Source organism: Leptodactylus fuscus, chromosome 10 (assembly GCF_031893055.1).
Source record: "Leptodactylus fuscus isolate aLepFus1 chromosome 10, aLepFus1.hap2, whole genome shotgun sequence".
Lineage (NCBI taxonomy): Eukaryota > Metazoa > Chordata > Amphibia > Anura > Leptodactylidae > Leptodactylus > Leptodactylus fuscus.
The window spans coordinates 72,414,587-72,486,675 of record NC_134274.1 but is presented as its reverse complement, the minus strand read 5'-3'; the positions used below and the strand labels follow the sequence as shown (position 1 = coordinate 72,486,675).

At 42.2% G+C, this 72,089-nt stretch overlaps 1 pseudogene; it reads left to right on the top strand.

The window, feature by feature from the left end:
* The first annotated feature begins 53,150 nt into the window (after positions 1-53,150).
* LOC142183173 (uncharacterized) lies at positions 53,151-54,166 on the top strand (annotated as a pseudogene).
* The last annotated feature ends 17,923 nt before the right edge of the window (positions 54,167-72,089 follow it).

Here is a 72,089-nt window from a genome sequence, read left to right as displayed (position 1 = left end):
TTCTGCAGACAAAATGGACATCCGACATCAGAAGATGAATGAAGCAAACAGGTATGTATCGTCGCCATTCTCTAGATCATCCGGTTCTAATAAGTTTTTCAAATTATTTACAGCACAGTCTGGCAATAGTCAACTACAAGCAAGACGTTGAGGACATCGCACGATTCCTCTACTATATGAATCCACACTGCGTATCCTTGGACTTTGTGAAGGACATTGATAAGGCAACCACATTCTTTGTGAAGCTGCAGGAACTCCAACTAGTGAACCAGATGACATTCAACTACTTAAAACATCTGAAGAGGTATATATAGGTATGTATATATATATATATATATATATATATATATATATATATATATATATATATATGTTATACCTATATACAATTTTTTGGGACACCCTGTACAATATATATATATATATATATTTTTTTTTTTTTTTTTTTTTTTTTGCTCCCCAGGGTTTTCAGATGGCCATCCCTAACCATTGTGTTATATCTATTTTAGGTTCCGGACATTGACGTCAGAAGCAGCACAATGTCTGAAGATTTTGGATATGGCCAAGCTATCCTTTTTGACTTCAATCACAGCAGTCCGATCTGGGAGTACAGACAAGGAACACCAGCTTAATGTCCTCTACTACCTGGAGTCCATTGTAGTACTGAGGCATGGACAACGACCAGGAGTAATAAAGAATATGGGGGCATTCACACTACGTATACTGAAGCTTATTCTGAACATAAAACACGTTCAGAATAAGCGGCGTATAAAGCAGCTCCATTCATTTCTATGGGAGCCGGCATACGAGTGCTCCCCACAGAAATGAATGGGCTGCTTCTTTCACTATGAGCAGTCCCATTGAAGTGAATGGGAAGTGCTGGAGTGTACGGCTCGGCATGAGCAGAGCTAGCCGTATACGCGGGCACTTCCCATTCACTTCAACGGGACTGCTCATAGTGAAAGAAGCAGCCCATTCATTTCTATGGGGAGCGCTCGTATGTCGGCTCCCATAGAAATGAATGGAGCTGCTTTATACGCCGCTTATTCTGAACGTGATTTACGTTCAGAATAAGCTGCCGTATACGTAGTGTGAATGCCCCCTATGACTGTAAGCAACCACCTCCTCTGTCTTATCTTTTTTCTTAAATGACACTTGTCACTCAAATTTTCTCATCTGTCTTGACTCGCAGATTGCAGAATGGACCCAGAGGATGCATCACAAATACATGAAGCAAGACCTGGTGGTGATCGGGGTCAAGTCACATAAGACTGCAGCACAACAAATGGCCACCTTTGTGCTGACTCCAACTGAAGAAGAGGTAAGATTTCTCAAAGTCTCCTTACCTGATAGAGTCGGACTGTAGGTTTTTTTTGTTTTTTAGTCTTATGTTTGCATTTATTTTTGCTTTTACAGAGGTTCAATGTGTACTACCAGCATGTGCGACCCAGGCTGACCACAACAAATGCGCCGGATGAAACATTCTTCATATCCACGTCAGGACAGGCCATCTACAATGTATCCAATGATATTTGGCGTTACCATAATAAGTAAGAATTGCAAAAATCAAACATATTTCTGACAGTCTATCTGCAGGGCTACATGTTTGATTACCTACACTCGTTCCTACATTTAACCTGCCCAATGTCACCAGCCAGATGATTAGAAAGGTGTTTGAATCCTGGACCGTCTCGAAATGTACGGACACAGAAAAAGATCTGTTTGCCAGTTATTTAACAAATTCTAATTTGACAGCAGAAGAAAAACCCTCACCGACATATGCCATGGCTACAAGCTGGTCATGCAGGCATGGGAGGACAGCAGTGAGGACTCAGAAGCCAGCACCTCAAGGTACTTAACTATAAAACAGAAATAAAACCTGCTGTGTAATAAACATGGCAAACACTAATGGTTTGTTTTCTAAAAGAGGAGGCCAGGCGGCTGACAGAAGAAAGTGATGACGATCTGGAGAGTGAGGAGGAAGCAGAGTGAAGAACCTTGCACTTCAGGGTTAGTATACCTTTAATTCAATACTATCATACCAAGCTAATGGGTGTACTCATCATCAGCTGTTTTTTATTTATTTCAGGGCACTTCCACCTTGCATTCGAACACGGATTATGACGAGAGCCCAATTGCAGAAAAGGAGCTCATCCAGGTAACTATACAACACATTTCTGTACAATAAAGGGGTCAATATCTCCATCAATAGCATAGGGTATATCTTGCAGATCAGTGGTGGTTTGTGCGCTCAGACCTCCGCTGATCGGGAGAATAGAAGACTGTGTTCTCCAAGTATGAATGTAGCAGTGGTTGGACAGCTCGTACACCACTCGGTTTACATTAATGGGACTGAAAGTGCGCACTTGGCTGCCTCCAGCAATCCCTTTGTAATGACTGCACTACTGCTCCATTCATGGATGAAGAACAAAGTCCTCTGTTCTCCAAATCAGTCGGGGTCTCAGCGGTCAGACCCCCACTGATCTGCACGTTATCGCCTATCCTATTCGTGGGAAAAACCCTTTAAGTTTTTGAAAATCACATCTTCCTGTTTTAACATCCGTATTTATTTTTCTTTAAAGCACAATCACCCTCAGCTGAAGATGAGCCCCATAGTCAAACTTAGGCGCCTCAACATTTGAAGAACTAGGCTCAGCTTCAGTTTTCTGGTTTTAGTTATGTTGTGTGTTTTTTTTCTTCTGTTTTGCAGGACAATGTTAGTGATTAATAAAGTGATGTTTTTAGTTTTCCTAGGGGTAATGGTAAAGCATAGGCCTGACAGCGATGATTAAACAAACCTGTACATTGTAGTTAGCTCCAAAAGGAGGGGGCCATTACAAAAAACACACAAGAATATTAACCGGAAGAAAGGGCAGAGGAACATCGTACTGATGAGGAAACTGAGGAGGAATCAACTGTAGAGATGCCCAAGATGGAAAAGTACAAGGATCATAGAGGCTGCTTGCTAAATACTCTGGGAGGTTGGACAATATTGTTCCAAAAACCGAAATATTTAAGCAGGCGAGTCACCGCTTTGCAACATTTTGGAGTGATAAGTGGAGATGGAGCCAATACGAATTAAGAGTTAAAGATGCCGCTGGCCTTAGTATGCCAAAGTAGCAAATTTGCACACAGGGTTATGCCATCTACCCCACAGAGTTTTAAGATTAGAAAACGTGGGCATGAAGTGGATCCTGATGCCCGCACGTCTACATGCTTAGAAGCTACAATAAGCCAATATGAAAAAATAAGTGAAAAAGATTGTGTAGACTGACCATGAAATATTTTGTAAGGTATATGGTAATATAGTTTTACTGCCCCCCCCCCCCCGACCTGCCACATGTCGCTGTTTTTAGTTTCTACAGAAACATAGTCAGTTTTATGGTTTCAGTTATGTTGTGTGGTTTCTCTTCTTCTGTTTTGCAGGACAATGTTAGTGATTAATAAAGTAATGTGTTTTTAGTTTTCGTAGGGGTAATGTTAAAGCGTAGGCCTGGCAGCGATGATTAAAAAACTTGTACATTGTAGCTAGCTCCAAAAGGAGGGGGCCATTACAAAAAACACACCAGAATATGAGCTGTTACTTTTAAGGCCAGTGCTTTAGCTTTAACCCTACTTTGCAAAGTGTAGATGTTAAGACTTTCGGGCAGGGTCCTCTTCACTAATTGTATCAAAATACTCATCTCGCCTGTAAGTTACTGTACTTGTACGGCACAACCTGGCAATAGTCAACTACAAGCAAGAGGTTGAGGACATCGCACGATTCCTCTGCTATATGAATCCACACTGCGTATCCTTGGACTTTGTGAAGGACATTGAGAAAGCAACCACATTCTTTGTGAAGCTGCAGGAACTCCAACTAGCGAACCAGATGACATTCAATTATTTAAATCGCCTGAAGAGGTTTATATGCTTTAACCTACGAGGAACCAATTTGGCCTTTGATGACCCAGAGACTAACAGAACGTGCAAAATCTTCAAAGGGGTGACAAAGGACATCCAGACCATGCTGTCCAAAGGTATATCAAAGGAAGTGGTCAGCAACAGGTGGGTTAAGAACTTATATGAATTGTATATATTTTGCAATGATTAATATTTTTTGCTCCCCAGGGTTTTCAGATGGCCATCCCTAACCATTGTGTTTTATCTATCTTAGGTTCCTGACATTGTGCTGCTGTCTTTCTTGAAGTTGTCAATGTCAGAAGATTTTGGATGTGGCCAAGCCATCCTCTTTGACTTCATCACAGCAATCCGATCTGGGAGCACAGACAAGGAACACCAGCTTAACGTCCTCTACTACCTGGAGTCCATTGTAGTATTTAGGCATGGACAACGACCAGGAGTAATAAAGAATATGAGTGTAAGCAACCACCTCCTCTGCCTAGTGATCGGGGTCAAGTCACACAAGACCACAGCACAACAAGTGGCCACCTTTGTGCTGACTCCAACTGAAGAAGAGGTAAGATTTCTCCGTCTCCTTACCTGATAGAGTCGGACTGTAAGGTTTTTGTTTTTAGTTTTTTTTAGTCTTATGTTTGCATTTATTTTTGCTTTTACAGAGGTTCAATGTGTACTACCAGCATGTGCGACCCAGGCTTACCACAACAAACGCGCCGGATGAAACATTCTTCGTATCCACCTCAGGACAGGCCATCTACAATGTATCCAATGATACATGACGATCTGGGGAGTGAAGAACCTTGTACTTCAGAGTTATCGAGGGAACTATAGAACGCATTTCTGTGCAATAAAGGGGCCCTGTCACCACCTCTTATCACAAAATGAATGTTCCCCAGGTTATTTTTAGGTATTCCTACCTCATTGCCATGCATATTTTCCTCAAACTTTGACCTTTTTCTACAAACTGTAAACTTATCCCCTATCCATAGCATAGGGAATATCTTGCAGATCAGTGGTGGTCTGTGCGTTCAGACCACCCCGCTGATCGGGAGAATGGAAGACTTTGTTCTCAAGTTTGAATGGACTAGTGTTTGTACAATTCACTCCATTCACGTTAATGGGACTGAAAGTGCGCACTTGACTGCCTCCAGCAATCCCTTTGTAATGACTGCACTACTTCTCCATTTATGGATGAAGAACAAAGTCCTCCGTTCTCCCAATCAGCGGGGTCTCAGCGGTCAGACCCCCACTGATCTGTATGTTATCGCCTATCCTATTCGTGGGAAAGCCCCTTTTAAGATTTTGAAAATCCTATCTTTCTGTTTTAACATCTGAATTTATTTTTCTTTACAGCACAATCTCCCTCAGCTGAAGATGAGCCCCATAGTCAAACTTAGGCGCCTCAACATTTGAAGAACAAGGCTCAGCTTCAGTTTTATGTTATTGATTAATAAAGTAATGTGTTTTTGGTTTTCATAGGGGCAATGTTGAAGCATAGGCCTAACAGCGATGATCAAAAAACTTGTACATTGTAGCTAGCTCCAAAAGGAGTGGGCCATTACAAAACACACAAGAAAATGAGCTGTTGCTTTTAAGGCCAGTGCTTTAGCTTTAACCCTACTTTGCACAGTTTTAACGAGGGTCGGTGATATACTTATATGCTAATAACTTAGTAAAGAAATGACATAGCATTCACTGTCAGTGACTACAATAAGACTGAGGGCCCAGTCATATGCTCACAACGTATAGAAGCCATGAGATGGCTTTCACTGTCAGTGACATCCCTGGGAGAAGTGAGGGACCGGTCATAACCTAGTAAGCAAATGACATAACTTTCACTGTCAGCGACTCCAATAAGACTGAGGGCCAGGTCATGTGATCATAAAGTATAGAGCAAATGAAATGGCTCCAGTCAGTCTAAAGATAAGAAAACATCTACTGGGAATCGGGTCTAACCCGCCTATCGGCTGAGGCCTTGTCCTCGTTGGAAGCTCTTATTACCGTTGAGGAAGTTGCACAGGCTCTTAAGTCTATGCAGCCTAGTAAAGCCCCTGGCCCCGATGGCCTTCCCGCCTCTTACTATAAAAAGTTTGCATCCCTGACGCGTGCCATTAACTCCGTTTCCGAGGGTTCCCCCCTCCCCCATGACATGACCAGAGCCCACATTGCTGTTATACATAAAGAGGGTAAGGACCCCTCGTTATGTTCTAGTTACAGACCTATCTCTCATCTCAATGTTGATCTGAAGATATTCTCCAAAGTCCTGGCCACCCGTTTGGCTCCCCTTCTTCTTGACCTGGTGGACTCTGATCAGGTTGGCTTTATCCCTTCACGAGAGGCTAGAGATAATACCGTGAATGTCATTAATGCTGTTCATTTTGCTCACTCTCGTGACCTCCCGCTCTGCCTTCTCTCCACGGATGCGGAGAAGGCATTCGACCGGGTAGGTTGGCCTTTTCTCTTCGAGGTCCTGGCCCACATTGGTCTTGGCCCAGTTATGCGGTGGTGGATCTCCTCCTTGTACTCCAGCCCCTCTGCGTCCACCAGGGTCAATGGGATTCTGTCCTCCCCTTTTCCGATAACTAATGGCACGCGGCAGGGTTGTCCCCTTTCTCCCCTAATTTTTGTTCTCACCTTGGAACCCCTCCTTAGGAAACTTAGGGCCAACACTGCCTTGCTGGGTCTCGAGATGGGGGGTAGGCACCTTAAGATAGCGGCTTACGTGGACCTTTTGTTTTTTCTGCGTGACCCGACTACCTCTCTCCCCGCCCTGATGTCAGAGCTAGACAAGTTTCATCACCTTACCAACGTTAAAATTAATTACCAGAAATCGTAGGCGCTCGACGTCTCCCTGCCACCGGGGCTTGGGTCCTCCCTCGCTCTTGCCTTTCCCTTTAGGTGGTCCCGATCAGCTATTAAATATCTGGGGGTTTGGATCCCGGGTGACCTTGACGACCTCTTCACCATCAATTACCAGCCTCTGCTCAGGACCGTTCGCCTAGATTTGAAAAAGTGATCTAGGGGTACCTACACCTGGTTCGGCCGTTGTGAGAATCTACAAAATGAATGTGATGCCTAGATTCCTCTACCTACTGCAAACCCTGCCGATCCGTATTCCTCCTAGTTTTTTCCGGTTGCTCTATTCTGACCTTGTCCGCTTTGTTTGGCAGGGTAAGTGCGCCAGGCTGGCGCGTTCTGCCTTGACTCTCCCGAAACAGTGGGGTGGCTTGGGTCTTCCCGATCTTCACCGCTATTATGAGGCTGCCCTTCTGCAACGGGTAATAGATTGGTGCCGCCACTCCCCCTTCAAACAGTGGGTCTCCCTGGAGGGCTCCTTTTTGAGTCTTCCGCTCCACCTGCTCCCCTGGTTGGATTCGGTTACCCCCTCCCTTCTTAACTCCCATCCCACGATTGGGCCTACCCTTAAGGTGTGCAGGTCCCTCCTTCGGAAGAACTGCCTCTCCCCTTCTCCGTCCCCTCTCTTTCCCATCCTAGGTAATCCGGCTTTTCCGGCTGGGCTCTCTAGGGGCCTGTTCCGTGCTTGGCTAGATGTGGGTTTACAGAGGGTCCTCCACTTCCGCTCCGGCGGCTCGTGGTGCTCTCTTGGGGACTTGCAGCTAGACATGGACCTTCCTCCTCTTGGTCCCTGGAGAGGGTTACAGCTTTCCCACTTCCTTTCCTCCTTCCTTGACCCAAGTGATTTTGACAGGCCCCTTACGAGCTTTGAGAAGGCCTGTGCTGGCTCTGGCCTCCTGCGTCACTCCTTATCAGAGTTTTACACGGCGTTGGTTTCCCCTTCTCCGGACCACAGACCCTCCTTTTTATCCAGATTGGAGGCTGATCTCAATCTATCCTTCTCGGATGCGGACTGCTCCAGGATCTTGGAACTTGCCCATAAAAGCTCTGTCGCCTGTAAGTTCCAGGAGGCGGGTTATAAGATCCTAACTAGATTGTACCATGTCCCTTCTCTCTTGCACAAGTTCTTTCCTTCGGCCTCCCCTCTCTGCTGGCGCTGTGGTTCGGAGGAGGGGACCCTCCTACATGTGTTCTGGTCATGTTCGGCTCTGAGGGAATTTTGGGATGGAGTCCACCGTTTGACGTCCCAAATCTTTCAAACTACTCTTCCTAATACACCAGCTTGTTTTCTGCTTCACCTTTCTGGTATCCCCCGCCGGGCCTATCGTAAATCCGCAATTCGACACATGATTAACGCCTGTATCCCGGCTATGTGGAAGTTCCCCAACCCTCCGTCTCTTCGCCATTGGCTCCGCAAGGTGGAGGACATCCAATCCATGGAGGACCTTACGGCGTCTCTTCGTGACACCCACGAGGCTTTCTTGAGGGCCTGGACCCCCTGAATTCTTTTTCAGGGGTCCCAGTCATAGAGGGATATCATGGGATAAGCTGGGGTTCTGGCTAGTGGTTGGGGTCTGGGGCGCCCCTCCTGCTTTTCTTTTTCCTCCCATCTTCCCGCTTGTCTCTTCTCACTTCCCCCCTTCTTTCTTTTTCCTACTTTCCCTCCTTTTTGTCCCCTCTTGATCCTCCCTCTACTCCCCTTTTTCCCCTGACTCTCTTTGGTGGTGACGACACCTCTCACGGGTTGTTTGTTGTAGAGAGGTCTTGCCACCTTGTACTGTATCTGGTTTTGCTATTCGTATGCTTATTGTTCTGAATTGTTTTTCCCTTCTGTTTATTTGTGTGTTTATAAATAAAGAATTTATAAAAAAAAAAAAAAAAAAGAAAACATCTGCTGACCCTCTTACATTTGCATAGATAAAATGACTGCAGTGTGTTCGTTCTTGGAGTGGATTTCTGTCATGCAACCTGTCAGTGCAGATACATGTGTTGGCACTGGAAGGAAAAAAGCCTAAATATTTTTGGTGAGACCTCTGCGGCTACCATGGGACCAAAAGCTTGGTACAGCAAGGAGCCCTGTTTCTGAATGACAAATTTCAGTTGACAGGTCCCTCACTAATAGGAAGTCATCGGCTCTTGTGCCATAGGTATATCATAGGGAAGGAATTTACTCCTTAGGCACCCACCAGCTATGTTTTTAGATTAAGTAAGTAACACAGATCATACCTTGAATGATGGTCCGGTCAAATGCAATCACGTACTGAGCAAACGACATGGCCCTCATTGCTAGTGCTTTTCCTTGGAGTGAGGAGTCCAATAAGACTGGGGGCCCAGTCATATGCTCACAACGTATAGAGGCAATGAGATGGCTTTCACTGTTAGTGACATCCCTGGGATGTTGTTCCTCTACATAAGTTGACAATTCCCCACTACTGGGGACATGTCTGAAATGAGCTACAAGAAAAAGAAACAATTTACATTAAAATAGTCGGCAAACATACATTTTTCACAGTGCGTAGGCAAAAGAATGCAGTGCTGTAAAATGCTCATATATTGATCGTTAAAAATACATATGAACTTACCAGCGGCATCTTTCACTCTTTGCTCATATTGCGTCCGCCTCCACTTGTCGAAGCAAAATTTTGCAAAGCGGTGGCTCGCCTTCTGACATATATCGATTGTTGGAACATTATTGTGCAACCTCACAGGATATAGATAAAGCAGCTTCTCATAAGCTTTGTGTGTTCCCAACTTGGGCATCCCTTCAGTTGATTCCTCCTCTGATGGTTCAGCCGTTTCCTCCTCCGTTTCCTCAACAGTCCAATGTTCCTCTACCCTTTCTTCTGAGAGTTTTCTCTTTCTGCCCTCTTTTTATCTGTGAAGTTAAAAAGACAGGCAATTTACTATAAACTTGCAACGGTGGTATCTCCTTGTGGACTATCAGAATGGAATGACTATTATACATTTTAGTACATCATTACGCAAATCTCATGCTATGAAAAATTTTATGATTTGAAAATGTGGGCATGAAGTGGATCCTGATGCCAGCACTTTTCCATGCTACAGGAACAGCAAGGAGCCTGTGGCCCCCGGCCCGGGTCCTGTGTCCCCCGCACTCCCCTAGCATCCTGGGAGGTCCTGCAGATATTCCGGACCCTTCGGCGGCTCAGGAACAGCCAGGAGCCTGTAGCCTCAAGCCGGGCCTCATGTCCCCTGCACTCCTCTAGTGCTCTGGGAGTTCCTGCGGATGTTTCGGGCCCTTCGGCGGCTCGAGCTGCCAGGAGCCTGTGGCCCCCGACTGGGGAGCCGCCAGCGGGGTTCCCAGGACGAGCTGGAGTTCCAGGACATGGGGCCTGGCTTGGGGCCACAGGCTCTTGGCGGCTCCTGAGCCGCTGAAGGGCCTGCAATGTCTGCGGAACCTCTCAGGGTGCCAGGGGAGTGCGGGGATAAAATAACATTATTGGGCCAATCAATCACAGGATTATGCATCCTCAGCCAGGGAAGCCCCAAAACAATACTGGCAGGCAAATTAGGCAAAACAAACAATTCAATCTTTTCTTTATGATCAGGCTTTAAACATAAATCAAAATCGGCAACAGAATGGGTAATGGCATTAAGACTCAATGGAGAATTGTCAATTGCAGATACTGGGATAGGGAGAGACAACTCTTTTAACTCCAAAGAGTTGTCTTGCGCAAAGTTAGCGTCAATAAGGTTCAGAGCCGAACCACAATCAATAAGGACATTAATCTCCTCCCTGATACTGCACAATGAAGATTTTCCATTAAACAGAACTCCGGACAAGTTTATAAATGCCAATCTAACCAGACTAGATACAGAAATACCATCGGGAGAGGAAGATTTTCTTTTTTTTTTTAACATCCCCACCAGGTCTGCCTTTAGGACGTTTCCCACAATGTTCAATGAAGTGGCCCAGATCCCCACAATAGAAACACCGACCAGTCTGACGGCGCCATTCTTGCTCCCCTCTGCAATTGACCATACCACCCAGCTGCATGGGCTCTTCACAAAATTCAGCAGGACGAGAAGGTTCAGCCGCTCTGAAGCGCCAGTCAGTATCCTCAGTCTGCCTGAGACGCCTATCAGCCCTTATTGCTGACAGCATGGCGTCCTCAAGAGATTTAGGCTTGGGGAAAGCGACCATAAGATCCTTAATCTTATCATTCAACCCAGTTAGGGTAAAAACTTTCTGTGCTGACGAATTCCAAGTGTTATCTGCTGACCACCTATGGAACTCCGAACAATAGGTCTCAGCGTCCATCTTTCCTTGACGCAAGGACCACAGCATAGATTCAGCAGTAGACTCCCGATCAGGGTCCTCATATAAAAGACCAAGAGCCCTGAAAAATTCCTCCACGGACTGTAGGCAAGAAGCGGAGAATGGCAAAGAAAATGCCCAAATCAGTGGAGGACCCCTAAGCAGAGACATGATAATGCCAACCTGTTGTGATGCATCACCAGAGGACTGAGGCCTGAAATACAATTTACATGCATGCTCAAAACGAAAAAAATCCTGCCGGTTCCCAATAAAAGGTTTCGGAAGGCCCACCTTAGGGTCCGTTGTCCGTGGAACGACTACAGGTATGGCTTCCATACGGTTGTCCATTTCTCTGCATCTGTGTCACCAGATCTTCCAGGGATGCCATGATACAGATGGGTATTTTTTGGGCCGGTTTTACTGTCATGTTCGTGTCTATGTCTAAACCCAAAAACCGGACTGCAGACTGCACCGCTAAGGGAACAGGGGAGGGAAACTTTCCCTGACGCTACGGCGGCTAGCTAGGTCCTGCCTGCGGGTGGTGGTCAGCTGTTCCCAAGCTAGCCTTGGCCCCGACAACTCCTGGCTCTCTAACACGAAAGACTAACCGACAGATAGGGCAAGAGCTACAGAGACTGGGGATACTAAGGTGGTCACCCCTACCGAAACCAAGGAGCAGCTGCAGACAAAACAGGATGGGAAGTGCTGGACAACAGACACAGAGCACAACACAATACGCAACAAGAGAATGAGGAGAGGGACAGTGAGATGAGGAAAGGGTTAACTGGGACTGGGACAAAACAAACTGGAACCCAAACTTCCTCACAAACACCAAGACAGTGACAGGCAATCAGAACTGTAGGACAGGGCAGAGTGGAAGTGTGGAGGGACAAACCAGACTCACACACAAAGCAACATTCACACCACTTCCTAGCCAGCTGAAGTTCCAAAAACACTCCATCTCCCTGAGCCACAAATTCTATGTAGGATACAATAAAAACCGGCAACTAGTGAAGCCAGCCCTCCTCCTAATAAAGGCCCCAGAATCGTCCCATAGGATAATGACAAGGACCAACAACAGGTTCGCTCCAGAGAACCTCAAGCAGACTCTGAAGGCCGATACCAAATGCACAAACAGAATGGACCAATGGCAAGGAAACGCACCCGAAGACCACAGAACCCCAGATCAAATCCCCACCAGAAAAATACGCAATTTTACTACCAGAATTCAGGTCGTGACAGGCACAGAGTGAGGAACAACGATAGGCAGCAGGACAGCTTAAGAGGTGCCGAAACACTGCAGCAGGCAAACCATCGATGGCAGCAGTTTTCTGAATATAGGCGGATCATCGACACCAACAACACGCAGAAGAAGTCGTGGGCAGAGACACACACACAAACGACATACAGAACACATGAAAGCAAAACTGGGCAATTCTTATAGGGTAAACAAAACGAAAATTGTGGCAAAAATAATTGATAAAGATAAAACTCACCTTTTAATTAAAAAACCTCAATCTAAATCTGAATGTGTGTAAATCGTTAAAAGCTTAAAAGTGTCATCTCACATACACTACTACTTTCCATAATAAAATTTTTCAAGAAAGCTTGTATCGTGAGGACACTGACAATACTTAGACAATAACACACTGAGCGTGACTCCAATAAGCTTATCACTATCACATCACTCAGTATGACTTATCGTGCCATGTTTAGCAACTGTCCTTAACAAGTGATAGTTTCTATGGTGGCTATTCCCCCGGGATATTGCTAGCAGGATATCCACCTCTAAACAAGCCCAATAATGAGTTTATGTCTTGAATGGATTAACATATACACACCACTCAAGGTTAATAGGGGATCAGTCAGTCAGACCAGAGACACAACCTGTCATGTTAATGATCTGACAATCAGATAAGGGTGGCAGTGAGCACAACAGTAGGATGCATCTACACACTTATCAGTAAGCAAATACTCCTGATTACATGTGCCCTGCATTGCCTGATAGCATTGTGTTGCCTGGAATGAACTCTCATTGCCCTGCTGAGCGGCTCCAAAAGGTCCGAGCACGCTCAGTAGGGGGAAAATGGGACTTAGCCTCTGAGCGGCTCCGAAAAGTCTGAGCATGCTCAGTAGGGGAGAAACTGGACTTAGACTCCAGTCGCCTCACTGCATGAGGCCGAGGGAGACTCGAATTGACCCACAGGTGGCGCTGTGTGCCGGGACAGAAACTTGCAAAACCCGATCCTAACAAGCGGTTGAGAAAACAGTATTACCGTGTCATTCACTGGAATTCTTAGGGATATTAATTGACTCTGAAAGGATGGAGTTCAGGTTTCCAGTTGAGAAAATTAATAAAATGAAGTTGTTGATAGTTCAGATGTTGGCTAGATCTAAAGTTACATTGAAAGAATTACAGTCGTTGTTAGGATTATTAAACTTCGCAGGAAGGGTCATCCCTAAGGGTGGGGTATTCTCAAAACGTTTATATTTCGCCACAAGGGGTCTGTCATCTCCACACTCCCATATAAGATTAACCCGTTGCTTGAAAGAGGATTTGGGGATGTGGTTAGAATTTTTAGGTAAATTTAACGGTGCAAGTTGTTAGTGATAATGCATTGTGTCTATTCACAGATGCGGCAAGTGGCAACGGGTATGGGGCTTATTGGAAGGGACGGTGGTCAGCTGAGCAATGGCCTGATGCATGGGTTAAGGCAGGGATGACTCGGAACATAGTGTTACTTGAATTATTTCCAGTGGTTGTAGCTATTGTTATCTGGGGAAGTTATTTCCAGAACAGGAGAATTTTATTAAGCTCGGATAACAAAGGAGCGGTTGTTGCAGTTAACACTTTAGCTCCTAAATCGGATCCGGTGGTTAATTTGCTAAGGCACTTAGTGTTATACTGCTTACGATTGAACGCACAATATATTCCGGGTAAGAGCAATATCTTAGCTGACACTCTCTCTCTCGTTTGCAGCTGGGGAGATTTTTCATTTTGGCTCCAGAGGCAGAGAGAGTAGGTATTCCCTGTCCAAACCATTTATGGGACGTCATTCGGGATTAGTCACCAGTAGCCTGAAGGCTTCAGTCGCGGACAGAAAGTGGGCCAGTTACTCAGCAGCGTGGCGTGAGTGGGGATTATTTTGTGATTCTATTCAAGTAGATAAATTATCATCTAAAGTTGGGATTGCTCTTTTATTTATATGTGATTTGATACAAAAAGGATTGTCATATTCATCTATAAGTAAGATGATTTCTGGGATGTCTTTTGTTTTTAAATTATCGAGTCAGCAGGCGTTTGCATCATCGCTTTTACTGAACCAGGTATTAAAGGGTTATCGCAGGGGAACCGTGCAGCAGGTAAGAAGAATGCCTAATTCAATTGAATTGCTAATAAAATTGTGGTCAACACTTGAGTTCATTTGTTTGAATAGTTTTGAGTTCTGTTTATTTAGAACATCCTTTGTACTAGCTTTCTTTGCAGCACTTAGAGCGAGTGAGCTGGTGGCAGATAATAAACTCGGCCAATCACCATTGCTGATTTCAGATATTCAATTAGTAGGTGATAGCCTGCTGATCAAGGTAAGGAGATCTAAAGCAGGGGCTGCTGGTTGCATTTGTATGCAATAGATGGTCAATGCATTTGTCCTGTTGCAAATGTGAAGGCCTGGATGAGCATCAGGTCAGATGTTTCTGGTCCTTTTCTGTTGCATGCAAATTTGCGGCCATTGACAAAGTATCAGTTTAATGCTATTTTGAGGAAGTGTTTGATTCAGTTGAAGTTGCAAGACTGCAAGATTCTTTCCGGATCGGCGCCGCCACTGAGGCAGCGAGATTAGGATTGGATGATTCGATTATTAAAAGAATTGGAAGATGGGAATCAAAACTTTTTCAGTTATATATTAGACCAGAGTTGTTATGTGTTTAATGAGTATTTTATTTAATTTTAGGCTCTCCTGTAGTGCTATGGATATTTGGCCACTCCTTCATATTTTGGGCCCAAAAGAGAGCTGAAAGGCGAGTGTACGGTGAAAATATGTCATTTGATAATAAAGCGATCAATGTTTTCTGGGCTGGTGTGTGGGGAATGCAATGGAAATATGTAGTTGAAGAAATTAAAAAATTAGAATATAAATGGCCGGCACCAGATTTCCTGATAATACATTGGGAGGCAATGACATAGGCAGGATTACAACTACTGATCTAATCTTTGAGATGAAGAGGGACTTGTCATTAATAAAGTGTTTGTTCCCTGAAGCCAATTTAATTGTTTCAGAGATTGTGCCAAGGCTTTTGTGGGCACCTAAGAGTAACTAATTTGTGAATAAAATCAGAAAAAGAGTGAACAGAGCTATGGAGAAATTCTTGCCCTGCTTAGGTGGATTGTCATATAGGCACAGTGACTTGGAGGGTTTGTGCCCGGGCTCTGCAGGGCTGACAATGTACACATCTCTGATGTCGGCCTGGATATATTTAATGTTGGACTACAGAATGGGATTGAATTAGGCCTGAGGTGCTTTTGGGGGGTCTTGTCTGCTTCTCAGCCAAGGCTTGTGGGGTTTTAGTCTCCAGCTATTGCTGGGAGAACTGCAGTTTAATAAAGTTTGAATATATTGTATTTGCTTTGTTTATATGGTTTAATATTTATTGATTGATTTATTAATGATATTTATTATTTATTGAGGTTAATTCATTGGTTTATCATTATTAAAGTTATAATATAAGGTTACCCATAATAAAGCATTGCGGCCAATACTTCCACAAGAAACTGGTGTCATTGTCTATTTCTAGTATTAATTTAGTTATACGGCTATTGTTTCAATTTGTTGGGTCTTGTGCCACCATGGAATAAGGACTCTGGCTTAGATATAGAAGTATTACTCAACAACTTATGGTTTACAGGTCTTTTAGAGCAGTTGGGCATGTTCAGAAAGTACACAGTGGAAAGAGATAGATGACCTGCTTACCCGTATCTCTTTGCTGGAACGACTCCACAAACGGTCGCTGTTGATTTCTCATCTTGCAGAACTGTCTCTCTTACGTAGCAAATTACTAGACATTTTGAACTGTAAGGCAGCCAAACAGTACTTGCATTTTCGGAAATTATTGTACGCCCACGGTGATAAGGGGGGTAAGCTAATGTCAGGACTTGTCTGAAAGGAGAGGGAGAAATCCTTTATTTCCCATGTTTATGACTCCAAAGGTGTCCGCTGTGTCTACTGATGCTATAGCCTGGGAATTTGTGTCTTATTACCGGAATCTTTACAATTTGCCCTCAGACCCTGACTCTGCACCCGTTAGGAAAGAGTCCATTATAGAATTTCTTGAGCAGCTTTCCCTTCCCTGTCTTGCTCAGGAAGATGCGCAATCCCTCTTAAACCCGATTTCTTTGACAGAAGTGGAAAAAACGTTACGTAGTATTCCTACTGGGAAGAGCCCCGACGGTCTCCCGCTTCATTATTATAAAAAATTCACAAAAATCTTGCTCCCACAATTATCTCTTCTTTGTAACGCTTTGATGAAAGGTGACCCTCTCCCCACACAATCCTTGGAGGAACATATTGCGCTTATCCCCAAGGAGGGAAATGACCGCGCTCAATGTAATAATTATCGCCCTATTTCGCTTCTTAACCTAGACATCAAAATATGGGCTAAGATAATGGCTAGGCGTCTACAACCCTTAGTTCCCACGTTGGTGCATGAGGAGCAGTCTGGCTTCGTACTCGGTAGGGAAGGAAAACATAACACCGCAAAATTACTTCCTTTGATCCACCTTGCTCACAAACGTAAAATACCATTGGTCTTTCTTGGTGTAGACGCCGAGAAGGCCTTTTCTTTTTTTTCTTTTTTTAAATGTAGATTGTGAGCCCCACGTAGAGCTCACAATGTACATTTTTCCCTATCAGTATGTCTTTTTTTGGAATATGGGATGGAAATCCATGCAAACACGGGGAGAACATACAAACTCCTTGCAGATGGTTTTTTGCCCATGGCGGGATTTGAACACCAGGACTCCAGCGCTGCAAGGCTGCAGTGCTAACCACTGAGCCACCGTGTGGCCCCCTGCTGAGAAGGTCTTTGATAGGGTACAATGGGACTTCATGACCGAAGCACTGCGCAGGTTTGGTGTTCCAGATCAATTTATTCAGGCGATCTTTTCCTTATATACTTGCCCCACTGCCAAACTGAAACTAAATGGTGTCTTGTCTGACAGTTTTCAGATTTCTAACGGTACTAGACAGGGATGCCCCTTGTCCCCTACTTTATTTGTGTTAGTGATCGAATCCCTGTTACAAGCTGTTCGCCAGGACCCCACGGTGCAGGGTGTGAGGGTAAACGACCTACTGATTCAGGCTACTGCCTACGCTGACGATGTGCTCTTTATTGTGTCCAATACTGTGGCTGGTTTGCCTGCATTGATGCGTTTATTGTTGCCCTATGGTGTCCTGTCCGGATACAAAGTTAATCTTTCAAAGTTACATAACTCTCTCCCAAGCCTCAGTCTCCAAATTACGAGCTGCCACCCCGTTTGCCTGGTCATCGAAACCGTTGAAATATTTGGGGATCTACCTGACTAAAGATCTAGCCTCGCTGTATGCTGCTAATTTTCCCCCACTATTAGAGTAGCTGAAACACTTACTGACCTCCTATGACATGACAATCTCCCGCTGTCTTGGTTTGGCAGAAAGAATCTCTTGAAAACATACATTATGCCTAAGATCATATACTGTATGACTATGTTACCGATTGCTCTGCCGCCTGTTTTCTTCACTACTGTCCGACGCATGTTCACGAAATTTGTGTGGAGGAACAAGACCCCCCGGATCTCGTGGCAACAACTAACGAAACGGAAGGTACATGGAGGGATTGGTCTTCCTGATATGTTGCAATACCATTCTGCTATACGCCTGACTTGGTGGTCTGAACTATCCTTTCCTCTGTTCTCTCGGATTCCTGCTGCCTTGCTTCAAGAGAGTATAGACGTGCCCCTCCAGGCGGTGCTCTGGTTCCCACATCTGTTCCGCCCATACATCTCAGCCAATTCTGCACTGATACCTACACTGTCTGGTGTTCGCCCGGACTTACCTGGGGAACTGATCCCGAAGCCCTCTCCGGTGATGCCGCTGTTTCTTGTTCCGTATTTGTATGGCTGGTCCTCCGGGGCTTACTCCGACTTGTGGAATAGCTTTGGTGACTCCACCCTCGCTGACATCACAACTACAGATGGCTTCCTTCCCATAGAGGACATTTGCACTACCTTCCGAATTGACCCCACCAACATAAACAGCATTTGAAAGCGACCTTTCATAAACTACGAACATTATTTTCCCCTAGGCTGTGCCTTAGTGAATTTGAAAAATTACTGTTGTCTAAGACGATGATGCTCCGAAAGATCTCCCACTGCCTCCGTCATTTCATTGACCCGCATGTGCCTCTCAAGCCAAAATTCCTGACTGACTGGGAAGCCGAACTTCTGATCTCCCTTACTGAGGAACAAGTCGACCTGGTCTTATCTCAATCACATGGCTTCTCCCCGTGTATACGACTTCAAGAGAACCACTACAAGTTGCTCACACGCTGGTACAGGACCCCGGACTGGTTGTTTCGGAAAAAACTGCACTCCTCTGATCGCTGTTGGAGGTGCCACTCAGACGTAGGTACACCCCTCCATATCTGGTGGACTTGCCCTCTTATCCAAGACTTTTGGCGTGGAGTACAAGATTTGATACGGAAAGTCTCTGTCCCATATTTTGACCTTACTCCAGAAATAGTGATCTTCTCCCTGCCCTCTGACAACTACTCCCCGAAGAAAGACAGACTGGTCACACACCTTTTGTCTGCTGCAAAGTCACTTGTCCCCCTTCATTGGATGAACACGTCTGTTCCCTCCATCTCGTAGTTGGTTGACAAGGTTAACCAAATTTCTCACTTCGAGGAACTAATGAACTGGTCTTCCCGCTCTCATGACCGATATGTCAAGGTCTGGACCCCCTGGCTAATTCTGAGACATTAATGTGTCTGCAGCTCGGTGCCTCTGCCTGCCCCTCCCTCCCTTTTTTCCCTCCCCCCCTTTATCTGTTATTTGTTCTGTGTTTCTCTGGATTTCTCTTTTAACTCTCTTTTCCCTACTGCTTGCCTTTCTTTTTTCCTCCTGCCTGCACTTTGCTCTCCCCCCCCCCCCTACTCTCTGCCCTCTTTTTAAGTTTAACTGTGACGACTGAGCTTTAACACTTTTTGACGGTATACGGCACTGGCTATTTTGGGATTTTCCTATCTCCATTGTGTTTCGACCTGTATTCGCTGGCTCTCTACGGATTCCTGGACCTAAGCATGTTATGTTCTAGTTGTTTTCTTGAGACATGTACTAGCATACCTCACATCTCTTATTGTTCTTGTTCTGTAACGACGTTGCTTTTATTATTTTTAATGTTCTTGTAAAAATTTCTTGAAAAACCAAATAAAACTTTTGAATTAAAAAAAGAAAGTACACAGTGGAGGTAACATCACTTTGTATTGTCAACCAATAGTATTTTTGGTGTTGCCTTAGTTTCAGGTCCCGGGGTCTAGCAGAGACCCTACACCCACCCATTCGTAGTCCTGTGTAGTAGAGTCTACTGAGGCCTGGTCGTTAAACTAACATGTCAAGACCATGCACCACTGCCTCTACAATTTTACTTCTCAATACTTAAAATTTTATTTAATGCTTTTAGTCGATAAACGTTAAGCGCCATGAGGCCGAAAGAGACCTAGGAATTAATCGGTTCCCCACAACTGTGTTAGGTAGTTTTAGGCCTCTGGCCACAAGGGTGAAGTAATTGTGTTTTGTTTGCCTTTAGCTGGTTGCATTTTTATCACATTTTATGTTGTATGTAGCGTTTATTCAAAGATTTGGTATTTATTGTGTGCTAGCCAAAAATACAATAAGTGACTAAAAAGGTAAAGAAAAAAAATCTTAGATTTTTCACAATGAAAAGTGCCCTTCTAACTCATTTGGTACCACTTTAAGAGTATTCTGTACGCAGGAAAGTGATACTGTCATTGAAGCCTACTATCTATGATAAAATTGAAGGGAAATTGTTATGCGCGCTTATGTATGCTGCGTGAGGGCCCAGTTGGAAAAATGTTTCACAAGACTTTTGTTTTTAAAGCCGTACTAATTCAGTACAGGACATTGGGCAAGCCTTTCTGGTAGATGGCTATTGGCTGGCCAGCAGGCCCCCTACTCTTGGTTTTGAAGTCCAAAGTTGTACCATTGGCATACATTTCTAGACTGACTCTGCTGGATTGAGTCAACCTGACTTTTCCAGCGTTTCCTTTACAGTGGAAGGGTTAAACTAATGACAGAATTCTGATATTAGTTACACATGTAGACATAACTTGGTTGGAGATGATGATATAGATTGTCTGCTTTTGTATAAAAACACATTAAAGATTAGAATGGATAGTGTTTGAGATATGATTGTATTTGATTTTACCAGAGATGATAGAGATCAAACACAGCCCTCCAGCAATTATTATTTATATAGCGCCATTAATTCCATGGTGCTGTACATTATCATATTAATTCCATGGTGCTTTACATTTGGGGCTTACATACAATACACAGAATATACAGGTAGATATAATACTAACAGTGACCGACTGGCACAGTGGGGTAGAGGGCCCTGCCCGCGAGGGCTTACAATCTATGAGGAAAGAGGGATAGAGACAGAAGGAGAGGGGGAGACTGTTCAGATGCTGGTGTGGTGACAGTAGTGTTATTGGGGGTTATTCTGTATTTTTCTTTTTGTCTTTTACATTTAAGGTTTTTTGCTGTTTAATCATCTTGAACATGTGGATGGAAAGATATATTGGTGCTATAGGATTGCTCTTCTTTCACAATGGATGGATCTTGCATTTTTTAGCAATATATACTGGACTCATCTTTGGAAGGAATTTTTGAAAAAAATTTTTTAAAGAGAATTTTAATTTAACAAAAATATTTTTTAAAATTTTTTTTTTGCTTCACTCACTTTTGTACTGCGCACTCGGGCACTTGCACTTTGTTTTCACAATTTATAATATATACTTGATATGTATTTGTTGTTTTTTTTCATATATATTTATTCACAGCATCCTTCTTCTTTTTTGTTACTTATATTGTATATATATATTTACGTGATACACATTGTGTTCATAATGGCATATTTATATCCTATTCCTCTACGTACCTGGATATTAATCCCTCCCTAGTCACATTTTATGTGTTTTGAATATTATACCTTGGTGTTATATATATTTTTTGATAGGTAGTTGGTCCGTTATTTAGGGGCAGCTTTGTCCATTCAATAAAGTTGTTTTATGCTTTGACGCATGTGCAGTGACTTGGAGGCCGTGGTTGTGAAGCAGCGCGATGTTTTAGTGTCTATTAGATCGCGCATGCGCAGACAATACTTTGTCGGCCATTTTACTTAGACGCCGAAGTGGTGTGATATGGATGAGCTCTTTCCCCGCATTTTCTAAACTAACGAACCTGTGGTGAGTTTATCATTTATTATTTCACTATATAAGACCAGTATGTTAGCCTTAACAGTATCCCCTGACGAAGCAAACGTGTATGTGGGTGAAACGCGCGTCAGGCGCTCCTCAGTGTGTAGGTATGTGTGGTGGCTAGCCAACTACGTTTTATTCTTGGTGATGATGGTGTTCCTTACTATTATGGGTAGAAGTTTATAGCATTATGGGGAGATATTTTCACCTGGATAAAGTGTTTAAAATACTGAGTAATGGAACTTCATCCTTGAATATTGTTTAGGAAGTTTATATTGGTTCCCCATTACCCTACATATTATGCTGGTATCTGGTACCTGTTGATTTATGTATCCCCAATATAATTGTGATTATATTATTGTTATGTCTATGTCCAATGTTTTTAGAGGATATTAATAAAGATTGATTGTATTTTTAAAAAAAATTTGTGTGGTTGATTTGGTTTTTCTTTGGTGCATTAGAATTTTCCCGCACATATTTTATTATTGTTGCCTCTGCTTTGCTTATTATATTGTTCTCTGTTTTTCAGATATTGTGTTATTGTGTCCATTTTATCAATATGGACTTTGAGGCTCGAGCTGCCACATGGCAATTGCAGGTTGATGCGTTATTTGGGGGGTACCAGTTTTTTTTTTAAATGTAGATTGTGAGCCCCACTTAGAGCCCACAATGTACATTTTTCCCTATCAGTATGTCTTTGGAATATGGGATGGAAATCCAGGGGGGTACCAGTTTTCCAGTAGAAACATCAGATCAGTGCTCCATCTGTGAGTTGAAACACACTTATAAACAGGTGTCACATAGACGAGTCAAACAGTGGTGGAATAAGGCTTATTTAACAAATTATTTGGCCAAGCAACTCATTCCTCGGGGTTTGAGAGTTCAGATTTTTCCATCCTTTGGAAATGATAATATGGATTTTGTGAAAAGGTGGGAAGACGTTTGTAGTAAATGCAGTGGGGAGTTGATGCAACTGATTGTGGATTATAACACCAAAGTACTTGAGGATTTAGCAATTGAGATACAGAAAATCGAATTTGATCTACAAAGGAAATTGTCCTCTAGTGATTTTGAGTCATTAAATAAAGAGCTAGATGAAGTCTCCATTGCATGGGAGAAGCAGATACAGGCTGTTAAAAATAAAAAAAATATCAACGTGATTTGATGGATGCGCAAAATAACCGCATCTATAAATGGAAACAGTCTCGTGATACTCCAAGGTCTAGCTGCTCCTTAATGTCTTCAACTGGGTTGGTTAATAGTGATTCTTTCTTCAGGCGGGAATGTCATTTTACTAGACAACACAAACGTAAACAAGATGAGCTTGTCAAACCCAACAACATACGAAAAAGACACCATATTCAGTTACAGGGGAGTCTTCAGGGGCCAATGACACACTGAAGGTAATTAATCTATCCCATAAAATATTGACAAAAGCCCAATATGAAGTATTAGCATTAGGTCTAAATTTCATTCCATCTCCTAGGTTTGATACCTTCATGGCAATCAGGATTTACATTTGTTTGCTCGAAAATTGATTTTCAAAAAATTTCTCTATTAAAACCCTTCACCTAGTGATTTTACCACCATGGAAGAACGTAATGCGGTTCAGGTCTTACAAGATCTTTTGGATGAACAACAGGATTCAAATATACCATCGGAGTTGCTTCCCTCTTCGGTCATTCCAGGCTCTAAAAAATTCCCTCCACTGACTACGATAAGTCAAGTTGACTTATTTGTTCAATTAGTTAGTAAGGAATTTGAAAAAATACCATCAAAACCAAAATATCATAATATTTCATTCCAACAAAGAAGAGCCATTAAAGAAATAGAGGCTATGACTGATATAATTATAAAACAGTCAGACAAAGGAGGAAATGTTGTGCTATGGCCATAAGTGACGTATAAAAGTGGGGAGTCTGTGAACCTATATGTAGACTGATTGACCATCATTTGAAACCCCTGGTTGAGCTTCTTCCTTCGATTATTAAAGACTCATCAGATGTCCCAGCCAAAGTGGACGGTTTACATCTAGATCAAGATATGTACTTGGTAGTGTGTGATATTGAATCATTATACACATCAATACGGCACACGGATGGTTTGGAGGTAGTACAGGTGTTTTTTGAAATGTCAAGTATGGATGATGCCTTGAGTAAGTTTCTTTTATCTCTTTTGAGATTTGCACTTAAAAAATTTTCTTGTTCGATGGGTCTGTCTTCCTGCAGCTCCAGGGAATAGCGATGGGGGCGTCTTGCGCACCCTCATACGCTAATCTGTTCCTGGGGCTGTGGGAGAGACAGACCTTTCTGACTGATCCTGAATTTTTGGCTGATCATGTCCAGTATTGGTGGCGCTTCATTGATGACGTCCTATTTATTTGGCAGGGGTCTGTTACAGACTTGGAGTTATTCATGGAGTGCCTCAATGAGAATAATAAGAACATCAAACTTACATGGACATATAGTAGAACGAAAATCAAATTTTTGGACATCTGACTTTCTGTTGATGCAGAGGGATATATCCAAACGGAATTATACCATAAACCTACCTCTACTAATTCTTTGTTACATTATAAATCAGCACATCCAAGGCACGTTGTCAACAACATCCTGATTGGGCAATTTTTGCGAGCTAAGAGAGTTTGCTCTACTGAGGTGAGTTTCGAGAAATCAGCAAGTGACCTTGAATTGAGGTTCAGGCAGAGAGGTTATAATAATAAATCTATCCAACAGGGTTATCAACGTGCACGCCTGTCGAATCGTACCGATCTTATTACAAAGAAAAGAAATGGAACATGTCCATCTTCAAAAAATACTGATAAGATACAATATATTACCACGTTCAATACACAACGGACTAGACAGCGGGCCATACTGAAGAAATTTGGGGGTATTTTGTTGTGCGATCCGATACTTGCTAAGTCTTTGGATACTTCTCCTTCTATTACCTATAGAAGAGCTAAAAATCTTTGGGATACGTTGGTCCATAGCCACTTTGCAGAGAGTAAAACCCAGAGATTTGTATTTGGTCAGGGCCCTAAATCAGCCCTGTGGCCATTGTGTGGCATGTGCCAATGTGGACACAGCATCCAATTTTTGGGATTTCAAACGGGAACGCACATTTGAGATTCGACAACATCTTTCTGGTCAGTCGGTTGGTGTCATTTATTTTGCCATATGCTCATGCAACCTCATTTATATAGGTCTCACTACGAGGGAATTTCGCAGGAGAGTGCGTGAGCACGTACTTGGAATATCAAATGCAAAAGACACAACCGACATATCATTGAACACAATTCCGAGACATTTTTTTCTTCATCACAATTCAGACCCCACATCATTTCGTGTACGTGCAATTGATCAGGTCAGTATGGGCCCTAGAGCTCGGGATTGGAAAAGACGGTTGGGGCAGATGGAAAGTAGATGGATTTATAGGCTTAATACAACCCAACCTAATGGCCTGAATGAAGGTATTAGCTTTGCTCCATTTTTGTAATTGACTCTTTATATTGTATATGTGGCTTCTGTTTCATATCAGTATTTGTGTGTTTCCTGACGGTTGGGTATTGCGTTTTTTATTATATTATTTTACTTGTTTGATGTTGTTTATGTTGGATTGTTTGTCTGATGTTGAGTCTATATCTGTTTGTGGATAACTTGGTCTTTGATGTTTGTTATTCTGTATTTTTATTTTTATGATTTTTACATTTAAGGTTTTTTACTGTTTAATCATCTTGAACATGTGGATGGAAAGATATATTGGTGCTATAGGATTGGTCTTCTTTCACAATGGATGGATCTTGCATTTTTTTAGCAATATACACTGGAATCATCTTTGGAAAGAATTTTTTGAAAAAAGATTTTTTTAAAGAAAGATTTTTTTGAAGAATTTTTTTTTTAATTTAACAAAAATATATATATTTTTTTTCGTTTTTTGCTTCATTCACTTTTGCACTGCGCACTCGGGCACTTGCACTTTGTTTTCACAATTTATTATATCACTATATAAGACCAGAAATTTTCTGAGAGAAGTCCTCAATAGTTGATACCTTTTTTAATGGCTAACTTAAAAAAAAATTTGATAACATATTGAGCTTTCGAGACTCTATAGAGGTCACTTCATCACTTCTGCAATGAAAATCATAATATGACCAAGGATATGAAAATCCTGGTACTAAGAAGGAATTTCAGAAACATAAAGGATCACCGCATATGGGAGATTAAACTCATGATGACCTTCAACACTCTCCAAAAGGGGTTAAATCAGACACAGGGTTTTATGATGTTTTACAACCACTAGACACCACGTCACTGATCAAAGAATACCATGTAATGGAACTTCATCCTTCAATACTGTTTAGGAAGTTTATATTGGTTTCCCATTACCCTACATATTATGCTGGTATCTGGTACCTGTTGATTTATGTATCCCCAATATAATTGTGATTATATTATTGTTATGTCTATGTCCAACGTTTTTAGTGGATATTAATAAAGATTGATTGTATTTTTTAAAAAATGTGTGTGGTTGATTTGGTTTTTCTATGGTGCATTAGAATTTTCCCGCACATAAGTTATTATTGTTGCCTCTGTTTTGAAGGCCTGGTTGAGCATCAGGTCAGATGTTTCTGGTCCTTTTCTGTTGCATGTGAAGAGTTTGATTCAGTTGAAGTTGCAAGACTGCAAGATTTCGGCTCATTCTTTCCGGAACGGCGCCGCCACAGAGGTGGCAAGATTAGGATTGGATGAGTCGTTTATTAAAAGAATTGGAAGATGGGAATCAAAACATTTTCAGTTATATATTAGACCAGAGTTGTTATGTGTTTAATGAGTATTTTATTTAATTTTAGGCTCTCCTGTAGTGCTATGGATATTTGGCCACTTCATATTTTGGGCCCAAAAGAGAGCTGAAAGGCGAGTGTACGGTGAAAATCTGTCATTTGATAATAAAGCGATCAATGTTTTCTGGGCTGTTGTGTGGGGAATGCAATGGAAATATGTAGTTGAAGAAATTTAAAAAAAATTAGCATATAAATGGCCGGCACCAGATTTCCTGATAATACATTTGGGAGGCAATGACATAGGCAGGATCTAACCTTTAAGATGAAGGGGGACTTGTCATTAATAAAGTGTTTGTTCCCTGAAGCCATTTTAATTTTTTCAGATTGTGCCAAGGATTTTGTGGGCACCTAAGAGTAACAAATTTGTGAATAAAATCAGAAAAAGAGTGAACAGAGCTATGGAAAAATTCTTGTCCTGCTTAGGTGGATTGTCATATAGGCACAGTGACTTGGAGGGTTTTGTGCCCGGGCTCTACAGGGCTGACAATGTACACATCTCTGATGTCGGCCTGGATATATTTAACCCCTTCCCGACATGCAGCGCATGTCGGGTCTGTAACTATGGCGACCGCCCGGGAGCCGGGCGGTCGCCATAGCTGCCAGGTGTCTACTGCTTTAAGCAGTAGACAACCGGCTCTAATGCCTCCGATCGGTCCCCGGACCGATCAGAGGCATTAACCCCTCCAGCGCCACGGTCAAAGGCGCCGGAGGTGCCATTTTCCCGGCGGCGCATGGGCACCGCCATTTTGCCCGGGATCGCCGGCTCCTGGAGCATGCTCCAGGGCCGAAGTCACGTTGCCATGACAGCCGGGAGCCTTTACAAGGCTACCAGGCTTACTTTTACTTTTTGGTAGAGTTGGAAGGGACCTCAAGGGCCATCGGGTCCAACCCCCTGCGAGTGCAGGTTTTCCTAAATCATCCCAGCTATATGTTTATCCAGATTCCGCTTGAAGATTTCCATTGATGGAGCGCCCACCACCTCCCGTGGCAGCCTATTCCACTCTCTCACTACCCTCACTGTCAGAAAGTTTTTCCTAATGTCTAATCTGTATCTCTTTCCCTTTAGTTTCATCCCATTGCTTCTTGTACTTCCTTGTGCTAATGAGAATAGGGTAGATCCCTCTGCACTGTGACTACCTTTCAGATATTTGTAGACTGCTATTAAATCTCCCCTCAGCCTTCTCTTCTGCAAACTAAACAATCCCAGTTCTTTTAGCCGCTCCTCATAGGACATGGTTTGCAGACCTTCCACCATTTTGGTTGCTCTTCTCTGGACTTGCTCCAATATATCGATGTCTTTCTTGAATTGAGGCGCCCAGAACTGTACACAGTATTCCAGGTGTGGTCTGACCAGGGAAGAGTACAGCGGAATAATGACCTCTCTTGATCTAGATTCAATGCTTGTCTTAATACATCCCAGAATTTTATTAGCCTTTTTTGCAGCAGCACCGCACTGTTGGCTCATGTTGAATTTGTGATCTACTATTATGCCCAAGTCCTTTTCCCCTATGCTATCACTTAGTTCTATTCCTCCCATACTATATATGTTTTTTACATTTCTGTTACCCAGATGTAGAACTTTGCATTTGTCCCTGTTAAATACCATTTTGTTTGCCTCAGCCCATTGTTCCAGTCTGCAAATTCTCTCTTTTGCAGGCTGGTCTATGCAGCCTGCAAAAGAAAGGATGATTTTTTGCAATGCATTAGCATTGTAATGCATTGCATTAGTGAGCAGACCCCCCTGGGGTTCAACACCCCTAGGGGGTCTAATAAATGTAAAAAAAAAAAAAAAAAAAAGTATTAAAAGTTCAAATCACCCCCCTTTCCCTAGAACACATATAAAAGTAGTTAAAAACTGTGAAACATATACATGTTAGGTATCCCCGCGTCCAAAATCGCCCGCTCTACAAAACTATAAAAATATTTTTGCTGTTCGGTAAACGCCGTAGCGGGAAATAGTCAAAAGTGCCAAACCGCCGTTTTTTCACTGTTTTGATTCTGATAAAAATTTGAATAAAAAGTGATCAAAGCAATAACAATTCCTGAAAATGGTAGAACTAAAAAGTACACCCGGCCCCGCAAATAAAAGACGCCCTATGCATCTCCGTACACTTACGTATAAAAAAGTTACGGCCGTCGGAATATGGCGACTTTTAGAAAAAACATTTTTTAACACAGTTTTGGCTTTTTTTTAAAGGGTCAAAATGTAAATAAAACCATATAAATTTGGTATCCCTGGAACCGTACCGAAACACAGAATATAGGGGACATGTCATTTTGGCTGCACAGTAAGAAAGTCGCAGAAATGCATTTTTTCTTCAAATCCACCCCATTCTGAATTTTTTTCCTGCTTCCCAGTACATTATATAGAATAATTAATGGTGGCATCATGAAGAAAAATTTGTCCTGCAAAAATTAAGATCTCATATGACTCTGGGAGCGGAGAAATAAAAAAGTTATGGGGTTTAGAAGGAGGGGAGTCAAAAAACGAAAATCAAAAAATGCCATCGGCGGGAAGGGGTTAATGTTGGACTACAGAATGGGATTGAATTAGGCCTGCGGTGCTTTTGGGGGCCTTGTCTGCTTCTCATTCAAGGCTTGTGGGGTTTTAGTCTCCCAGCTATTGCTGGGAGAACTGCAGTTTAATAAAGTTTGAATATATTTTATTTGGTTTGTTTATATGGTTTAATATTTATTGATTGATTTATTAATGATATTTATTTATTGAGGTTATTAATTTATTGGTTTATTATTTATTATTAATTATTATTAAAGTTATAATATAAGGTTACCCATAATAAAGCATTGCGGCCAATACTTCCACAAGAAACTGGTGTCATTGTCTTTTTTCTAGTATTAATTTAGTTATATGGCTATTGTTTTAATTTGTTGGGTCTTGTGCCACCATGGAATAAGGACTCTGGCTTAGATCCAGAAGTATTACTCAACAACTTATGGTTTACAGGTCTTTTAGAGCAGTTGGTCATGTTGAGAAAGTACACAGTGGCGGTAACATCACTTTTTATTGTCAACCGATAGTATTTTTGGTGTTGCCTTAGTTTCAGGTTCCGGGGTCTAGCAGAGACCCTGCACCCATTGGTAATCCTGTGTAGTAGAGTCTACTGAGGCCTGGTCGTTGAACTAACATGTCAAGACCATGCACCACTGCTTCTACAATTTTACTTCTCAATACTTGAAATTTTAGTTAATGCTTTTAGTCGATAAACGTTAAGCGCCTTGAGGCCGAAAGAGACCTAGGAATTAATCGGTTTTCCACAACTGTGTTACCGACCTCCCGGGAATTAGGACCCTTGAGAGTCTACTTCAGGAGGGACAAGGTGACCCCGAACCACTGCAGTTGATGGATTTATAGAGGAGGAACCGTAACAATTCACCACCATCCTATACGCGACTTATTGACACATTCGAAAGAATGGTGATGAAAAAACTGGAGGATTTAGCTACTAATCTGTCCTTCAAGAGAAACAATCTGAATACAGCACAGATGGGGGCCCTGCGAGCTTTACAACTGGATAGCTCGGTGGTGATTAAAGCTGCAGACAAGGAGGGCAATATAGTGGTTATGGAGAGGGAGGAATACATCAAAATGTGTGATAACATCTTATCTGATTAGTCCAATTATGAGACCCTTCCATCTGACCCCACCGGGTGCCTCGCCGCTCCGACTTAGGCTAACATCTTCCTTGGATGGTGGGAAGAACAGTTTGTCTTTTGTAAGAAAAAAGAGATGTGGACCAGACACATATTAACATGGCTATGCTATATCGATGATATAGTGATCATCTGGTCTGGCACGGTCGAATTGTTTGATCAGTTCGTCGAAACTCTAAATAAAAATGATTTAAATTTACGTCTGACATCAACAACCCATATAAGCAAAACTCCCTTTCTTGACGTTAACATCTATGTGACAAAAGATGGGACACTAGGGGGGCGTGGCCAACTGCCGACGAGAGCAGACGTGCAGGACGAGAGCTCCTGGACAAACCTGCCGTGACCGTGGGTAAATTACCACCCGAAGCCACAGAAAACAGTGTCCCTGACACAGGGGTATCCCCCCTCACTACCGAGCATCACTGCGACACCCTCACTCACTCAGGAGAGGGATCAGAGGGACTGGACTTACACGAGCGCGCAAGTCTCTTAGGCTGCGCCGCCATCTTGGACCTAAAAGCCCGCGAATCCTCGGCCCCCTGCAGATCCCATCCTCCTCCTCCCCTCTGCACCTTACCTTGTTCAGACCCCGCAGCCCCACTTCTTCTTATTCCCCCCGGCGCCGGGCCTCCGATATTGCAGCTGCCTGAAGTAAGACCTTCTCCTGGAGACCAGAACCCTGCCACACGCTGCCGTGGAGGAGCTTCTCATTCACAGCAGCAGCAGCAGCTACCCTGCACTCCTCCGCTACTAAAACAGGAAGTGCCGGCACAGGTAGGGCTGCACACGCAGCACACTACAACCAGCAGCCAGGGAAAGCTCAACACAGGACCTGCTCGCATCTGCACACAAGATTCTCATTGAGCAGCACTACAGAGTCACTCTCTAGCTTTCCAGCACCTTGCTATAACACCAGCACTAGTACTGTACCTGCTACCTTCCACAAACTGCCCTCTTTGGACTGTGCAACTGAAGTGAATGCACTCATACCCCCCCTCCCCCATTAGCATAATTGTGGACATGCTTTCAGTATAATACCCCCCTTCACCTACTCCTCAACACTCCCAAGTTGGCAGACTATATCAATTTTTTGTTTCTTCCACAGTCCGCCCTTTTTCCTCTGTTTGTGACTTCAGTGACCCTCTCCCTAACTGAGAAGACCTTGCCATTACAATACTTCTCCACAAGATGTCGCCAGAGCTCCTTTGTTATTGTGTGAACATTACCTTCAGCATGCTTTGCTAGCTGCTCAAGTTTCTACAAGTACTTCTAACCTTTCTTTCACACGTTCAATTTTAAAATGGTGAAAATTGGTAAAGACAAACCTACTGATTCTGGCGCTATATCTAAACTTCCGATATTACAAGCAGACATGCAAAAATTTCTTAAGAAAAAGAACTCGCAATCTCCACTTCAGACAGCCAGAACTGCAATAGAAGAAACCAGTACTGTCAGGGACACTTCCATGGATTCTGATGATGACGGCTCCCCGCTAGATAAAAATTCCTCTGTCATTACCAAGGCATTTTTTCGCAAAACACTACAGCAGGCCTTAGCGCCGCTACACACGGAGATGACCGAAATTCGTGCGGAGCTTAGGACCATGAACTCACGAGTGGAAACACTCGAACATACACAATCGGGTGTCGTTAAGACCACAAAACTCCTGGCGCACAAAATTGACACACAGACTGAGCACTTGAACAAGACATATCTGTTACTAGAAGACCTTGAGAACAGAAACAGACGCAGAAATGTCCGTATACGCGGTCTTGCAGAAAAGCACACACCAGACTCCCTACAGGCGGTAACCACTTCTATCTTTAAATCTCTGCTTGGGGAGGACTCTGTTACAGAAATGCATATCGAGCGAGTACACCGAGCCATACGCCCCAAACCAGATCCAGACGATTCCCCGAGAGATGTTATCTGCGCTCTCCTTTCCTCAGCTCACGCCACGGCCATACTTAAAGCTGCGCGGACACAGAAAGAGCTGTTGTATGAAGGAGACCATCTACAGTTCTTTCAAGACTTGGCTCCATCTACTCTCCAAAAGAGGCGCACTATGAGACCGTTGTTAGAAGCATTGAAATCTCATGGCCTTCAATATTCTTGGTTGTTTCCGTTTGGCCTCTCGGTGCTTAAGAACGGGAAGAGGATTAATATATACACGCCGAGAGACTTAGACGACGCTTGGTCAGCACTAGGAATTGATCCTGTAGAAGTTCCCTCCTGGTTACCCATGGGAGATGATCCAACGTCTACATCAGTGGCACGTAGACTGGAGATGCCACGCACCACAGGACGTCTCAAATCACCAAAAACGAGAAGGGCGACTAACCGATCAGTGGACTTAGATGAGTAGTACCCATTAGTTCGCTTCTCCGCTTCTGATACCTCTTTCTTCATTGGATCTTGTGTGGTGCCTGCCTACCGGCAAAGCCAGCTGGCCGTTTATTGTTGAGTTCTTAAACCTACATCTTACATGTTTACGACCCATAAGGTACGTGGCCTGAAATGTTAGTATGATAATTAGCGTTCAACTTAAAATTGAGGCCGCTACGCCCTATCTCCTAAACCATAACCTTGTTAGCCTCTGGCTTTTCCGGGTGGGCAGGCCCACACGCGACAGTGATAGTTTACTCCGTGGACTATCCCTCCCTGTTATAGCACCAGTTCTTATTTGTTCATGTACTGCGTGATTGCTCATAGCATTGTTTAGAATTGTTTTTCTTTGCCTGCCTGCTTAACTTGTTATATGTCAATAGCTTGACCGTTCTTCTCTTGAACCATTGTTTGCATATGTTATAGATGGTTAGAATGTTACTTGTATTGATGTTTGCCTTCACACAACTTCAACTTTTATTACGACAGTCTCAGTTCCAAGTTTCTAGGAACTACCATTGTTAGCGAGCCTACTCTCAGTAGTTGTTTTAGTGCACATATACACACCTGTGCACTGTCAACGTCCATCTGGACGTTCCCTCATTTTCCCCCCCTCTCCTGCCTTATCTACCCCTTTAGCCCTTGATCCTCTGATTCGCTGGACTCCAACTTAGTCACTCTATTATCTATTTCTCAACTTAAGCGCTATGGCTCCAGGCACCCCGTCAGCGCCCTCAACATTTGTGTGTACGACTTTCAATGTGAAAGGGCTCAACTCCCCTAACAAGAGGCACCACATTTTCCTGCTTCTCCAAAAACTCAAGTCTAATGTGGTGTTTCTACAGGAAACACACTTTAAAGACACCAAAATACCCAAGCTCCCCTCTAAGGAGTATCAAACCAGTTTTCATAGCACTAACCCACTTGCCGCCTCTAGAGGTGTCTCCATTCTCATTAGCTCCAAGCTACCATGTCTTAACGCAGCAATGGTCCGCCTCGGAGGGACGGGCGCTTTTCATCAAAGGCACCATTGCAAATAAGCCTTACACTCTGGCGAACATTTATGCCCCCAACACACGCCAGATCAGCTGCTTGATAGATACGCTACAGACCTTGCAACTCTTCAGGGAAGGGCCCTTGATATTTGGAGGAGACCTAAATGTGTCAATTAACCATGCCTTAGACTCGTCTTCCACGGCAACACTATTTTCCCAAAGAGCATTGAGTGCGCTTGTCAAGGCCTTACAGAGCCTGGACCTGCTTGATGTGTGGAGGACACAACATCCCACAGTCAAAGATTTCACATTCTACTCTCAGACGGCATTATCATACCACAGAATTGACTACCTCTTTGCTTCAAGTGACCTGCTCCCCTTGATCAAATCCTCCGAGATTGGTTCAATAACGATCTCAGATCACGCACCGGTCACTATGGTACTGGAGCTCAGTCATGTACCCGGAGGGTCGTACTTCTGGAGACTTAATGAATCTATCTTAGGATCAGAAGAAGAAGTCGAGACCTTAACAGCCAAACTGAAGGAATATTTCCAGATCAACGCTACTCCCGATATTACCTCTCCAATCTTGTGGGAAGCACATAAAGTATATATCAGGTGCATCTTAATAGCCACAGCGTCTAGAATTAAAAAAGCAAAACAGAAAGTGCTGGACGATCTGTTGAAGCGCATTGCTTCACTGGAAAGAATTCACAAAAAGACCCAAGCCGACGCGACCCTTTCTGAATTATCGGGCTTAAGGAAACAACTCATGGACACATTGAACTCCAGATCAGCCAAGCTCCACCTGAGTTATAGGAAACTTCTGTACGCACATGGAAACAAGGGAGGCCGGCTAATGTCTGCCCTAATCCATAAAGCCAAAGCTCGATCCTATATAGAAGGCATCAAAATGGAGGATGGCTCGATGACGGAGAACACCAAAGATATCGCTGCGGAGTTCGGGAAATTTTACATCAGCCTGTACAACCTACGCGACGGTGACTCCCCTGAATTTCGTCTGGCCAAACCAAATCTGATTCACGAGTTTTTGGCCCGTCTCTCCCTCCCCAAGATCTCTGCAGATCAAGCCCAGGAAATTTTGCAACCTTTCACTCTGAAAGAAATACTCTCCACCATCAACAGCTTTCCACCTGGGAAAAGTCCGGGACCAGACGGATTTCCCTTACTATACTACAAGACGTTTCAGCAGGTTTTGGCGCCACGGCTTCTAGATGTGTGTAATGACCTACTACGAGGCGGCAAACTACCCACACAAACACAAGAAGCGCATATTACCCTAATTCCCAAGGAGGGTAAGGACCCTACCTCTTGTGCGAGTTATAGGCCAAGATCCTTGCTCAACTTGTACTTAAAGATCTGGGCGAAATTGCTGGCGACCAGAATGAAGAACCTGATACCCGAGCTGCTTAACCCCGAACAATCTGGGTTTACTGCGGGGAGAGAAGGGAGAGATAACACGGCTCATTTCCTTCCCCTGATACAACGTGCCCAGTCCACCTGTACCCCGCTTATACTCCTGAGTGGATGCTGAGAAAGCGTTTGATAGGGTGGACTGGGACTTCATGAGAGCTGCCCTCCTGAAATTTGGATTTCCTGACGAGTTTGTAGGAGCTATATTTTCCCTATATGACTCCCCCCCTTCTCCATTACTAACGGAACCCGACAGGGCTGTCCGCTCTCCCCTACCCTTTTTATTCTCACGTTGTAGACATTTCTACAGACGGTTCGTCAGGATGAGAGGATCCATGGAATGCAGATTGGTGATGTCACCACCGCTTCCACAGCATTCGCAGATGACGTGCTGTTCGTCCTGACCAACCCGAAGACTGCTCTCCCAGCGATCACAGACCACCTCCTACACTTTGGTAAAGTGTCCAGATACAAGGCGAACTTGGGGAAATCGGAGGTTCTCAGCATCACCCTTTCGGATGACGAAATTAAGTCCCTCAAGACCTCCTCCCCATATCAATGGGCGAACACGTCGCTGAAATACCTTGGTGTTCATTTGACTCGTCGGGTGGAGGATCTGTACGCGAAAAATTTTCTCCCCTTGCTAGGCCAACTGAGGAAGGATCTGGACTCATATAGACATCTACCGCTTTCCTGGTTCGGAAGAAAGAACCTTCTTCAAACATACTTGCTCCCCAAGATCATCTATATGATATCGATGCTTCCGATATATCTGCCTCAGTCCTTCTTCGCAACGTTACGATCCATATTCTCCCGATTCATCTGGAAACAGAAACCACCCAGGATTCCCTGGACGCTATTGACCCGTCATAGAAGTCAAGGAGGAATCGGCCTCCCAGATGTGAAAACTTATTACAAAGTGATCCAGCTCCACTGGTGGGCCCACCTAACCTTCCCATTGAATACGTCTACCTTCAGGCCCTCCTTCACTGAACTTCAACACTTGTGGCTCCCTCCTAAAACCTCTAGATCCTTGGTTTCCCGCAACCCCCTGCTACAGGGCGCACTTGAAGTGTGGAGAGAACAGAGGCAGAGACTGGCACCACACCCCTCTCCGCTGATGCCTGCTGGCCTCATCCCCACCTCACTTCAGCCCGGGTCGATTCTATATGAAGACCTCTGGTCGAAATTGAGCGCCACCTCTCTCAGAGATATCTCGGTGGGCTCTTCCTTCTTGCCTATTGAGGAGATTGTAGCTTCCTTCTCGTCTAAAGGGATCTCCTTCCTACACGAACGCCACCTACGCCACTTTCTCGACAAATTCAGCGCCTCCAACACTTTAAGGACGGAGTTGTCTCAATTTGAAAAGACGCTACTGTCTGAAACGAAGCTCCCACGTAAAACCTCGGTCCTGCTGAAAAGATTCATAGCACCTCTGAAAGCGTACAAACCAGCTTTCCTATATAGCTGGGAAAAGGAGCTGAACCTTACACTGTCAGATGACGATGTGTCTAACATTTTGAAATCTTCTCAGGGATTTTCGAGCTGCATAAGAATGAGAGTCCCACTATAAACTCCTATCCAGATGGTACAGGACCCCATACTGGCTCCACCATAGAGGCCTCTCAGAAAATGATGTCTGCTGGAGGTGTTCAGCACAATCAGGAACTTATCTTCACATATGGTGGACGTGCCCACTCATAGTCCCATTCTGGGAAGCAGTAAGGGACCGTATCCAGACCATCACTTCGAAACCTCTCCACCTTACCCCTGAAGTTGTGTTCCTGGCCCTACCAAACGACACTTACTGCCCCAGCAAAGATGAGTTAATCACTCAACTACTAGCAGCGGCCAAGCTTCTCATCCCGTTCTACTGGCGCCAACAGACAGCCCCTCCGCTCTCACTTTAGGAATCGAAAGTCCAGGAACTTGCACACTTCGAGGAATTGGTCGCCTGGTCAGACAGACGAATTGAGAGGTTCAATAAAATCTGGGCGCCATGGCTGAAGACATGACTGACTCTTCCTCCTGACCTGCTAGCTCTGGCGAAACCTCGGACTCCCCTAGACTACCTGAGCTACACAACACCTACTCTCTATACCGCTTAAGCCTTAGTGACCTGTTGAGTTTAGCTACACCCTTCCCCCTTTACTGATCCCCACTTCCCTCCCCTCCTTCCCCACCTATCAGGTACATTACCTGCCCTTTGTCACGTATCTGCCCAACCTAATGAACACTATACTGCCACAGCAGGTGAAGAGTTAGAAGCGGCTCACATGTTACACATCACTCTGTTTGGTTGGGTGGTTGCTTCATTATTTTGTTATTGTGTTAATATGATTACTGTTGCTTATAGCCTACAATGGCTTTTGATTTGCTGTACCCTTTCCCTTCTCTTTTTTCTGTATCCCCACAAAGTTTTGAAAATCAATAAAACTTGTTGAATTAAAAAAAAAAAGAAAAAAAAAAAAGATGGGACACTAGGGACTACTTTGTATAGGAAGGAGACCGCGACTAATTCTCTGTTACAGTGGAACAGCCATCATCCGCTTCCGCTGAAACGCAGTATTCCGAAGGGGCAGTTCCTTCGCCTTAGAAGGAGTTGCTCCTCGGAAGAATCGTATGAAATTGAAAGTCAAAAGCTACTCGAAAGGTTTGAAATAAGAGCATATCCCAGATCCCTTCTGGAAGAGGCACGTAATTTGGCTAGGGCCACCCTGAGACAGACATTATTGATACCAAAACCCCATAATGAGGAATCACAGATAATACGAATGATTGGCACCTTTGATAAACACGCAAAGGAAGTGTCAGGGATTTTTGAAACTTTCTGGGACATTCTCAAACAAGATCAGGAAATTAAAGATCTGATCCCAGATCGACCCGCAATTACCTATAGGAGAGGCCAGAATATCGGGGATTTGGTCACACAAAGCCATCTGAACCCGAACCCTATACAAGGTTCCTGGCTGGGGAGGTCTAGCCTACATGGCACCTTCAAGTGCCGCAATCGCAGAGCGTGTGGGTACATCAAAAAGGGTATAGAAATCTGAGCACACGCTGCCAATAAGTACTTCAGAATAAAGGATTTCATCAATTGTCGTACAGAGGGGGTGATTTATGTCACCATGTGTTCCTGCCCCATGAATTATGTGGGGAAGACCAAACGCGAATTTCGCAGGAGGGTGTTGGAACACGTTGGTGACATTGTCAACAGAAGGGAAACACCAGTGGCGAACCATGTTTGGTTGGCACATGGAGGGGACCCGTTTGCTATAAAATTTCAGGGCATTGAAAAAGTGCCCAGGTCAATTAGGAGAGGGGACTGGGACAATTTGATATTGCGGAATGAGGCCCAGTGGATATTTCGGTGCAAATCCGTAAAACCACTGGGCCTGAATGATTCGAACTCGTTCCTACCCTTCTTATGAGACTAAGGTCCTTTTGGGTTTTGAAAACAGCAAGAATTCACATGATTGGGTACTGATGTGGCCTGGATCTGTGTTGTATAATAATATGGAGTCCCTTGTTTAGTGTAAAACCTTTGTGTATGTAGCATAATTGACAGCAAGAACCCATAATACCTATGTGGATGCGACAGCAAGAATCTATAATACTGGGATCCAGTGGTGGCATGGATCAAAGTAGAACCTCCACAACAGAGTTATGGGAGTGGGAATTTTGAACGTGCTGGTTGGTCCAGAATGATCTAAGTAGAGGGAGAGAGTGACGGGTGAAATTGGTGGGAGAGGTGAATTAGGGAGAAATCTCCCCCCCCCCTTTTCTTCTTTTTCCCCCCTGTAGTAAGGGTCAACTATAGCAATGCACGCATGTGTAGCAATCTTATTCCACTGTACATATGCTATATGTGGCCATGGGTGTCTGTAGAGGGGGACCATGTATGGGGGAACTATATTTAGGAACATACTCCCATGTAAATATCACCTGCTACCCACTCAGCAGAAACGGCAAGCATAAGGTTAAATCACTCTGGTAGAGGGAGGCTCCCTTTATGAAAGTTTATTGATGTATTTTTGATGTACAGAAAAGAAAGAAAATGTAACCCATGAATATACATAAAATACCATACCTATATAGAGGATGCCGGACCGTAGGCTCTTTAGATAACCGTGGATCCCTGCACAGTGGGGTTTGAATTGCCCATGATCTAAGATAAACCTTGCCCATGGACCTGCGTGACATGGATGCGGGGGTTAATTAGTTGAGGTATCTATGGATGGGCTCCCTCTGCGCAGGGGACTCCAATCCAGTTGTGAAAGAGAGGGGTTAAATAGCATGTTATCTCATCTTTTCCTTATCTCATCTTATCCTATTCTTATCTTATCCGTATCTGGCATCTAATCTCGCATTGACATATGGGCTGAATGGGACATAACAGAGAGATCTTAGGTCATCTGGTATAAAGCATCATCCAGGGTTGTATATATGGGATTTATCGCTGTACACATGCGGACCTCTGCAGTTTATGCTGTTTTTGAAATATCGCCAACTCCGATACATACTTACCTAGTGAAGGTAAACCGTCTTGAATGTGTATTCAGCCGTATCTTAACCCAGTATGCAATGCGCACAGACAGAATTGGAATCACTCAGGGCATAGCCCCACCCCCAGTGGGCAGGTCTCTGAACAGCAGTTGATTGGCCGGGGTGGTGAACGGGGCGGGCCTGAAAGAGTGACGAGGGAGCGGGGAAGGCCTATTTAAACCCTGCTCAGGCAACGCTCAGTGTCAAGCCTACATGTGTACCGGGGTCTACCATCAAGGCCCCGGGAAGTGCAGTTTTCACTGCAAATCATCTTGTATCTAGCGAATATATCGTCCTCCTGACGATCCTTAATGGTGAAACGCGTTGAGAATAGGTTAACTCTTTGACAATCATAGGAGGGCATGGCAGATTGATTTTATGTATTAGACTAATGTGGGTTATTGTAGTGGACTGACGTGGGGGAGCATACAGCACCGGACCTCCCATGAGGCGACCTGAAGCGACCGTTTCAGGCGGCGCTATACCAGGGCCCCCGGGGAGGGTGGCATTTTTGCTTACCTAAGCCAGGCAGAGAGCAGGTCCTCTCCGTGCCTGCTCTCTTCCTGCTAACGCCGCTCCGCAACGCCCCCTTCGCTCCCCCCCCCCCCCCCTCCTTCAGTATTGACCTGTATGCTAGGGATTAACAATCTACAGTCCCGAGTAGATAGAGGTATTTTTTATGCTTTTATGTCACTGGGTAGGAATTCACATTGAGTTGGGTGTGTCTGGGATCTCCAGGTATATATTCATACACACACAGGTGGGTGGTAAACGCTTAGTTGCTTTTAGTATTTATGAAATAAAGGTTATGTTTTAATTGGACCCAAGGGCAATATAGTGCATCTTGAAAAGAGGGGGCTCCCTTATACCCTGTGATACTAGGATGAGAGAATTCCCAACAGGAGGGAGTGGTCAACTGTGTCAAAGGAAGAAGAGAGGTCAAGGAGAAGGAGGACAGAGTAATGGCGCTTGGCTTTGACGGTTAGAAGGTCATTAGTGACTTTTGTTAGGGCAGTTTCAGTGGAGTGCCGGGGTCTGAAGCCTGACTGAAGTCTGTCAAAGATTAGGTTGGACGAGAGATAGGAGGAGAGTTCTGAGAGGCGAACAGGAGCAGTGAGATGGGATGATAGTTGGCTGGACACAGGGGTGAACCTGCCCCTTTCGCTGCCCGAGGCGAAGTGCAGAAAGAAGGGGGCGGAGCGGCGGCGTGGCTTAGCGGAGGGGGCATGGCTTAGTGGAGGGGCGTGGCTTAGTGGAGGGGCGTGGCTTAGCGCAGTTCGTGGCAGAGAGCAGGCCCGGAAACTGCCTGCGCTCTGCCTGAGCGTGCGGGGAGGCTGCTGGAGCAACGCTGCTCCAGTGGCCTCCCCAAACCACCGCTCCGTGCTAAGCCAGTCCAGGACAGCTTGTCCTGGACTGGCTTAGGTTAGCAAAAATGCCGCCCTCCCTGAGGCCCTGGCATAGCGCTTCAGGTCGCCTCATGGGAGGTGCGGCGCTGGCTGGAGAGGACGGGTCGAGGGACGATTTCTTGAGTATAGGTGTGACTGTGGCGTGTTTGAAGGCGGAGGGGAAGGATCCATTGGTTAGGGATAGATTGAAGAGATGGGTTAGGGCTGGAGTAATGACTTCAGTGAGTTTGGGGATGAGATGTGACTGTATCGGGTCAAGTGCCCAGGAGGTGAGGTGGAATTTAGAGATTAGGGAGGAGAGTTTTTCGTCAGTGATGGTGGAGAAACAGGTCAGGGATGATGAGCAGTGAGCAGTTGGGTTGTCGGAGGAGTAGATTTTAGCTTTGAAGTAAGAGGCGAAGTTGTCAGCTGAGATAAGTGACGTTGGAGGGGGCACAGGAGGACGGAGGAGGGAGTTGAAGGTGGTTTATAGTATTCAGATGTAGCACAATATTAACCCCTTAACGACCCATGACGTACTATTACTTCATGGTCGCTAGGTACTTCGCGCACCATGAAGTAATACTACGTCATGGTTATAAACAGTCTAGTGTCTCAAGACACGGAGACTGTAAGAAAGTTGCTGCTGTCCATGACAGCTGACAACTTTCTTCATGTGAATCGGGCGGTTTAACCCCCGCCACGTAGATCGCTGTAATTGACCGATTGTTTCACATCGGCGAATTACAGCTTGCCGGCGCAGATCTAATGATCTGTGCTGACAGATAAAAGTGAAAGTGATTGGTGCTATACGTAGCGCCAATCCCTGTCGAGTGTTTGGGGGGGCGTACAGTTGTGCCACCCCCTCCAAATGTTGCAGTTGGTCACTCTGCCTGCATCATGGTGCCTTAATGCCCACAAATGAACAGAAGAAAGAAAATAGATCCTTGTTGTGCCGTTAGTACCACATGGAGAATGGGCGCAATTTGGATTTTGATTTTTGTATTAAAATATAAATTTCGTTAATATAGAATATATTTGCCTATATATTAATGTGATTGTTCATAAAATTTTATTAAGGGGATGGTTTAGATTGTGTGCAGATAGGCCTGTGTTCAGACAGGCCCGTTTTTTTTGGGTGTGTGACTTTTTGATATATATGAATATAGTTATACCCTTTTGCTCCCAGTTCTGCCCTCTCTGTCCCCTTATTTCTACTATATATACCAAAGGAGACTCTTAATGGAATAAAAATTTTGAATTAATTTTTTTTGGGACCTTTGTTCCTTTTTTTTGTGAGAGCTTCTATGACAGATCCCCTATTTCTCCATGTGGTTCTAACATGACAGATGTGTCAGATAGTGGTAGGGGGGGGTTCCATTGTGGTATGGATCTATGGTATAGACATTGGTGGGGCATTAGTTAGGTGTGCACCAGTCCAGGTGATTCCTGCAGACACATTGAAGTTTTCTTATATGCTGGAGCAATAAGCAGTAGCTGAGCAGGACATGTTACATCCTTTGCTACATCATATGGTGGTTATAACCATGGTTTGATGCACTATATTGTATATGTTATGTATGTTCATATTTCTACCCTGTTTCATGTGATTTTAATGAAAATGTATGTTGTATATAGGATTTGGTGATTATAAGAAACTAATGATTGGCCCTCTTTTACAAGGGCGGGGATTGGTGGCTTCTTATATAAATTACACTGGAATAGATGTGTTTATTTGCACTTGAGAAAGGTCCCAGTGTGGACCGATACGTGGTGTACTGCTTTTTCCAATAAAAGGACATTTTCTATCCATACAAGTATATGTAGATAGATTATTATAGTTCAATTTTAGGTAGAGGGAGGGAATTTTTCTTTTTTTTAGCACAAGAATTTTTCTTTTTTGCCGCCACAAAGCACTAAACAGTAACGTATATTTGTTACTGACATCTGTGCTTAGTTTTTTGGTGCAGTTGTTTTGCTCTCATAGTAGATAGTCATTTACTATCTAGCTCAATTTTAGCTAGAAGACATTTTTTTTTTTTGTTGCACAAGCATTTTTTTTTCTTATATAAAATACATGTGTTAAAGCACAACACACACCCCACACTTTGAACTAACAAAGTTTGAAGAAATAAAATGTTATATTCTCAAGTAAAACACCACAAACACAAAAATGTCCCAACAGTCCCAATCCTCCCAAACAAGGTTTTCAGTAGAAAAGGCGTACGCCATATTGGAGTCTGCCACTGATACCGCCAGTGAGGGAGAAGAGGAAAATGCCACATTCCTTTATTTTCCCTCTTCTTCTTCCTCCTCCAGTGATGAGCAACCCCAAAGGAGGCGCCCCAGAACCATTGCTGAGTTAGTTGCCCACCTGTAGAGCCCATGTGGACCCCACCCCCAGAAAATTTTGAACCTCAGCTTCCTGATTTTGTGGCCCAGTCAGGAATACAAATTGAGACTGAGGGCTTCAGAGAAAATGTTTTTTCAAAATCTTTTTCTCTGATGAATTTGTAGATTTTATGGTGGCTCAAACTAATCTGTACGCCGAACAATTCATAGAAGAAAACGCCACCTCTTCCTATGCCAGGCCCGAGAACTGGACTCCAGTAAAAGCAGCAGAAATGAAGATTTTCTGGGATCTTATTCTGCATATGGGCATAGTGAAAAAAAAAACTACAATTTGTCAGTATTGGAGTACAGATGTTGTCTTGTACAACACTCCAATCTATCGAATGGCTATGTCCAAGAAGCGGTTTGAAAGCATCCTAAAATTCATACATTACAACGATAAATCCCAGTGCCCGCCCCAAGATGCCCCACATTTTGACCGCTTATACAAAGTTAGGCCAGTCATTGAACACTTTAGCGCTAAATTTGCAGAGTCCTACATTCCTGATCAGAACATTGCAATTGATGAGTCTCTGATCAGTTTCAAAGGGAGGCTAAAATTACGCCAATACTTGCCCAGTAAGCGGGCACGGTATGGCATTAAAATGTACAAGCTGTGTGAGAGCAGCTCAGGGTACACTTATAAATTTAGGGTGTATGAAGGAAGGGACACAAGGATTGAGCCCCCAGACTCAGAAATCAAAGAGGCCTCCCTAGGGCACATATTGAGCAGCGCCTCAGAAAGGGTGAGAGTAGTGCCGTCTGCAATGAAAATATGCTGCTGGTCAAGTATAGGGACAAGAGGGATGTCCTTGTACTGACCACATTACATGGCAGCGGCAGCACCTCTGTCCCTGTGCGTGTCACCAGTACCACTGTCTCCAAGCCAGACTGCATCCTGGCATACAATAGGTCCATGGGAGGGGTTGATCTGATCAAGTCCTAAAGCCCTAAAGTGCCATGAGAAAAACAAGAGTGTGGTACAAAAAGCTGGTGGTGCACATGGTTCAGATGGCATTGTATAACCCGTACGTGCTATCACGATGTGCAGGCCACACAGGAACTTTTCTTGAGTTTCAGGAGGGAATTATCAAGACCCTGAAATTTGGGGACCTAGAAGTGCCAGGCCCCAGTACTACTGAAACTCATGGTTCCCGTATTGTACCAGGGCAACATTTTCCCAGTGAAGTCCCCCAAACTGCAAAAAAAGGGAGAAGCCAAAAAAGATGCAGTGTGTCACAAAAGAGGAATAAGGAGACACACCACTTATCAGTGTGACACCTGCCCTGATAAACCTGGCCTGTGCATGAAGGAGTGATTTAGATTGTAACACACTTCCATGGAATATTAATTTTAGAATTTATTTTCCATGGAATATTGCCTCCTTATAACATCACGTACTCTGCACACATTTACTTTCATCCGATTATGCGGTAATTTCTGGAAAATAAATTGTCATACAAGTTGCATCCAAATGATTGCTATACTTCTTGATAAAATTTTTAAGGGGTGTAATTTAACACTAACGTCACTGAAGTCAATGGGTCTAGTTTTCAAAATGGGTTCACATTTTTGGGGGCTTTCCACATGTGGGGCATTTCTGTAGTTGGGAGAAAATGCTTGACAATTTGTGGGGTACATTTTCTTTCTTAACCCATTGTGGAAATGCAAAATTTGGGGCTAAAGCAACATTTTCTAGTAAAAAATGTTGCTTTCCCCTTTGCTGGGCCAATTCTGCTACACTCCTGTAGGGTCCACGTGATCATTATACCCCTTGATAAATTCCTTGAGGGGTCTAGTTTCCAAAATGGGGTGACATTTTGGGGTTTTCCACTGTTTTGGCACCTTGGGGGCTTTGCAAACGGGACATGGTGCCTGAAAAGTATTCTAGCAAAATCTGGCCAACAAAATCCAATTAGCACTCCACTGGTTCTGAGAGTGACCATGTACATTAGGATACCAGCACATATGGGGTATTGTCGTGTTCGGGAGAAATTGCGCAAGAAAATGTGGGGTGCAATTTTTCCTTTATCCCCTTGTGAAGACGAAAAATTTGGGGCTACAGTGACATTTTATTATTAAAAAAAAAAGTAATTTTTCATTTTCACATCTCAATGGTAAAAAAAACTGTGAAACACCTTTAGGGTCCAACTGCTCACTATACCCCATGATAAATTCCTTGAGGTATCTAGTTTCCAAAATGGGGTCATTTGGGGGGAGTTTCTACTGTTCTGGCACTTCAAGGGCTCTCCAAATGCAACATGGTGCCTGAAACAGATTCCAGCTAAATTTGCCCTCCAAAATCCCAATAGCGCTGCTTCTGCTCTGGACCTTACAGCGTGCCCGTAGATCATATTACATCCACATATGGGGCATTTCTGTAGTTGGTAGAAAATGCATAACAAAATGTGGGGTGCATTTCCTCTTTTAACCCTTAGTAAATGTGTAAATTCTAGGGCTAAATGAATATATTATATGGCAGCGCACGGATTTTAACTTCTGAAGGCGGCCAGCCAAGTTGTTTATGCACCTGAGGAAGGGCGATTAGCCCGAAACGCGTTGTGCTTGTTCACTTTAATTAAAGCTTTGGAAGACCTCTGAGCTGACTACTGGTTTTGTGCGCACTTATCCCCATACCTCCACACCTATCTGGGCCCAAACCCTGAGGGACATTTTGCTATTTCTGTTGTGTACCTTGGTCCACAAGAGAGGAGTCAGTTGCTGCCATTACGGTCCCATTTTGGATGATTTTGTTACTGTGACACCATATAACGTGAGAAGGTAAGAGGCCATTATTTGGTCTTTATCACTTTTTCACGTTCAAATCTACTACACTATCATTGGCGCTCGGTGTTTCTCCTTTTTTGTTTTTTATGTAGGGTCACAAGGCAGAGTATATGCAGTCCTACTGTTTCTGTTATCCAACAACCCTAGATTCCTCTGGAATACCCGTGTGGAATGTGCAGGCAATTGACTTCTGGACACAAGGTTGGAGTAAACCAGGTAACAGTTCTTTACTGAAGGATTGTGCATAAAACAACTGTAATCCAGACATAGTATGTGCAGAGGAAAAGTCACTTCAGATGTAAGCACATTCAATGGTACACAAGTGGAAGATACGTGCAATAGTCTGTTCACACTCTCCCATAAAAATCCCACATTATGCAGTAAAGGCTTCTGGGAAAGTCGGTCATAATGTTTAGGGTGCTTCCTATAGAGGGCAGCATAACAGAGGTAACTGATGTAAGCCTTCACTGACAGAAATTGAGAATGAGGTCATAAAAGGAAGGCTTGGCCACATCCAAAATCTTCTAACATTGTGCTGTCTTTCTTGAAGTTTTCACTGTCAGGAACCTAAGATAGATAAAACACGACGGTTAGGGATGGCCATCTGAAAACCCTGGGGAACAAAAAAATATTAATCGTTGCAAAATAAACACAATTCATGAGTTCATAACCCACTTGTTGCTGACCACTTCCTTTAATATACCTTTGGACAGCATGGTCTGGATGTCCTTTGTTACCCCTTTGAAGATTTAGCACGCTCTAGGTCATCAAAGGCCAAATTTGTTCCTTGTAGATTAAGGCTCTGTTCCTACGTAAACACGTGTCAGAATGAGTGCTGTAAAACAAAATCCCATTGACTTCAATGGGTTCCATCTTGCGCGCACGCACTACACACTGAAATCAATGGGTTAAAAAGCTTTCCATTGATTTCCATGTATAGCGCGCGTAAGATGGCACCCATTGAAGTCAATGGGATTTTGTTTTACAGCGCTGACTCTGACGTGTTCACGTGTCAGAATGAGCAGCACGTTACTCCGGGGGAACGGAGCATTAAAGCGTATAAACCTCTTCAGGTGTTTTAAATAATTGAATGTTGTCTGGTTTGCAAGGAGGAGTTCCCACAGCTTCACAAAAAATGAGGTTGCTTTCTCAATGTCCTTCACAAACTCCAAGGAATCGTGTGATGTCCTCAACCTCTTGCTGCCAGGCTTTGCTGTAAATAATTAGAAAAACGTATTAGAACTGGATGATCTAAAGAATGGCGATGATACATACCTGCTTGCTTCATTCGCTAACTCTTCATTCTGTTTCTGAATTAACTATGGCATCCACCACTTCTCTATCTTCCTGCTCTTCTGTAGGATCCTCAGGGATTGTTTTGGGGGGGGGGGGGGATGTATGACTTTTTGATCACTTTTTGTAGCACCTATTTGTAAAACAAAATGTGCAAAAACCTTTATTTCTGGCATTATTTTCCTGATGTTCACCATACAGGTTAAATATTGTTTCAATTTTATTGTACAGGTTGTTACAGATGTGGTGATACCAAATGCATTGAAGTTCAGCTGAGGGTTAAGAAGCAGGGTGTTAGCTGTCAGACACAACTAACACCTGCTCCTGATGCCGCCCGCGGCATTCAGGGTCTCTGAAAAACCCCTAAGATGCTGCGATCTATACTGATTGTGGCAACTTAAGGGTTAAACAGCAGGGATCGGTGTTATCACCGTCCCCGCTGTTAGAGCAAGAGCCTGGCTGTCAGATACAGCCAGGCTCCCATGGTGATCACACAGGCTCTGCTTCTGAGACACAGCAATCACCATCACGTACATGCAGACGGGATGCGGTAAGTAACCACATTCTCCCACGTGCCTGAACATGTTAATGCGTGAAAGGGTTAATGGGGGTTGTGATTCTTCTGTTTCATTAGATACTCTGCTGGTTTTCCTCCTCCGGGGGAACTTTGATTGTCTACCTGGTCAGTGCTGGCTGATGTTTCAGTCTCTTCGTGTCTTTAACCCCTTAAGGACCAGGCCATTTTTTGGTTTCACATTTTCGTTTTTCCCTCCTCACATTTCAAGAGCCATAACTTTTTCATTTTTCAGTTCAGAGAGTCACATAATGGCTTATTGTTTGCGGGACAAATTGTACTTTGTAATGGCACCATTCAATATGCTGTGCAATGTACTGGGAAGCTGGAAAAAAATTCAGAATGAGGTGCAATTGGAGAAAAAATGCATTTGCGCCATTTTCTTATGGGTTTAATTTTTACAGCGTTCACTGTTTGGTACAAATGACATGTCACCTGTGTTCTACGTGTCAGTACGAACGCGGTGATACCAAATTTAGGGTGCATTCACACTGAGTAAACGCTAGCTTATTTTGTAAAGTAAAATTACACTTGTAAATTTTGCTATCCCATTGACTTCAATGACATTTTACAGGCGTATTTTTACAGGCGTATTTTTACAGGCGTATTTTTTACAGGCGTATTTTTACACTTGTAAAAAAATGTCATTGAAGTCAATGGGATAGCAAAATTTACAAGTGTAATTTTACTCTACAAAATAAGCTAGCGTTTACTCAGTGTGAATGCACCCTTATATAGTATTTGAAATGTTTTGATACTTTTAAAAAAAATGATAAACTTTGCAAAATAGAAAAAAAAAATTGTGTCATCATGTTCTAACACCTGTAACTTTTTCATATTTCCATGTATGGAGCTGGTTGTGGTGTCTTTTTATGCGGGACAAGATGACGTTTCTATTGATACCATTTGGGGAAAGATCTGATGGTTTGATCACTTTTTATTCAATTTTTTATAAGAGGCAAAGTGTTGAAAAAAACGCTTTTTGGCTGTTTTTATTTTTTTTGCCGCTACATTGTTCGCAGTACGGGATAAATGTTTTAATATTCTAATAGTTCGGGCATTTTGGAGTGCGGGGATACCTAATATGTTTATGTTTAATGTTCTTTAATTACTTTTATAGCTAATCTAGGGAAAGGGGGGTGATTTGAACTTTTATATTTTTTTTATTTTTTTAATACTTTTAAAAACTTTTTTTTTTCTTCTGTTACATTTATGATCAGACTCCTTAGGTACCTTGAAACCTAGGGGGTCTGATCGCTCATACTATTCACTGCAATACTACAGTATTGCAGTGAATAGCAAAATCGCAGCACTTCTATTAGACGATGCCTCTGGCATCGTCTAATAGATCTAGTGCAGAGACAAGCCTGGAAGCCTTCAATAGGCTTCCGGCTGTCATAGCAACCGATCACCGCCCTCATGTGACGTTCAGGAGGGCGGCGATCGGGGAAACATGGCGGCGCCCATGCCGCCTTCGCTGTTTACACGCTGCGGTCGCGTTTGACCGCAGTGTGTAAAGGGTTAACAGCAGCGATCGGCTCGGGCACCGACCGCTGCTGTTATTGGCAGGTCCTGGCTGTATGATACAGCCGGCATCTGCCGTGTATGGAGCGAGCTCAGCGTGTGAGCTCGCTCCATACATCCCCATGCGACCCATGACGTACAGTTACGTCAAGGGTCGCTAAGGGGTTAAGGAAAGCATAAAGCATTAAAATAAACAAAAATACAGCGAGTGTTATTTCCCTTATCACAATAAATTACCTTGAGGTGCTTGGATGAAACTCATTATTATCAGCCTGCATTGCTTGTATCACCAGTTTGTGGCCATGGCAAATGTCCTGGGGGGTCTTTATCCTTAAGCTCCTTTCAACTGTCAAATTAGTGGTTGCCAAATATTTGGCAGAAAAGGCACTTTTCAGATTAGGAGTACTTGGGTAGAGTCAAAGATTCACGCACCCTTCTCACAAGTTGGCTAGATATGTTGGGTAATTTGTGTCGATAAAGAAATATATGTTTTAAGTATAAGAAACACGTGGAACATCACATCACAATTCAATAAAAATAGGTATATTTTGTTACTCTTACTTCTTATGGTAGCACATTATATCATTTGAGACATTATAGATCTCTCTCCATTTGAATCAACGGGGATCTTCCAACATTCTTGAGGAGACTTCATTGATGTTCTTAAGGTTTGGTACCTAAGGATATGGAATAAAGGCAAATGTTAGACTACATATAAAAACTGCAAGATACATTTTTAGGGTTCAATATTAGCCCATAAGTCACCTTTTACTGACAACTTATCTAGAAACATCTTTTTTTGGATGTCCTGAGTCACTTCCATGAAGAATTGGGAAGATTTAAACAGCCTAGGATTTTTCAACGAGAGATTGGTGGATCTCAGTTGGTAGGTCATGAACCTCCGGACATGCTTCAGGTAATTGAAGATTGCTTGGTTTGCAAGGTTTAGGGCACGCAACTCAGAATTGAATGAATTTACTTTCTCGATGTCCTTCACAAACTCTAGATTTACTGAATGTGAGTTCATGTAATAGAGAAATGTTAAAACATTTTCTACCTTGTGATTATAATTTTTTACACCCAATGTGTTCGGAAGATAGGAGGCAACATCCTTCAGCATGGGTTTGTTTAAGGAATGACTGTTATAAAAGCCAGCAGTCTTCATCTTTCTTCTTGCGATGGCCGACCAGTTTGTCTTTGAACTCTGTAATATTAAGGGGGGGGGGAGTATGACAGATTACACTTTGGTCATTTAACTGATGAGAAGACAAAGAGGTTTGTGCCCTTACAGGGTACTTCAGGGGTATATTATATAACGGAGGTGTCAGTGGACATTAGGGCGAATATAAGGGGAGCATTAATGTGAGAGTCAGAGGACACTCTACAGGACAGTAGGGGCTTAAACAGTATGATTCCATATCACCAAAAGGGGACATGGCCACCCTAAAAATTCTCAGGTGAAACAGGTGCTCTGTAAGGCATGGGCATGTCATAGGTGGACTTCTTGCTTGCCAAGAAGTTAACTTGACTTTTTTTTTTTTTTGGCAAGCAAGATTGAAATTTGTCAAGAAGAGATATGTTCACTAACTTATCAACCGGCTGTACAACAGCATATAAATGGTTTACAATTTTCGTGGCGATAGAATCTTTTTAATACCACCTTGAATGTTTCTCCTTATCTCTAGTAATTATATATGTTTTACTTAACATTTTGTGTGCTTTTATGTTGGAATATCTTCTTTCCATCCGGGTTCCTGCAATATCAGATCCTCTCAGTAGATGTCATGCATATGAAATAATTTCCTTACTGACCTGTCAAGGATGGGGACACGAACAAAATAGGAGAGAGTATATTAAATTTCAAACTAGAGATTCTCCTCTGGCTTACTGGAGAGGTAAGAGATTGAGGTCTAGATGTCACACTACATCACTGGAAGGTGAGTAATTCTGAAGATTTATTAATGTATCTCTCCATAAACAGGATTACAGTGTCGTGAAGAAGGCCTCTGGGGAGCAATATCAAGCCCCTATATCTGATGAATGGGGAAGTACTCTGTGCCCAATCATGGAGCCTCCACCCCACTTACTAAAACAGGAGGAAATCAAAGAACAGAAGATCCTAGAACTCACCAACAAAATCATTAAGCAGCTAACTGGAGAGGTGAATGCTGCTGGGAATTCAGGGACATTATACACTAACACGTCTGGATAATGACTGTATCATTTTATCAGGTTCCTATAAAGTGTCAGGATATCACTGTCTATTTCTCCATGGAGGAGTGGGAGTATTTAAAAGGTCACAAAGATATATACAAAGGCATCATTATGGAGGACAGCCAGCTCTTCACATCACCAGGTAATGAACATAAGTAGATACACACAACCTTAATATTTCCAATCAATGAATTCAGTCACTGTATGAGTTTCCTACAATAGGATCAAGTAAGAAAGACAAACAAGGAAGATGTCCAAGTCCTCTTCTTCCACAGGATTCAGAAGAAAGTTACATTGTACCACAGGATAATCGGGTAGATGGGGATGATTTTTCACCAAACATTATATAAGATCTGTAGATAGCTGTGAAAGCCTTGTGTATATATTTCTAGTTCATATGACATAATATCTTCTCACAGTTTTCTATCTCTGGAGACATCTGGTTAAATTAAGGAACAAGTTGGACCACCTCTTTGAGAAGACCACCTCCTTAACCAGACCACATTTTGTTTGATGGATTTTCATGTTTCCATACTAGCCATTTTCTTTGAGAAGAACACTTCTCTAGCAGACCACTTTTTCATGCATTTGGGGGTGGTTATCTCAAAGAGGTTGGTTCCCTTCTCTTGAGACCAACAGAGCTAGATGTGTCTAGATGGTACTTATCTCCCACTACTAAAAGAACCTGAAACATGTCTAACCGAATATACACGAATGTATGAGGTTCTTGGGGTTGTTATTGCATCATTGTAATATTTATATCATATTTGCTTAAAGTAAAGCTTCTGGAAGACCTGTAGCTCTTTGGCTCAGATAAGTACTGCAGTCTTGTGATTCTTGAGCTTTTCTGATCTTCTGGAATGTTCCACATGACTTCTACAACTGTTGATTTTTACATTTACGTGTTTTACATCCATTATATCAGGTTAAAGATCTGAACAATATTACTCCTAAAGTCATAATAGAAAAAGAAGAGACCTATGTATGGGGTGATAAGTGTAAGGAGGACATCCCATTCATCTGGCAAGGCGAGTCTTATTTTTCTGTCTTCAATAATCGTCCCATGAATGCTGTTCCTGTACAGTTTCCCTTCTATTTTTTGCTTTTGGGTCAAGATACCACCCACAGGTGTCGTAGGTCCCTTTATCATTTACTAGAAAAGGATGATGGTAGACACAATGAGACATTTAGATGGTGGCTGTAACACCAAGAGTATATCCAAAGTGAGGACAGAACTCCTAGTCATGGATAAAAAATCACGATACACTTTGTGTTGCCTCCACTCCTACTTTTCCAAAAACTGCAAAACAGACCAGGCATCCTAATATTTTAATTTACTGCCCTTGCTCCAGGGTCTTTGCTAAGATTTGGGGCATGTTATGCCACCAATGCATTGCCGCATTAGTAATTCAGCTTGGATAAAAGGCTTTGTAATGTGTTGCAGAAATTATATATGGAAATGTTAATAAAACAATATATTAAGGTTATATAATTTAAAAAATGTATAAAATTTAGTTTTATTTTTTTGACAGATAACTGTGCTAGGGGGTCCAAAGTACATCTGATATCTTCGGATTTTACAGCAGATGATTGTTGTATTGCACAAGATACATATGAAAAGTATGCTATTATTCCAGATATGTCCTCAGCCCTTTTGCGGAGCAATCTACCATCTGATCCTATTACACAGGTTATATCTTTAACTAACTCATCACAAGTTGTTAACCGACATACAAATCACAGAAGGGTCGTTGAACATCTACGAGCTCACACAGGGAAGAAGCCATATTCATGTTAGGAGTGTGGCAAATGTTTTGCACTGAAGAAGACTGTTGTTGTGCATCAAAGAACTCACACAGGGGAGAAGCCATTCTCATGTGCAGAATGTGGGAAATGTTTTATCCAGAAGTCAAATCTTCTTGAACATCAGAAAACACACCGGGGAGAAGCCATTTTCATGTTCATAATGAGGGAAATGCTTTACTCAGAAAGCAGCTCTTCTTAAACATCAAAGACGTCACACAGAGGAGAGGCCATTTTCATGTTCCGAGTGTGGGAAATGCTATGGTATTAAATCAAATCTTATTGAACACCAGGGAATTCACACAGGGAAAACGCCATTTTCATGTCTAGAATGTGGGAAATGTTTTACTCAGAAATCAAATCTTGTTGACCACCAAAGAACTCACATAGGGGAGAAACCATACTCATGTTCTGAATGTGGGAAATGCTGTTCTCAGAAATCAGACCTGGTTAAACATCAGAGAAGTCACACAGGAGAGAAGCCATATTCATGTCCAGAATGTGGGAAATGTTTTTCAAGGAAATCAACTCTTGTGAAACATCAAAAAATTCACACAGGGGAGAAGCCATGTTCATGTGCCGTATGTAGGAAGGCTTTTAACAAAAAAAAAAAACAGCTCTAATTTCACATCATAGAACTCACACAGGAAAAAAACATTTTCATGTCCAGAATAAGGGAAATGTTTTACCCACAAATCACATCTTAACCAGCAACTAACTCACATGGGGCAAATCCATTTTCATACATAATTGGAAAATTTGTTAGCATAAACACATGAATAAAAGTTTGTTGTCCTTGGGCGATTTCACTTAGGAAACTACTACAAAAATATTTTCAACCATATTTCAAAGCTGAAGTAGCATAGAAAGTATAGAATGATCTCTAGACTGAATTATGATTTTTGTGATACACAATATTTATCAAACTTTACTTGATATTTGGCTAGCCTGCGTCAGACTTCCATAAGCTATTTTAAGGGGTCATGGTGCTTTGGCAAGTGTTGAAAACGTTTTTCCTAGTCAAGCCTTGTCATCAGCCCCTGATACTGTTCGTGCCCAGATGCTTTTTAACAGATGCGGTTCCATTTAAATGGCATAGCCCTCTAAGATTCAAACTATGACCTATGGGACATTTGGATCAATGATGATTTCATCACTGAACCTGTATTATGCATTGTGAGGCACAGCATAATGTTTTTTTTGTTTTCCGCTCTAGTTTGACCCATACACAGTATAAAGGAGCATTGTTGTTAAGCTGAACAAAATATTTTAAGCGGTTTTCTGTAGGTGCAAGCACAAAAGGAGAGGCAGGAATAAACACTTGTCAAAGTGCTACTAACAATAAGAATGTGGGTGGCAAGAGCAACTCTGGTTTTGGTGGCACCACCAGTAGCCGCAGGACTTTTGTACTTCCTGAGAATATTGATACAGTTTTTGATTATTTAGCTGGTTTATCTCAGTCACTGGAAGATATTCTGAGAGTGATGTCATCTTGAGTCAGGCATTTCATTATTCATAAGGGAATATGTGGCCAGGAAACAAAAATATGAGCCCAGTGATCCAGTAGTTCTGCAGCTTAACTTGCACCTCGTCAAGCTGCTGGTGGTGTCAACTGATGGTATGTACTCAACCTCGATGGAGAATATCTAGCTACCATTATTTCCCTAGGAAATCGCCATGTGTCGGGCCTTTCCTTGGATATGTCAGTCTGGGGAACGGTGCACACCAGGGTCGACAAGTGGAGCAGCAATTATGGTCATAAATGTAAAAGAAGAAGAAAAAAAAGTTTTTAAAAGTATAAAAAAAAATTTAAAAATGCAAACGTTCAAATCACCCCCTTTCCCTATATCAGATATAACAGTACATAAATAAAGGTAAACATAAACACATTAGGTATCCGTTCGCTCCAAAATGCCTGAACTATTAAAACGTTTATCCCATACTGTGAACGGCATAACGGCAAAAAAAAAATCGAAAGTCAAATAGCATTTTTCACAACACTTTGCTTCCTATTAAAAATTGAATAAGGAGGGATCACACTATCAGATCTTTCCACAAATATTAAAAAATGTCATCTTGTCCTGCATAAAAAGACACTGCATCCAGCTCCATACATCTAAATATGAAAAAGTTACAGGTGTGTCAACATGGCGACACAAATTTTTTTTCTATTTTGCAAAGTTTTTCATTTTTTAAACGGGATCAAAACACTACAAATACTATATAAATTTAGTATCGCCATGTTCGTACTGACACGCAAAATACAGGTAACACTTCAATATGAAATTGGTGCAAATGCAATCATTCTCTAACTGCACCTCATTCTCAATTATTTTCCAGCTTCCCAGTACAATGCACAGCATATTGAATGGTGCCATTACAAAGTAAAATTTGTCCCGCAAACAATAAGTGACTCTGTAAACTAATAACTGAAAAGGTTATGGCTCTTGAAATGTGAGGAGGGAAAAACGAAAATGCAAAACCGGAAAATGGCCGGGTCCTTAAGGAGTTAAATCCATTTGTACCTTGTTGACATGTATATTTCAATACAATTTGACCAAAATAGGCGTCATCAAAAAGTTATAGATGTATGCATTAAAATATCATAAATCTCAAACAACTGGAGATTATAGAGGTATACATATAATTGTAATATACACATCAACCATCAGGAGGTTATAGATGTGTACATATAGGAATCATATAAACGTTAAACATCTGGCCATAAGTATACATGACATGCCCAGGCTAATCATATAGCCTGCCAAGATGGTGTCATATATAGGTGTATCATATAGGTTAATGTGCCAATAACCTCTTAAGTAGCCACTACACATTATGTGGAGCTCCAATTCCAAAATGGTAATGATAAGAGCTATAGGTTTGTAAACCCAGGGCACTTCCATCTGAAATATATGTGATAATAAGCAGATAGTGTACTGACCTCTAGCAGCCACGTGCTGAAGAAGATGTGTGCGTTGTAATTCAGAGAGAAAAGGGCAAGAGTCCTATTTAAATATTCTTTAAACACCGCCCCTAGTTATTGGCTACATGCCCCTAGTTTACGTGGAGTACGTATTTGTGCACTGCTGGGTTATGCACTACACAGTCCAGTCGTGCATAACTGCGTGTAGCCCTTCTACAATGTATTGGGGCGAGTACTAGCGGTCCTGTGGAGGTCTTTGATGGAAAACAAGCTCCGGTCCTCGTTCTAAGTGAAACAAGTGAATGCGTCTTGCGCATCTGAGAATTTACATGAGATACATCTACAGGTGTTGGTGGGAGAGCCACAGGAGCCAAATGTCTTCTATAATACTTTCTGGGACTAGCAAAGTGGCCAAAAATAGAGGACTACATATCAAGGTTGATGGTTTTAACCCTTTTAACATAATACAGAAGGAATGTAAATATATAGGTCTGTAGGCTGGCTAATGGTTTAATAAAACTTTTTATAAAACGATGATGGAACATAGTATGAAACAATGAATATCTAAAATGAATGAGCCCTGTTGGACAATGAACTTCATAAATAGATATACAAACATAGTTGTAAAAGAAAATATGAGGATGAAATCACTTGTGTGAAATTGAGAATATGTACATAATTACAAGAAATAACTTAAAACTTCATTAAAAAAGTGACCCCGTGTGCTTCATGTGTGGTTAGGGGGTTAAACAAAACTCCAGCGCATAGGACCAAATACGATGTATAGCTATGAGTAGAAGTGTGCGAGAGCGGCACAGCTACATCCTTGGTGTCTATGAAGGGCTGGTTACTATATATAATATAATATATAATGACATTTTAGTATTAAAACTACAACAAACCAGCATACTAATGTCATGAAGAAACATCAAAGCATTTGGCTTTGTCTCATCTATATAGGAGCGATTATTTTTCACATATAAGCCTGCCACATTAGAAACTACTCATAGCAAACATCAAAGGGTGATGATAAATCTGTTAAATGTTGTCAAGGTTTTAAGTCTCTTTAAAACTATTGCTCATGTTATGATTAGCACTTACAAAAGAAAAAAAGCAAAGAGTCAAAGAATAATCAACCAATGCTCAAGGGTTTCGATGACATCAAGTACGACGACAAAGTATAAAAGCTACGGCACCAGTATGAGAAAAGCAGAACATTTCCTAACCATTGACCTGTTCTTAGCAGCCTTCAGCAAAGCAGTGCAAAATCATGTCTGGAGTAAAAGGAGGCCATGGACATGGAAAGCAGGCTCAGCAATGCCAGACCCAGCAATGCCAGACCCAGACCCAGCAATGCCAGACCCAGAGCCAACAATGTCAACAAGGACAACAAGGAGGACATGGAGGACATGGAGGACAAAGTCAGCAGTGCCAGGCCGGACAACAGGGTCAGGGAGGACACCATGGAGGTCACCAAGGACATCATGGACAACACGGTGGTGGACATTAATAGAACTTTACTAGGTAACAAATCATTATATTTGTTTATATGTAATTCTCAAAATCTAAAGATTCCAATATGCATTCTTATGTCCTCCTGTTTGCATCAGTCAATAGCGTTAACATTTTTCAATGCCAAGTAGACTCATTTCCTAACAGTGACTACATTCTGTGCAATGGCTGTCATGACCACACAATGCATCTTAAATAGCTGTCTCTTGACTCCTTAATACTTATATACACTTGATCAAGCATGCATGGCTTATGGAGGAGAGAGGGAGTACTGTAAGTCGCTGTTACGGTTCTATGTATTTATTAAAAAATAATATTTTTAAACGACAGAACCTAGTCTGCAAGGCACTGTAGCAAGGTCCACAGGCCCAATGATGGGTGGCTGTACGTCTGAACAGTGTGCTACCAGTTAAGCTGCACTGGCAGACATGCGGCACGGTACACAATGTGAACAAGCTGCAACAGTGCCCTGCCAGTTAACCTCACTGGACAGGTGCACAGTACAGCTGAAAACAAAGAAGGCTGCAAAGGGTTAACTCACCCCAGATCAGCAACCACAGCAGCTCCTGCAACAGCCAGGAGTAACAAAGGTAGTTAGACAGTAAAGGAAGCTATCTGAGAAACCACACCTGCTATCAGCGCCTCAGGCTGGAACAGAGCCTGGAGTAGGGCTGATAGTTCAGAATTTACAGGTACTGAACTACAGAGCAGATAGTGGCAAGGAAAACCCCACACAGAGGCCTAGTCTGGCACCTACCTGAAAACTGCAGCTAGCCCTGAACTACTCTCTTTAAAAACCTCAGAGATTCTGATTCAAAGTATGAGCGCGGGGCGAGCGTCGGCTCACACTTTTTAAAGGGAAGTCCCTGCCCAGTAGGGGCCGTGGTAGTGTCCTCACCACTCATGCCCAGTGGGTGAGAAATGGCACTTAGCCTGTGAGCGGCTCCAATAGGTCTCAGCATGCTCAGTAGGCCGAAAGCTGGACTTACACTCCAGACACCTCACTACATGAGGCCGAGGGTTAGATTGACCCGCAGGTGGCGCTGTGTGCAGAGAGTGAACCCTGCAGGACCCAATCCTAACAGTCGCTACCAGGCTCCTCTGGCCTGGAAGATGGTTGTATCTTTAATCTAAGACAGAAGCACCCATGCTTAACCTACTACAATGGCTGCAGACAAAGATAATAATATGAACAAGAGTTTGAAGGTCTCTAAGAATATGGGCAGTCTTTGAGGCTGAATTAGGTCTTAAATGGGTTGGCTGCATTAGACGGCTCCACTCCATATTCACCAATAATATTAAGTTAATAAATGAGGTTATCTTACTCCAGACACTCATTTATTAATAAGAATCCAAATACAGATCTCACTTGTGAATACCTTACAAGTTCCCAGTAATTCTAATACACTGACAATTGCTTGCTCTCTGTGATCCTGAGGAGTGAGTCACTACCAAGCATTAGTTCTTGGAAAACAAAATCAATATATATATTACACGGATATCTGTAAATTTCAACTAACATTCATGTAATATAACATTTTCTGTATCACTGCTGCTGAAGACTACAGTACCTCCTCTACCAAATCATCAGAAGAATATGTTATAGGACAAAGTATCATTTTATATTTGTGTGTAGAGCCTGGGTATATAGTTACATGAACCCCACATGTAATGCTTCTTTTATAATGCAGTCACAATGATGAAATTTATATATTCTATATTTTAATTCCATACATCATTGATTACAGAACCTGGGACAGAAGAAAAGAAGGACCAACACCTGAGAAAATCATCCTGACTTACTACTACGCCCCACCCCTATCCCAACCCCATCAATAAAGATATCACTAGATTATGAATATAACTAGCAGTTATTGTGTGTTATTTAAGCGTATTTTGCACATACGTTTTGCATATATATTGCCATATAGTGTTTCCTAATTTAAAGGTAAAAAAAAAAAATTATTGGGGTTCCAATACCTGGTACCCCCAGGAACAGCTCATTAATTTCGTAACTACAACCTTGTCCTATATAACGACAGACTGTGTATGATATACACAAGCACCATGGACCCTTCATGCAGCGAATCAGTGGGGGCAGGGGGTCCTTAATGTCACTACGTCTTAGGGTGCATGCACACGATGTAACGCGGCATTGATTCTTGCACGATAACTCGCGTAATGATCAGCGCTGCAAAACAGAATCCCATTCACTTCAATGGGTTCTATTTAGTGCGTGTAACACATTGAAATAATCAGGAGAGAGCAAACAACACATTGGGATTGTCCTTCACTGTACTAATCTACTACACGATACACAGCGCAGCACTGTCTGCTTTTTGATTTAGCAAATTCCCAGCTGTGGACAGCGCTGTTTCGATCTGTTGGATCTCTTCAGCACAGCGTAGGGATACTAGCTTGGTAGGGTGAGAGACTATAGACCAGGATTAGGGGATAATTACACTCCTTAGGAAGTCTACGCTGTGCTGAAGAGATCCAACAGATCGAAACAGCGCTGTCCACAGCTGGGAATCTGTTCGTTTTGGAATAGAAATACTAGTTTGGCTAAACCTAAGGGCACCAGAGTGAGGGAACCGACTAGTTGTGTGAGGGGTACTGGAGGTCAAAATTGGCCTAAAAGGAAAGTTAGCAACTGAAAATTAGTTTGTCAGGTAGCGTTGTGTGTTAGATACTGGTGATGTAGGGCGAGGGTAAATGTTCTATGAGGAATAGAGAAGCAGACTACATGATTAAAGCAACAAGGGCTAGAATTCTTACAAGTAACAGGGGAGTATGAAACAAAGTCCCAAGGAAGGATTTAGTTCCCCACAAAAATATAGAAGACATTTGAGATTCTTAATATTCAGAAGGTAGAATGTGTTGTTGATCAAAGATGACTGTGGTGGAAACTTGCTGTCAAAGCGCAGTATGAGTATTTATGGTCACGGATTGAAGGATAGGAATCATGGATGAGATCAAGATATAATGGTATAGGAATGTAAGACCACCCATGTCAGCGCATCTATGGTGGAACAAAACAAGTTACTGTACATTACAATCTCTTTACATCCAAACACCGTAATCATATTACATTAAATTACAATAGATTCCACATCACAGTACATTTTAAATAAATGCTGCTATTTCATACTCCATGTTAAGGCCTGATGGTTCCAATGTTTCTAGTCTGTGGATCCAAAAGGCCTCCCTCTTTTTGAGTAACCGGACCTTGTCTCCACCCCTCCTTGGTGCGTCTATTTGTTCAAGGACGTGGTATTTTAGTTGTGCGATTGTGTGGCCCTTTTCCCAAAAATAGGCTGGGATCGGCAGTTCTGTATTCTGGACTTATGTTGCCTAATGCGTTCTTGCACGTGGTGAGTGGTTTCCCCAACATATGCATAGGCATTTGAAGAGATAGACAATATGGTTGCTCTCACATGTAAAGAATCCCTTAGCTTTGTAAATCCATCCTGTGTGTGTGGGTGGTAGATGTTCTCCCCTTTCAAAACATTGGAGCATTGTAGACAACCTAGGCAGGGAAAAGTCCCCTGTCTAGGTGTGTTCAGGATGGATTGGCATGGCACCCTTATTGCCGAGTCTATATTGGCCCTGACCAGGGAATCCCTTAAGTTTTTGTATCTTTTGTAATAAGGCATAAAGTTGCTCTGGAATTAATTGGGGAAGGACTGCTGTAATACCCCCCAATGTTTGCGTATGATGAACTATAACCTGTAGACAAATGGGTGATATGTATGAATGAATGGAATACGTTTGGTGTTACTTCTATTCTGTTGGTTATGTAATGCGGTCGTGTCTTGTTCTTTTTCCCTCAGTATACTGTCTGGGTAACCCCTAGATCTGAACTTGGCTCCCATTTACTTGAGCCTCACCTCCCTCAGTGTTGGGTCGTCCACTATACATCTCACTCATGTATTGTGACTTAGGTAGTGATCTTTGCTGCTGGGGAATGGAAACTATCAAAATGCAGTAGGCTGTTTCTACTCACGTTTTTTATATACAAGTCAGATCAGATTCCCCTCAGTGTCTTTGATGACATACGTGTCCAAGAAATTTATCTTGATTGTCATGGTTGAGGTTGAAAATGAGCTCTGGCCATACTCTAGTATAAGTTGTAAAGTTCAATAGTGATGTCAGATCCCCTGTCCAGATACAGAATGCATTATCTATGAATCTTTTCCACAATATGCAGTGCCTTTGGAATTCGTCATAGGTATATACCCACACTCCTCCTCAAACCCTGCCAAGTAACTGTTTGCATACGGGGGCACGACATTTGAACCCATGGCAGTCCCTTGCTTCTGAATGTAGAATGTGTCATGGAAGAGACTTCCAGGACTATCCTTAACATATATACACATTGACACAATTCTATGGTCGGTTCACAATGTCTCCAGTAGTTTCTCTACTGCTGAAATGCCTTTGTCGTGTTTAATAGATGAATATAAGCTTACTACATCTAGAGTCACCAAGATCGCATTTGGGGGTATTGGGCTTATGGCGTGTATGCACTCCAAAAACTTTGGCGTGGCCAATAGAAATGGTGGTGTCATTTTAGTTAGTGGGATAATGATTTTTTTCTAAAAAAAAAAAAAAAAATGTTAAGAGGGGATAGAACAGACTAAGTAGGTGCTACAATTGGGCATCCTGGGGGTTGTGTTAGAGTATATGATAAATCTCGGTTTACCCAGAGCACATAAGCGTGACACTTCTTTATTATGACATACAAGTGTCTACTTATCATTAGACCACTACACACTACCTCTATTGGAATCACATCGGTGGTTAAAGACACGTTAACGGGACTAATGGTAAAATATGTAAATTATGGCTCTCTGGATTGTCCCTCAATCCCATGTACCAATGAGACAACCTAGGTCTTTTTTCTCTACACCCAGGTACCGGTAATAACCCCACTACATATCAAACAGGAGCTGTAGGAATTGTCCTCTCCGTTTCCTTCTGATTTTCGTATAAGGTACTAAACGTTTCTTACTCAATCTCTTAAGAACGCATCTCTTGGACTTGAGCATTCTAATGGTTCCCTTTTCTGCCCTTTCATCCGCTTGTCCACCAATGTCCTCAATCCATCTCCGTTGTGTCTTTTACATTCTGCCACACAAATTGAGTAGGTAGTACAAATCTGGTTCCTTTTACACATACACCTGGTTAATATACGAAAAAACAATATACACAAAATTATATCTAAAACTAACCAATTTTATTAGTACAAAAAGTAAAATAAAAAATATAACACAAGTAACATAACATGGAACACATATAACAGGGGGACAAGATAGTCAAATACCAGAAATTACCTAACCACAAGTGGCTAGGGATATAGTACTGATGGGGTGACAATACAATAATTTGCAATGTATAATAGAGATAAGTTATATCGCTTGGCACTGATAATTTAGATTTTATAACCAGATGGGAAGATATCTGCAATAAGTGTAGTAATGACTTGATGCAGTGGATCATTGAGCATAACTCCAAAACATTAGAGGAGTTGGCAGTAGAAATTCGTAAAACGGAAACTGATCTACAGAAAAAACTGTTAGCTAATGATTTTGATCTTCTTAAGAACTTGATGAGGCGGCTAGTGCCAGGGAAAAACAAATTCAATTGATAAAAAGTAGAAAATACCAGCGAGATCTTTCCAACGCACAAAATAATCGGGTCTATAAGTGGAAATCATCGAGAAATAATACTAGGATGCGATCCTCCTCTGTATCCTCTGCGAGTTCTACTGGAGGTGACTCCATTACTTCGGTTCAACGTGATAAACACTTTACTAGACAACAAAATGATTTGACTGAGAACACACAGAAAAGGAAACTACCATTCTGCGGGGAGTGAAGTGCCTCGTGACACAGACAGTCTGCAGGTAATAAATCTTTCTGACATTAATTTAACAATATCACAACGTGAAGTTTTGGAGTTGGGCTTAAATTTCATTACATCCAGCAGATTTGACAACTTTACGGCGGTAAAAGAACTACAGTTGTTCACTAAAAAGTTGATTTTTAAGAAGCTATTCCATAAAGATTCTGGTTCTGGGTCGTTGTCCACACTGGCCAAACAACAGGCATTGCAGACTTTACAGGATTTACTGGACGAACAAGAGATTTCTCCTTCCAAACTAATTCCTCCTTTCATCATCCCTACATCAAAAAAGTTCCCTCCTCTGTCTATGGTGAATTACATGGACCTATTTGTGCAGTTGGAGAGTAATGAATTTGAAAAATTCCCTTGTAATATTGTAGGACATAACATCACTGCCTCTCAAAGAAAAGCAATAGGTGAGCTACCAGCCATGACAGAGGTCCTGATAAAACAATCAGATAAAGGGGGAACATAGTATTGTGGCCTAAGGGGATGTACAGGAAGGAGGCTTTAAGGTAGCTACGTAACATCTTCAGTTATAAAAAAAACCTCACGTCTAATCCCTTACAACGATTTACTAGGAAATTATCTTCTCTTTTACAGGCTGCAGTAGATGAAGGGATAATCACTCAGACAGATGACTTATTTAATACCTGAATTTCCAATCTGTGCAATTTTTTATATGTTGCCCAAAATCCACAAAAACTCCCAGTGCCCTCCAAGACGTTCAATAGTGTCTGGAGTGGGTAGTCCCGTTATCTAAATTGATTGATCATCATCTTAAACCGATAGTGGAGACCCTTCCATCATTTATCAAAGACTCCTCCGATATTCTGTTAAAAGTGGCCTTCATTTGGAGCAAGACGTGATATTAGTAACCTATGATATAGAGTCCTTATATACATCTATTAGACACATCGACGGACTCAATACGGTTAAAGCTTTTGTTGCATACTGTATGTCTGATATTGACACACAACTACATGAGTTCCTTCTTAGATCTCTTAGATTTGTTTTAACTCACAATTTCTTTCTTTTTGATGGGTCATATTTCCTGCAGCTCCAGGGCACGGCGATGGGGCGTCTTGTGCGCCTTCATACGCCAACCTGATTCCTGGGGCTGTGGGAGAGACATTTTTTTGGTGGAGCCTGTTTATTTAGTTGAGCACGTTTTGTTTTGGTGGAGGTTTATTGATGATGGTTTTTTCATTTGGCAAGGTACGGAATCGGATTTGGAGAAATTCTCGGAATCTCTTAATACCAATGATAGAAATATCAATCTGACTTGGACTTACAGTCATCACAAAATTGAATTTTTGGACATCTCATTAATTGTTGGAGATGATGGATTTATTCAAACTAACCTTTATCGTAAGCCAACATCCACGAATGCCCTTTTACATTGCAACTCTGCACATCCTAGACAATTAATCAATAATATCCCCACAGGTCAATTTTTGAGGGCCCGCCGATTTTCTAATAATTTACAGCACAGCCTGGCAATAGTCAGCTACAGGCAAGAGGTTGAGGACATCGCACGATTCCTTGGAGTTGATGAAGGACATCGAGAAAGTAACCTCATTCTTTGTGAAGCTGTGAGAACTCCACCTTTCGAACCAGATGACATTCAATTATTCAAAACACCTGAAGAGGATTATATGCTTTAATCTACGAGTAACAAATTTTGCCTTTGATGACTCAGACATACAGAGTGTGCAAAATTTTCAAAGGGGTAATAAAGGACATCCAGACCATGCAGTCCAAAGGAATATCAAAGGAAGTGGTCAGCAACAGGTAGGTTATGAACTTATATGAATTGTATATATTTTGCACCTCTTCTCATTACTCTAAAGTTAAACATGCCATTCCGGTAGGCCAATTTTTGAGGATGAAGCGGATCTGCTCTGATGAAACAATGTTCGAACGCCAAGCAGATGATTTGACAACGAGATTTTTGAATCAAGGTTATCATCGTAAAACTATTTCCCTTGGGTACCAGAGAGCCAAAAGCACTCCTAGGGATTCACTGTTGGTGAGTGAACATAAAAAAAAACCCAATATCTTTTCTTAAGATGCCCATTTTGCCACAAGATTTAATTGTCAGTGGAGAATGGTACAGGATGTTCTTCAGCAACACTGGAATGTTCTGCACACTGATCAAGGGTTATCACAGATTTTACCATCTTATCCTCTAATTACATGGAGATGCTCCAGAAATTTGAGGGACTTGTTGACTTTTAGTCATTACGTCCCTGATGTACCGAAATATATTTTTGGAATTCGAGGTCCACCCTGGGGCTCTTTCTGCTGTGGGAACTGTGCGGCATGTAAATGCATGTTGCGCACTTCCACCTTTAGGAACTTCAGAGGTGATAAGGAGTTAAAAATAGTGCAACACATCTCATGTAATACAGAAGGTGTGACATACTACGCAACGTGCCCTTGTGGCCTTATATATATTGGGATGACCAGTAGGGCATTATAGGTACGGGTGTTAGAACATGTAGGCAAGATTGTGGCATCAGCAAAATCAAGAGAATTTGAGAAATTACAACCAGTACCCAAACATTTTCGAGATTTTCACCACAGTGACCCACGAGGTTTTAAGGTACGTGGAATTGATAGAGTGCGTTTGGGCAGCAGGGGTGGTGATTTGCGTAAGGCGTTATTGTGCAAGGAAACGAGATGGATTGTTGAGTTGGACACCTCCTCTCCAGCAGGTCTCAATGAGATGGTTCACCTGTTCTTTAAGACTGGTTGTGTCTGTTGGAAGTCCCTGGCCTTATATGGTCATCATCAATATTGTCATCATTTATATTCTTTAACCAAGAGAATTGCGTTTTTTTTGTTTTTTTTTTTTTATTTAATGTCGCACTTGGTGTGTGTGTGTATATATATATATATATATATATATATATATATATATATATATTAATAAAAAAGTGTACAATGTATAAGAAACTATGAGAAACTATAAAAACAAAATAAAAAATGAGATAAATAGAATGTATTAATAATGCTATTTTCAAATGGTTTTGTCACTCTCTCTTGAGATTATATTGTTATGTTTATGAATTGAATTGTCATTTGCACATTCACTGTTGCACTGTTTACATTTTGATGGTCTGGGAATGTTCATGAACTTACTAGTCGGTATTATTGGAACTAATCACTTATATCTGTACATATTATTGTTGAACTATATATTTATGAAATTTGAGTATGAAATTAATATATTTAGATATACCTCTTAACATCTTTGGTATATATGTATTATGTTTCCAGTTCAGTAAACCGCTCTTGTGGCTGCCTAGTAATACTAAGATTAGTGGATATAGGGTTGACGCGCGTACGCGTGCGTGATCAACCTAACTTTATTTACAGATTTTTTTGAGCACAGTGGCGTCGCCACGTTACACGTTCGTGGAGACGTCATTTGCGACTCGCGGCTATACAGATTAGCGGGGAGCTGGGCTGCAAGGCACGCCTTTGAACAGGTGAACATGTTTGTTATTTAATTATAGGGATATATATACCACGCTTCAGACCTCTGTTATTTTCCTCCTGATGAAGCCGGCGAAACGCGCGTCGGGCATTTCAAGTTGTCCCACGGATACTGAACTGAGAGTTCCCCCTGTTGTGATATTGTTTGACCTGCGAATATGTCTGTATCTATGGGTATGTGCGGATACTTCCTCTGAGTTTATTCTTTGGTATGTGGTAGGAGTGTAATTTTGGCTTTATTTATGCCTTTTTTGGTCAGTACTGACACATATGAATACTTACTGATTACTTTATATATACTACCACACTAGATACTGGTCCCACTTCTTGATATTCCATCTGTATTAGGGGTGGTTTCTCAGTCCTCATCTGTGGGAGGGTAAGGTATTATACTGTCACCATGTAGGTGGGGGGGTTCTGTTCCCCTTGTTTGTCTTCCCTGTTTTCATTTGTTGTTTTTGATTTGTACTATGTAGATTCATTAATAAATTATTTATATTTTATTATATTTTGCGAGTCTTGAGTTGTTTGGTATTTATGATTGCAGTGGTTTTGAGACCGCTTTAATTATATTGGTTCTGTTTTTGGTATTTCTACTTTGCAATGATTAATATTTTTTTTTTCCCCAGGGTTTTCAGATGGCCATCCCTAACCATTGTGTTTTATCTATCTTAGGTTCCTGACATTGACAACTTCAAGATAGACAGCAGCACAATGTCAGAAGATTTTGATGTCCTCTACTACCCGGAATCCATCGTAGAACTGAGGCATGGACAACAACCAGGAGTAATAAAGAATATGACTGTAAGCAACCACCTCCTCTGCCTTATCTTTTATCTTAAATGACACCTGTCACTCAAATTTTCTCATCTGTCTTGACTCGCAGATTGCAGAATGGACCCAGAGGATGCATAACAAATACATGAAGCAAGACATGGTGGTGATCGGGGTCAAGTCACATAAGACTGCAGCACAACAAGTGGCCACCCTTGTGCTGACTCCAACTGAAGAAGAGGTAAGATTTCTCAAAGTCTCCCTACCTAATAGAGTTGGACTGTAAGGTTTCTTTGGTTTTTTTAGTCTTATGTTTGCATTTACAGTATTTTTCCTTTTACAGAGGTTCAATGTGGACTACCAGCATGTGCGACCCAGGCTGACCACAACAAACGCACCAGATGAAACATTCTTCGTATCCCCCTCAGGACAGGCCATCTACAATGTATCCAATGATATTTGGCGTTACCATAATGAGTAGGAATCATAAAAATCTAACATATTTCTGACAGTCTATCTGCAGGGCTACATGTTTGATTACCTACACTCGTTCCTACATTTAACCTGCCCAATGTCACCAGCCAGATGATTAGAAAGGTGTTTGAATCCTGGACCGTCTCATAATGTACGGACACAGAAAAAGATCTGTTTGCCAGTCATTTAACACATTCTAATTTGACAGCAGAAAAAAACCCTCACCGACATATGCCATGGCTACAAGCTGGTCATGCAGGCATGGGAGGACAGCAGTGAGGACTCAGAAGCCAGCACCTCAAGGTACTTAACTATAAAACAGAAATAAAACCTGCTGTGTAATAAACATGGCAAACACTAATGGTTTGTTTTCTAAAAGAGGAGGCCAGGCGGCTGACAGAAGAAAGTGATGACGATCTGGAGAGTGAGGAGGAAGCAGAGTGAAGAATCTTGCACTTCAGGGTTAGTATACCTTTAAATCAATGCTACCATACCAAGCTTATGGGTGCACTGATTATCAGCTGTTTTTATTTATTTCAGGGCACTTCCACCTTGCCTTCAAACACGGACAAAGATGAGAGCCCAATTGCAGAAAAGGAGCTTAACAATGGAACTATAGAACGCATTTCTGTACAATAAAGGGGTCCTGTCACCACCCCTTATCACAAAATGAATGTTCCTGGAAATGAATGTTCCTGGAAATGGTCATTTGGCGGCCAAGGAGACATGGCACTCATTGGTAGCAACTTCCCCTGGAGTGAGGGCACCAAAAGTGAGAAAGTGGTGAAGTCCCTTTTACTCGCACGGGAAGCGAAAAACGGAATGCTGACACGTGAGTTTGGCGAACCCAAATCACCACCCTGACCGCTGGGTTGGCCCTCAAATGTTCAATTTTTGCCAGAGTCAAACTGCACCTGCTGTGTATGGAGAGGGCTCAGCTCTTACTCTACTCCCCTCTCCACAAAAGGATGTACAGTATATTTACATCTGTTTGTTGGAAAGCGTTCCTATGTCTGTGATCGCTTTTTCTAGCCTTTTATTATTTTCTAAGTGGCCCATACTCCAAACGGAGCTGGAAAGTTCAGTTAAAACCAGATGTGGCCGATGACGTGATAAAGACTGGAACCTCCTAAGTCATTATCTTCTGGTCCACTATTTGAAGCCTGGATTCATCTGCTCCCAGATATACTGCTGCAATTAACCAGAGAAGGGACAATTTTGCCAGTTTCCCTGTCAAATGTGGGATGTATAGACTGGCAAGAAAGTCCGATCTGAATTTTTGGGCCTTTTTTTTGCCTATTTTGCCAATTATTTTAAAGTAATATAAAGTATCATTTTCTAATTAGCGTTTTTATTAAAACTTTTGTTCTTTTCCCTCTGTGTATTTAGCATTAGTTTAACCACTAGAGCTCACACATTACTTTCGAGTAACGTTTAATACTTCTAAGCTTTTTCTTCAGTTTTTGAAAGGTCTACAAGTAAAATAGTGTCCCAATTGTCTCTTAGCCAAGGGCTCTTATGTTGCCTAAGTAATCACTAAAGTGATAAAAAAAAAAAAGATTCGTTCAACCAAATATTAGAACCGTGAGACGCGAGTATGAATATAAATAGCTGCAAGGAATGTACTCCAGACTGAGATGGAGGCAAAATTGGTGTAAAAAAACACTAAAAAATCCAGCATGTAAAAAAAAATAAAAAAAAAATGTAACTTACTTAAATAGTCCAATAACATGAATCCATGAATCAGATGAGAACAACCTTGTCAGTCATCCATGTATATGTGGTGAGTTTTATATCGCTCACAGAGTGTTTTAAGTTCACCAATGTGTTTTTTATGTGTTTTGTATCTTGCATTGTATATGGATTCATATTATATCTGAGGTTTATTATTGTGATAGTTATATTATGTTTAGAATTTGTCTTCAGATATTTTGGATTTTGTTAGGTCATGCTCATATTTCATCTGTTATTGCAAAAATGCTTATTTATTTCTAATGGCACGCAGAGGTTAAAGTCTTTATTGATTTATGGGTGTGGCTATGTGGTTCCAACTGCGATATAACTAGGCTTATTTCTCAGTACGGTTTAAATTAAAAGTGCATTATGGATAAGACGGACCACGCTGCAGAAAAAAAACGCTATCAAAACCTTTACCAATACTGTCAAACTACTAATCCTATTCATAAATAGACATATTTATGAATCTTTTGTACGGACCTTCATAAATATGGAGTTTCTAAATGCTCCAAAATTCTAAAATTCTGACTCTCCGATTTAAAGTGTCACGCTTCACCAAAAGACAAATATTTGGAGCAAAACATATATACAAAATCTGTAGACAAAAAAACTTAAAGGGGTATTCCCATCACAAAGTTCATATTCCTAAACAAAGTTTAGGGTAATACATGGATTTTCACAAAATCAATTTGAATAAGTTTTCCACAACTGTTACCAGGTACAGCCAGACTTACCACTGCTCATGGACATGGCCACCTCAGTGTACTCACCTATCCAACTCACTCTGCAGCTAATATACGCTACAGCTCAGATCTGGAGCTTGCACAGTTGTTCCAAAGTTTGCCTCAGTGCAGATAATTTGTGCTGAGCGATACCTTAAGACAGCTGAGCGGGTACCTCAGACTGCTGATTGTCGTAAGTCAAAACCATATAGAGCTTATATATTGCATTTCTCTGGCTTGTATATTACCTTCATCTGGCTTATATATTTAGTTTATCTGGTTATCATTTTCATTGTAAGTATAGTGTTTTCCCAATAGTAAAATGTCATTCTAAGTTGTGTCCCACAAATTGTCCCCTACATAATAAATTGACACCTCCATAGTTTCACACTTAGTTTTCCCCATTTATTCTAAATAACCATGTAGCTTATAATGTAAAATTCTGCTATTTATTTCTAATGTTTTTCTTCAGATAGCTGTGTCCTACCCCCTTTCTCCTGGGATTTTCCTGCGTTGGTGTTACAATTGCACATCTATCCAACATCATAAATTCAAGCATATTTCTGGGGCATTTGTGCATGCTGATATAATTATTATGACATTTACTTCATATGTGATCTATTTATTACTGCATGTCATTTATATAACATTAGCCTATATAGAATCTTCTATAGGTATTTAGGGGATGTGGTGCTAGGAGTATTGGTCATAGTTGTGTGACCTTTACACTGTAGGTTTACCTCTAAGTACCATATAATACGACATGATTGTTTGAGATTTTGTAATGATAAAGCTAAAAAATTGTAAATTACTTATGGTTACCACATGTGTTTTGGGGTATTTAGGTAATCTGTTCTTGTCTAGTGTCATCATGCTGAGTGGAAACCACTTCCTGAAGATAAAGCATTTTTTGATATCTGTATGGTTTCCAGATCAACCCACTATAGCAGAGGTTGGGAACCTATGGCTTGCGAGGCAGATGTGGTTCTTTTGATGGCTACATCTTGCTCGCAGACAAATCTACCCCTCTTATACACAATACGGGGGTACGTGGCCAAACAGCGGAGCAATTGGCGATTTTACCGGCCCATCCGGTTGAAAGAACTGACCCTAGGGA